We start from the raw sequence: 72,089 nt of genomic DNA, 5'->3' as shown, positions 1-72,089 counted from the left end.
TTACTCATTATCTCTGAATGTGCTTAGTATAACAATTTTACGACATGATGGTTCTTTTATTACTCATTTTTTAAGATTATCGCATTTAATTTTAATTATTAATCTAAAATTCTTCTACTAATATTGAAAAAAATAAAAAATATTTGTAATGTTATACAACTTAAAAATATCTCGGTTACACTTGAAATTACATGCCAATTGTATCAATCCTGATACAAGGTAATATGTATTATTACTTTATCAAGAAAAATTAATTTAAAACTCTTATGCTATTTATTAAATAAATAAAACTCATTACAATCATTTTTTGAACAGATTAGCTTATGTTCTACTTCTCAGAAGTTACACTTTTTGATAATGAGATTAAAAAATTGACACATCTAAATCTGTAAACAATGTAATTGAATTAATGTACTTATAATACAATAATATATATATATATATATAATGTTTGTTTTAAATTTAAATAACTCAATTATCATGTCATATGATATATTTTTTTTAGGCGGAAAAATGTTCCTAGCCATGCTGAAGAAGGCAAAAAATTAACACTTACATTTATTGGATAATAAAAATTATCAAGTTCATAAATATTTATTATATTCTATTATTTTTTAGTACCTACCATCCATTTTATTATACATGCACACTCAGGTATCTCTTTAAATTACATTTACTTAATGATTTGCTTAAAATTTTATAATTTTAATAATAAAAATGAATGAATTTTTTCCTATGCTTAGCACGGGCAAGATATTGGTGTAAGTAAGTAACTTCAAAATATTGCTACAAGATTATGGGGTAATGTCATTTGTATAAATATTATTTTAAAATTTTAGATTTAGTTATGTAGATTTTGGAAGATCCAGTTGCTTTAAGTTGTAAATGGGGTGGAGCTTTAAGATATGAAAACAAACAAGTTCATTTTGTTGCAATTCTGGAATATGTATTTGTGCAAAATGTAAGTAGAGAATTATACAGAAAGTGATCTAGCAATCTAATTTTTATTCGAGTAATCATAATTTGTAAATCCGATAATATATGAAAGAAGATATAATATTTAATTCCCTGGTTCGTTATCCTTGTCTAGAAAATATTACTCTTGCACTGGAAATGGGCCGGCAAAATTTCAGATTCTAGCAGTCTAGCAATTTGTTTTTCCCCTTTTGCATAGCATACCAATTGATTTCTCCTCGTATTAAGTTTTGTATCAAAGTCCATGTTTCTCTGTGTTTTCAATTTCTTCTTTACGGTACTTTTTCACACACTTTAAGACATAGAAAGACACCAAGCCTTAAAAGAAAAACAGAGAACTGATGAAGAAAGTAGACCTAGAAAATGGCTCAAAGGACCTTTTGACCTTTGAAGTACAAATTCGAAAAATGAATATAAAAATATAAATCGGAAGAGATAAATAAATGTTTTGCTCCGGTAAATATCAATTTAATGACTTTTTCGTCTTCAAAAGATAAATGAGATGGTTTATTTATTACTTGAATCCACAAGATTTAGAAACCCTACACGCTTAAGACAAATTTCGTAAAAATTCAACTATTCACTCTTAATAAGATTACAAGCTCGGTAATCCTATCCACGCTCAAGACAAACCACAAACCTGACAGGGATTTACCTACCTACTCTTAGCACCCTTAAACAATGGGTATTTCCCTTATGATAACAGTATATATCTAATGTTTTACTCTGGGATATGGAACATAGAATAGTACACTAATAAAAACATATGAGTATTATCAATCGCACATATTGCATTAACTGAAATGGAATGATGAAAGCAATACAAGTACAACTTCAAGTAGTGGGGATTAGAACAATGTGACATTATATAAGTGGTGCAACCTCAGAACCTAAAGCCTTTAATCCATTTCGAGCATGGGTTTAGCTTCATTTTAGTAGCAGCGTTGCAAATCCGATTAACCTTTAATCCATTTCTAAGGTTCAAACTGTGAGAGGTCTAATATATAACCAAGTCCATCACTGTAATTATAACACTTGCGAGTGAAATTAACCTTGTTTTTTGTCCACTGGACCTGCCTAGAGACCAAATACGATTTACAAACACGAGCAATTACGGACAATACACAGTGATAACAGTTCACCTTTATCAAATGTCAAAATAACAAGCTAGTCAACTAATTTGTGATTCGATAACAAATAAATTAGGAAAAATGTTCCATGCTCTATGCTCTTTGCTGTCGCAAGTTTGTAGTGCTAGAAATGGTTGGATATGTATGGGAATCTGAAATGGTTGAACTAAATACAGGTTATGTATGTCCGATTAAGGTTAAAGACGACGTGCTAACACTACAACAAATCTGGTCATTTACGACGGTTTTTTTGAACTGAAATCGTCGTAATTGAGCCATTTACGACGGAAAAAAATCGTCATTTTTGGTCGAGTAGTAAGTTCATTTTTCGTCAGAAGATAAAATTGCGTCGCAAGTTAGGGAGGAGGGGCCCACATTCTCAATAAAATAATAAATTTACTTACGACGAAATATTCCGTCGTAAGTTATCAACATACGACGAATAATAATGTCGTATGTTAGTTACTTACGACGAAGGAAACGTCGTATATTTTATTGTGAGACCCACCTTCGTTAAAATAAAACAGAAATTTACGACGCAACCATACGTCGTAAATTAGTAACTTACGACGGAATATGTGATGTACAACCGTCGTAAGTTTATTTTTCCAAAATAGCCAAATTCTGATTTTTGAGTTTCCTGCCATTTTTTAAATTCAATACAATGCCAAACAAAAAGCAATCAAAACTAGTGGAAGAACTCATATTATTTCACTATAATTGGAATAATATTCAAATATCATAAAGTACAAAAAAATACATAAAAACATTAAAAGTACAGCTAACAAAGTCGTATTAAATTGTACAATACATGACAAAACTTAAGTAGAAGCCACTAAATCCAACAAAATATAATGTCCTTGAGCAATTGGTTGTACATTGTTGCACACAATTCTTTATGTTACCCTCTTCTGCATGTACTCCACTTCAGCAAACAAAAGCTTATTCTGCATTATTATGAAGAATAATTGTAAGAGGAAAAATGATTACTACAAAAATGTTATTCGCTAATCATTATCGAGCTAGAATGAAATGTCATTGTCGACTATACCTTCTTGGAGCGGATTTTGTTAAGTCCTTTCTCAAGTTTGGTTTCCAGGTTTTTCAGATCCTTAACATTCAGAGAGTTTATGGCTTCACCAGTCAGGATCCTGTAAAATGACTCAACTTAATTAATTAAGCAGATTATATGCATATTAGCCTAGGTATACATATTATTAATTAAAAAATGTGTTGTCCTGCTGTATTTTGGTAATATCCCGACGTAATCTCGTGGCTTTTTGCTGGTAATACTGAGATTAATATCGTTCAATAAGAATTTGGCATTTCGAAACAAGTATAGTTAAGCTATGTGAGATTCAACGAGTGCCCTAAGTAAGGATACTTCAGGTACTTGGTTCAGAATTCGATTTTCTGCATCCATAAACTTGCTAAATTTATTTAGTACTTCACTTTCGAAAGATACTTGATGTATTTTAAACAGGTAAATACTCTATTAAGTTACAACAATCTCAAAGCATGGGAAAACGAAGAGTACTAAATACATTCTAAACACAAATTGACTCTGTTGTTCGAAGCAAAATCATAAAAATTACAAGGAGAGAAAGCGATCAAATTTACAAAAGTTCATATTCTGCCTAAATTATTTAAGCACCAATCAATATAGCAGTATAATTTCGATTAGACTCTAGAATATTTTACAAGGTTTCCGAAACATCTTGAATCATGCAAAACGAATACTCGAAACTCAACTTATGATTTTTCTCGTGAATCTATACATAAGTGAAACTAAAAATCTGGCATGCATTACTTTATAGTTCTACTTTTGATTTCTCTAGTTGCAAACTGAAGTAAAATTAATTACAGGCATAAAAATGAAGAGGATTAAATATGTTTGCAATCAGAAGGTCCTCGCTGTCAGCGAACTCATATCAAAATACAGGACATAGAACATAAGACTCCAAGGGATTTACAATCTGTCCAGAATTTTTGACACAGGTTTTTGACATACAAAACACAGGAAATTGCACAGTATCAAAGTACCAGATTATAGGGTGTTTCAAGAGGTTTCCAGAACATGTTCTTTATTTTCTTTTATAAAGATGATAATATTTTTTAAAAATTCTACACATTGAAATTATTAAATAAATTTATAACTATACTTTAGTTGTAAAATTCAATAGATTTCATATACTATTAATTCCTATAAGAAACATATTAGTGATTTTAATCAAAATTAATTGAAATACTAATTAGCTGGACTAGTTTGTGGCAACATGGCATTTTATGTTGCTCGGTACAACACCTTATTGAGTTTGACTAATACAGCTAACTATTGTTTAATCCTGAATTAGTGTTTCAATTATTTAAAAAAAAATCAATGATCCAACTTTGTGGATGTCAATAAATATATATATTAGTGATATAATCAAAATTTCATATCAAAAAAATTTTATTTGCTTTGTCATTTTAAAAGTCAAGCATGAGTTTGACTAGTAAAACTAACTAGTGTTTAGTCCTGAATTTATGTTTCGATTATTTTAAAAATATTTTTCAACTATCCAACCATATGGATATCAATATATATATATATATATATTTATTAGTGATATAACCAAAATTTCATATCAAAATAATTTTATTTGGTTTGCCATTTTAACAGTAAAGTATGAGTTTGACTAGTACATCTAACTAGTGTTTAATCCTGAATTGGTGTTTCGATTATTTTAAAAATATTTATCAACGATCCAACCACATGAATGTAAATGGATATATATTAGTGATATAACCAAAATTGCATATTAAACTAATTTTATTTGGTTTGTCATTTTAACAGTCAAACATGAGTTTGACTTGTACATCTAATTAGTGTTTAATCCTTAATTGATGTTTCGATTTTTTTAAAAATATTTTTCAACAATCCAACTGTATGGATGTCAATAGATATGTCAACCATCAGTTTGGCTAGTACAGCTAAATAGTGTTTAATCCTGAATTGGTGTTTCCATTATTTTAAAAATATTTTTCAAAGATCCAACTCTATGGATGTCAATAGATATATATATTAGTAATACAACCAAAATTGTATATCAAACTAAATTAATTTGGTTTGCCATTTTAACACTCAATCATGAGTTTGACTAGTACATCTAACTAGTGTTTAATCCTGAATTGGTGTTTCGAATTTTTTTAAAATATTTTTTAACAATCCAACCGTATGGATGTCAATAGATATATATATTAGTGATATAACCAAAATTTTATATCACAATAGTTTTATTTGGTTTGTCATTTTAACAGTCAAGCATCAGTTTGACTAGTACAGCTAACTAATGTTTAATCCTGAATTAGTGTTTCGATTATTTTAAAATTATTTTTCAACAATCCAACTGTATGGATCTCAATAGATATATATAATAGTGATATAACCAAAATTTCATATCAAACTAATTTTATTTGGTTTGTCATTTTAACAGTCAAACATGAGTTTGACTAGTACAGCTAACTAGTGTTTAATCCTAAATTGGTGTTTCGATTATTTTAAAAATATTTTTCAACGATACAACCATATGGATGTCAATAGATATATATATATATATTATATTAGTGATTTAACCAAAAATTTATATCAAAATAGTTTTATTTGGTTTGCCATTTTAACAGTCAAACATCAGTTTGACTTGTACAACTAACTAGTATTTAATTCTGAATTAGTGTTTCGATTATTTTAAAAATATTTTTCAACGATACAACCATATGGATGTCAACAAATATATATATCAGTGATGTAACCAAAATTTCATATCAAAATAGTTTATTTGGTTTGTCATTTTAACAGTTAAGCGTTACTTTGACTAGTACAACTAATTAGTGTTTAATCCTAAATTGGTGTTTCGATTATTTTAAAAATATTTTTCAATGACCCAACCGTATGGATGTCAATATATATATATATATATTAGTGATATAATCAATGTTTCATATTAAATTATTTTATCAAAATATTTTTTTTTTAAATTCTTGAAATGTCATTCAAACAAATAAATGCTGACATTAATATGGTTGGATCATGATATAATATTTTTTAAAAATTAAAATAATCAAAAATTATGTGCTAATTTACGACGGAATCCGTCATAAATTATTATCTGCAAAAAAATTGAGAAAAGTTAAATTTACCACCAAAATATTGGGGAAAAAGTTAAATATACCTCTTTGATAACTTACGACGAATTTTAATTTCCGTCGTAAATTGGATGTTCCAATATTTTCCGTCACAAATATTTCGTCGTAAATTAAGATGCAATATTTTTTTATTTAATTTCAAGTTAAAATTTTAATAAAAATATTTAACTTACGACGAAATGTTCAAATCGTCGCAAGTTCAAATGATTTTTATTTTCCCACCATTTTTTTTGGGAAAAAGTTAAATTTCCCTCTTTGATAACTTACGACGAATTTTAATTTCCGTCGTAAATTTGACGATCCGATTTTTTTCGTCGCAAATATTTCGTTGTAAATTTAGATAAAATATTTTTTTATTCAATATCAATTTAAAATTTTAATAAAAATAATTAACTTACGACGAAATGTTTAAATCGTCGTAACTTCAAATAATTTTCATTTTTATTTAATCAAGTCGTGCATAATTTTATTAATAAAATACTAAACTTACGACGGTTTTAGTTTTCGTCATAAATAATTACGACGTTCTACTTTTTTCCGTCGTAAGTTGGGCGCGCATTTTTTTCCGTCGTAATTGGCCAATTTTTTTGTAGTGTAAATAAAATAAATACCTGATCAGATCACCAGGGTCCATAAAGAATCTTTGTTATTTGTACAAAGGCATGTCGGCAGCAAGGATTGTGGATGGGACAATCACGGACACGCTCTGGTATAAAGTTCCCTAAATCTACACAAACACCATAACGGCTAGTATACAAAACTATGCTTCTCTCGGTCAACTAAACTAAACAAAAAAGATCCTATCTAGGAGCCGGAAGTACAAATTACATGGAGCTCCTAAAGCACTGGACTTGTACATTCTCCACACTGATGATAACATTCTAATGTACACATCTACCACCATTCCACAGCTACCGCATTGCTGATCTAATGGCAAAATGATTGCTAAACAAGAAGCCACTAAATTTCTAGTAGATCAGAAGTCATACCCATTCAAAGTTTGTTTCTTTTGGCAAAACTAGAGCAACCATGCAATCAGGTGAACTTGGACTAATAGAGAGCATGGACACTAGTTCGGGCGAGTACGGGAGAATGAAAAGGAGCCTCGCCCACATGGGCGTTGTTGCTGGAATTTTAATAACTCCAGCACATTCCCTCTGCTTTAAATATGAGATAAAATCCTGAAACTGCAAAAAGTGAATATTTCTTAGTTTACCTTACAATAACCATTATTGCAGTTTCCAAGAAAGTAAAGATACTGAGAGTAAATTAAACATAAAACTTTAATTCAAAACAAAAAATTAAAAATATTATGGAACTATACTTTAAACGAGTATTGAAAAGCGTGCCAAAAATTAATGTATAAAATCTAATGGAACAGAGGGAGTAATATAACTGCATTCGGTTACATACTTTATTTTCAGAATTAATTTTTTTTTAAAAAATTAATTGAGTAATATCAATTACTCAAAAAAATTTATTTCAGAATTTAATTTTCAGAATTAAAAAAAATAGTTTGGCGAGTACTTTTTGCTAGTATTATTCTAAAATCGATGTTTCGATTTTTTTAAAAATATTTGTGAATGATCCAACCTCATAGATATTTGGGTCCCACCATTTTTCAACTTTTCCATCATTTTCACACTACTTTTACCCCACTATCTCCTTTTAATACATTAAAAATCAATGGGTCACACCACTTCACCTACTTTTCTTTCTCTTTTTTACTACTTTATACATATTTCTTAATTTTCGTGCCCACCCTTTTTGATAACAAATCAAAAGGACGGAGGGAGTAGTATTTTGACCGGTACTTCTTATTAGTGTTAGTCCAATATCGATGTTTCGATTTTTGAAAAAATGTTTATAAATGATCCAACCTTACATATGTTAATATTTATATATTTTAGTGATATAATAAAAATTTTATAAAAAAATTAATGTATTTGGTTTGATATTTTAACAGTGAGCTAGTAGTTTGACCAGTACTTCTAACTAGTGTTACTCCAATATCGATGTTTCAATTTTTTAAAAAATATTTGTGAATGATCCAACCTTACAAATATTAACATTTGTATATTTTAGTGATATAATAAAAATTATAGAAAAAAAATAAATGTATTTAGTTTACTATTTTAACAGTCAAATAGTACTTTGACCCGTACTTCTTACTCGTGTTAGTCCAATATCGATATTTTAATTTTTTTAAAAATGTTTATGAATGATCTAACCCTACAAATGTCAATATTTATATATTTTAGTGATACAATAAAACTTTTAGAAAAAAAAATGTATTTGATTTGATATTTTAACAGTCAACTAGTAGTTTGACCGGTAATTCTTATTAGTGCTAGTCCAACATCGATGTGTCGATTTTTTAAAAAATGATTATGAATAATCCAACCTTACAGATGTTAATATTTATATATTTTAGTGATAAAAGTAAAATTTTAGAAAAAAATTAATGTATTTGGTGTGATATTTTAACAGTTAACCAGTATTTTGAACAGTACTTCTTACTATTGTTAATCCAATATCGATGTTTCGATTTTTTTTAAAATGTATATGAATGAGCCCACCTTGTAGATGTTAATATTTATATATTTTACTGAAATGATAGAAATTTTAGAAAAAAAAATGTATTTGGTTTGATATTTTAATAGTCAACTAGTAGTTTGACCCGTACTTCTTATTAGTGTTAGTCTGATATCGATGTTTCAATTTTTTAAAAAATGTTTATGAATGATCCAACCTTTCAGATGTCAGTATTTTTATATATTTTAGCGATATAATAAAAATTTAGAAAAAATAAAAGTATTTGATTTGATATTTTAACAGTAAACTAGTAGTTTGACCGGTACTTCTTATTAGTGTTAGTCCAATATCCATTTGTCGATTTTCTAAAAAATGTTTATGAATGATTCAACCTTACATATGTTAATATTTATATATTTTAGTGATAAAATAAAAATTTTAGAAATAAATTAATGTATTTAGTTTGATATTTTAACAGTCAACTAATAGTCACTTCTTACGATTGTTAGTCCAATATCGATGTTTAGATTTTTTTTAAAATGTATATGAATGATCCGACCTTGTAGATGTTGATATATATATATTTTACTGATATGATAGAAATTTTAGAAAAAAATAAATGTATTTGGTTTGATATTTTAATAATCAACTAGTAGTTTGACCGGTACTTCTTATTAGTGTTAGTCCAATATCGATGTTTTAATTTTTTTAAAAATGTATATGTATGATCCAACCTGATAGATGTTAATATCTATATATTTTACTGATATGATAGAAATTTCAGAAAAAAATTAAGTATTTGGTTTGATATTTTAATAGTCAACTAGTAGTTTGACCGTTACTTCTTATTAGTGTTAGTCCAATATCGATATTTCAATTTTTAAAAAAATGTTTATGAATGATCCAACCTTACAGATGTTAATATTTATGTATTTTAGTGATATAATAAAAATTTTAGAAAAAAATTAATGTATTTGGTTTGATATTTTAACAGTCAACTAGTAGTTTGACCAGTACTTCTTACTAGTGTTAGTCGAATATCGATGTTTCGATTTTTTAAAAAATGTTTATGAATTATCCGACCTTAAAGATGTTAATATTAATATATTTTAGTGATATAATAAAAATTTTAGAAAGAATAAATGTATTTACTTTACTATTTTAACAGTCAAATTGTACTTTGACCAGTAATTCTTACTAGTGTTAGTCCAATATTGATATTATGATTTTTTTTTTAAATGTTTATGAATGATAGGAATTTTAGAAAAAATATATGTATTTTGATCATTAGATCTCAATCATTTTAACAAATAAAATATAATTATTTTGTTAAGGGAATTTATCATAAAATCGATGAAAATCACAATTTCAATTTTTTATTGAAATAATGAGTTGTTAAAATAAATTATAAAATTATAATATTTTAAGAAAAAGTTCAACAATTAACAATATTTTTTATTGAAATTATCCGGATTTTAATTTTCAAAATAGAAAATACGAAATATGTGAACGGAACTTAGAAATTGACACTCCTAAATTCAACTGACCGCGGTGGTATTTAGCCCGGCCATATCAGCGATCCGCGTAATTTAGATCCAACGTGCCAAATTTAAGCACTAAAAGATAATCCAACGGTTGATATTATATTTTATAAAAAAACTAAAAAACAATTTTTTTAAACTTTAAACCCCCCACCCCGTGCCCCCTCCTCCATGCTCCCCTATTCTCACTGCTCCTCTCTCTCTTTCTCACTAAAATCACACACACATCTTCAATCCATTCACTCTCACAACACATTTTACAGATTCCACTACAAATCAAAACCTATAAAAATAAATAAACTAAACATTAAATCACTGATCATCTAATCAAGCAAAAATATGTTCTTTACATCAGTCCCTCTTAATCTGAGGATAATTTGTTGTATCTAGTAACACATTTATTAGCTTATAAAAATGCAACAGTTTTTCTAGCAAATAATTCATTTTCCTACTTTAAATCAATTTTTTTAATTTTTGAAAAAGTGAAAATAGGAAAATACATATATTAAAACATGTGATATTTCAAAATAAATAAAAAAAGGTAAAATAATGACGAATGATCAACATATTATTTCTAATTATTACCAAGTTGGCCCAATCAAAGGATAGTCAAAGCTCAGGTAAGAATTAAATCCACCTGGATACGTTAACTCCGCCTGGATTTATTAGGCCCAGCTGGCTTTACGGTTTACTTGATTTTTTTTGCTTATTAATGAAAATAATGAATAAATATTATCAGATATTTACCAATCAATTTTCTTGAGAGTGCTGCGTTGATATTTACATAATATTCCCTTACGGTAATATTCAGTAAAATAGCCAAAACACTTGATAGGACAAAGCTATGTTATCAAAATATTATTTATTGAAGGTATAAAAATACTCCAGAATGTAGTACTTGCATAAATTATGATTATTTAATTACATGTTAAATAAAATATTATGTGTTCAATTTAATTTAAAAATATTTTTGATGATAAATATTATGTGATAAATGTTATTTGTGATCCCGTAAAGATCAGATTATTGTACGAAGAATTATTACCTGTTAATATGCATTTATATGGAATTATGTGTTAGTTGAATTCATTTTGATAACAAATGGCAAGTATTGTGTGTTTTATCTCGTTTTGTACGAGTCAGTATATTTTATTATTCTTTTTGGGGTTTGTTTTAAATTTAGAAAATAATTCTCATTATTTTTGAATTATTCACATTTTTCGGGGAATTTTGGTATATAATTTATATTTTAGTATAAATAAATATTTTACGAAGTATTATCCCAAATAATTATTTGCAAGACTAGTTACGTAATTTTCGATTCAAATTGGGCTCTACTTGTAATTATCGTTATTATGTAGTTACTATAAATAATAAAGTCTAATTTTTTATTTATATATAAAAAAATTCTTAAGAGCATCTCCAATGGCGTTGGCTATAATTGATTGGCTAAATTGAACATGTATGACACTGTATAAAATTTATTGAACCTGTAAGATATTGTGCTTCGATAGTATTGGCTATATTGATTAGCTATATTTTAAAAATGATATGTTATTAAAATTTTATGTTGTTATAAATAGAATATATTACTTGAATATGGTAATAAATGATATGAAATCTTCTTACAGATTTCTTACAGGTCTGTACAAGTTCGATAAATATAATCAACATGAAGAGGTTGGCTATATTTATAGACAAGGGGAATGTACCATTGGAGTTGTACATTTTTTAAAAAATCTCTATATTTTTTATTTATAGTATGTATTAATGACTTTTAGCTAAGGGTTTTATATGGTTGGAGATGCTCTAATATTTCAAAAAAAGGAAAAATAATGACGAATGATCAGTTCTCTTATGTTCAAAAGCAAATAATTCATTTTCCTACTTTAAATCAATTTTTTTAATTTTTGAAAAAGTAAAAATAGGAAAATACATACTCTTTTAATTAAAATAGTTATTGACTTATTATATTGTTTTAATATGAATATTGATCAGTGTTTCTGTAACAGGAGAGATATCGGTATTTTGTTGAATCGGAAGTTAACAAACTCTGATATGGCTGGATAAATACTAATACTGATATCAGTATTTGCTGAATCAGAGTTTAACAAACTCTGATATGCTGCATAAATACTGATGGATATCAGCATTTGCTGTTAGGCTGAATAAATGCTGATATGATATCGGCATTTTATGAAAGGCTGTTAAATGCTGATATGATATCAGCATTTGCTGGAAGGCTGATAAATGCTGATATGTGATTGTTACAGTTCTGATTCTGGAAATATTCCGTTAAATGCAATATAAGTCAGAATAGTTATTTTAATTAATGTAATATCCTCAGTTACATTTTGGTTTTGTATTATATAATGAATAAAATGTTTGGAATAGATAAGTGGCAATCACACTTGTGAAACCCAAACTGCTATCTCTCTCTTTATCTCTCTTGCATACATACAGATTATAACATAGGTTTTCTGGGCGAAATGAGGTCAGGTCACTGTTGAGTGCTATGTATTCGTGGACGAAGTACTCTGTGTTGTTTTATCCTGAAAGTGATATTGCTACAACCCAACACATCGTAAGTGGGGCAATAATCTCTTTAAGAACAGTCTAGACTTCTCGAAAGCTAGGTGACTCAGTTGTTATTGGTTCTTTCAGAGTTGTTAAAGCTTCTGTTAGAGTTAAGTGTTCTATTCGATCTTTCTCAATTTAGTTACTAATTTATCTTATTATTTCTGTCTTCGTGTTTTGTTTCGTTATTTGGTTTATTGTATGTTCTTGCTTGTACCCGATTATATAACTGTCTCATTATTGCGCGTAGTGTTAGTTTAAATTACCCAACAAACTATACAGCAGTGAGTCGTGTAGTTACTAATCCACTATGGATCTTCCAACTTTTTTTAAAATTAGCAAATAGATGTTTTTTAGTTTATGTTTCAAACATCAAAGAGTTGACTGCAACCCAGGTCTTAAAAGCGGGTCAAAGCAAGTTTAGCTTAAAAGTTTGAGGTATTTAACTTGAATGTTGTTCAAAAATTAAAACTGCACAGGGTATGTGCTCTGATCCTAAAATTCGAAAATGAAACTTACTACCATTTTCCAAAAAATAAAATTATCATATCCTCCCTTTTGTTCGATTGGTGAATGCAGATCTCACCAATCGAATGACCAGATTTATATACAAAGAGATGCTAGGTTTTTACACGAAATTAATTAAAGAGATAATCTTATTGTCCATAGTATCGACAATTTTTGTAGTGCACGGTCTTGAAATATTTTACTTACCATAATCCATCTTTAAACCCAACTTTTCAATCGACACAAACAACTTACCATAATTTCAAACAAACACCTTTAACCCTCTAACATAATTTCAAAATCTCAATTTTACCATCCATTCTGCAATACGAATCACTTATATATCATACACAGGAAATAAACAATATGTGAACCCTAGTTACGCACGGACACATATATATAAACCCTAATTACACAATCATATAACCCTTAAATATGCAGTAATTCAATCTGGTTCGAGCCAGGCTTTATGAAATCCGGATTTTTTTGAAATCGGGCCGCGTCGGGCTTTTTTTAAATCACGTGAGGCGGGGTTGGACCCGATTTTGTTCTAAATAACTAGGTCCGTTTAGCCCTGGGGACAGGGTCGGACCGGACCGGGCCGTCTGATTTTTTTTGATTTTTTTAGTAATAATATATGATTTTCATTTTTTTAATTGTATTTGTAAGTTTATGCTTTTATTTATACACACACACACTCTTAATTACAATTTAGAACAAATTATTCATATTATATCTTTGAATAGTTTAGCATTTTAAATTTATATCTCAATAATTCGATCTTAGTATTAACAAAAGATGTTCACGTATTAGTAAAAGATGTATAACTATCGATTCTCCAAATTAAAAATTTAAGACTTTTAGAAATTATATATAATTATAAAATAAATTTAGGTAAGACAAAATTTTCCAATATTTTATACAAATATTTATTAACAATTAACATAAAATTCGGCCTTCTAACGGGCCGGGTTTTTTTTTCGGATCGGGTCGGACGAGTTTTTCGGATTTAATTTTTTTGTGCACCTCTAGTGCATACATAGCTACATATATATGAACAATGCTTAGATAAACATACGAGTACATACGTTTAGATATATAGGGTGTCATTCCATGAAGGACTTCCTTATACAGAGATCAGTAGAGGACCATTATTTAAAGATAATAAAAATAATTTATTTTATTTTTCATCATACATGGTTACAAATTTTAATTACCAAATTAATATTGAAATTGCACAATTATTTTTATTTAAAAATAGTTGTAATTTGATGAAATAATTTAAAGTGGTTTTGTAATAGAATCACAATAAAATCACAATTATCCAAAATTATTTTACAATAGAATCAAATTTAAAATCAATTTTTTTTTCAAATTTCAATTGTTAAACTTTTTATTATATTTATATATATTATTATTCTACATTAACAACAAATTTGATGAAATTCTATAATAGAATCAAGGTTCTCTACGGTTCTCTATATAAGAAGGTTCTCTCTCGAAGAAAGGCCGATATATATAGGGGGCTACTCCGATGGAAACTAGAAACCAATTTTTTTTAAAAAAAATTACTTCGAAATATAACACATATGGTATGCAAATCGATCGTTGAAAGATATAAAAAAATACAGTGGAATCAGATTTAAAAAAAACTTACAGTTTGACGGGAAAAATCAAATTATAAATAAAGAGAAAAAGCTGAAATTGGGTGTGAGAGGGTGCAGAATAGTTGGGTGGGGTGATTTAAGGTGGACCATTAGAGCATATGCACCGGGGCTTCACTTTCATTGATTCATCAGCTTTTTCAATTGGTCGAGGAAAATATAGGATGCAACGGAAGTAAATCAATGGCATCAAAAAGTGATGCTCCATTGATTCATTAATGAGTCCTTTAATAACTGATGGAGTTGCTAACAGCCGGCAATATTGTGGACCTTTATATATATTTAAGTATTTTTGACACACTTGCTCTTTCTTTTTTAATTTTTAATACATTACAATGGCTTTTACATATAATTTTTTGTGTTCATTTTTCACACAAAATTTTAAAGAATGAAAATGAAAAAATAAACATTTTTGTTTGAATTCATTACTACAAAATTTCTCTTTTATATTTTTAAATAATGACAATAATTTTGAGATGACTATAATTTTATAAAAATGATGCTATTTTATAAATATAAATTAATTTATAAATTTAGATAAACGAAATTGTAATTGAAAATCTAAAATTATCAATAATATTATCAAGAAAATATGTACAATATATTATTACTTTAAAAAAATTATTTGTGAGATAGAGAGATGAAGTTAAATATATAATATTTAATTTATATTATTAAGTAAGATAATAAATATATAATATTAAATCTATATATATTATGTATTATTTATTTGAGTAAGGATAATTGATGAATTGATGGAGTTGTATGGGTGCATAAAATCTATGAAAAAAAATTAATTTAGTATGAATAGTAATTAAAGCCATTGATTCAATTAATGAAATGATAAATTAATGGAGCAAATGGGTGCATATGCTTTTAGATTAGGTTGATCTAATTGCTTAGATTAGTTCCTAGTTTCTATTTTAATTTTAGTTTATATTTGATTATTATCCTATATATACACACGTGAATAGTACAGACTCACATAGAGATAATAGAGACATAAATGTGCTTAAAAGTAGTCAAGGAAAATATGAATGATAATAGTGGCCCTAATTAATCATCATTGCTGCAAAATTCTCAAACTTGTGGATCCTTAATAACTCCACTAAACTAAAAAAATCGTGTTTACCCTAGAAATGAAATAACACCTAAGACATTGTTTTATATATACTTCTTTTCTTATTTTCTTTTCTTAGTATTAGATTATATGCTTAATTGTGTAAAATTAATATTTAACTAACGTTTGTTTAACCTTTGCTTAACACAATAACATTTTAAATGAGAAGACAAAATTTTGTAAGTTCAAACTATGCAGCGATATTAAATGGAAAATTTAAAATCAAAAGTGTGTCATTAAGAATATTTATAAATAAAAAAACAAAATTTAATTTATTAATCATATGTACTGGTTCACACTCTTATCCACAATTTTGTTGTGATAGGAAGGGGCGTTTCCAAATCTTAGAAAAAACTAGTTATATAGCCAGTGCAATACACGAACATATATTTTAAAGGGATTTTTCATAAATATACATTCAAGTTCTACAAATTTTTTATAAAATTATTATCATTTTTTAAAAATATTTGCAAAAATACGTTTAATCTTTTTTGCCACCACGTTTGCAACTTGAATTTATAAAAAAAAATTCAAAAATATGTTTTCTAAATTGCAACCTAAAATGCAACCCAAAATGTAAGCGAAAACAGTTACATAATTTAAACAAAATTGTAACCTATTATGAAACATCGTATTTTTGCAAATATTTTCATAGTATAATAGTATTTTTATAAATATTTTCAGGAGTTGGTAAAATCACAAATAATTTTATAAAAATTTATTTTTAATAAAGTCCCTGTTCTAATTAAAATTATTTTGTGAGTCGGTAAAATCGCAAATAATTTTATAAAAAATTGTATTTTAGATAAATTCTCTAATTTTATTTGCAGAATTTTAATTACAATATATTATTTGGGCATGTCCTCGACTTCAAATTTTAGTACTTAAAGACATATCTTATCTTACAGTTTTAAGTGCATTCTATTAGTAGGAAAGCTCGATGCATTAATATAAATTTTATCATAACTTATTTTTTAACACGAAACAAATGAAAATAAAGACATTACGTTTCATTAATAATAAATACAAGACGGTGAGAAAGTGGGAATGGATGCAAATTTGATACACTTTCACCACAAAACTTTCTCGTTCCAAAAATAGGAATAAAGTACATTATCTCATTATGACTTACTTAATTCCCTTTTAAAAGCTCATAAGTAAGGCCTTAGTAGTTGATAAGATGATGAGCCATGCTAAAGACGTGCGCACTACAAAAAAAACGGGTAAATACAACCGGAAAAAAACCGGTTGTATTTAGTTAAATTCGACCGTTTCCGGTTGTATTTAGCTAAATACAACCGATTTTTCGACCGGTCGAAAATGCTCGAGTAATATTTAGTAGACCGGTTGTATTTATACTAAATACGACCACTTAAATACAACCGCTTAAATACAACCGCTTAAATACAACCGTTTAAATACAACCGAAGACGGTCGAAATTAAATTTTCGTTTGAAATTTTAAAATCCCTCCCAAAAAAATTGAATTTTCTAAAATAATTTAAAAGCCCGCCAAAAACATAAATTCAACCGTATGTGGTCAAAAATACGAAATTAAATTCAACCGTATCTGGTCATATTAACTAATATCAATTTTAAAAAAAATAATTAAAAAAACCCCAATTTAATTTTTAATAAAATAAAATTAATGTTTTGTCCTTTACTTTCCGGCCAACAACCGGAATTTTTCTCCGGACCGCCGCCTCCTTCCTCCAGTGCGCTCTCTCTCTCTCTCCCCCTCCTCTGCGGTCCTGTCATCCTTCTATTCTCCTTCATCACATCTCACAAATTTTCAGGCTACACCTGAAACAAAATAAGGGTTGATGAAACAGTCAGGCAAAAGAAAACGAAACCAGTGAGAAAACACATACCTGTATTTTGGCCGGAAAAAACCAACGACGGGGAGTGCATGGTGAGAGAAAAATAGAGGGGGAAGTGGTGCGCGTGCCTTACGATGAACCGCTCCATTTCCTCGCCGACGTAGACCGGGAGGTGACCGACCGGAACGCCGTTGGACCGGTGGAGCTTCAGTGACCGGAACGAGTTTGAGCTGAGAGGACGAGTCGAAGACCGAGTTGAGGAGCGTAGGAGAGTGTATTGAGACGAGTCGGCGACTCGGGAGAGGCGGCGAATCAACTTCTTCAGGATGAAAGGAAGGAGAAAAAGAGAGATGTATGTATAGATAGATACAGGTGTGTATGTATAGACTGGAGAGAGGGGAGAGAGACAGGGAGAGTAGAGAGTGAGAGGGAGTAAATTTATAGGAAAGGTGAGACGTCCAGGTAGGCGTACTTGGCAGGTACAATTATTTAATTATTATTGGTGTTATTAAATTTGTTTATTTTAAAAAATATATAAAATTTGGAGTAGTTAATTTGTTGGTTGTATAAATGGGGAAAAAAAAAATATTTCCGTATTTTCTTGCTTTTTGTTTGGGAGGAAAGAGAATGACATTCCGAAGATATTCCAGTTTATTGCAGCTCACGAGAATATTTGTAAAATTATTAATGATATATTTTAGTGATATAACCGTACGGATGTCAAGATCAATATATTTTAGTGATATGACAAAAATTTTAGAAAAAAAATAAATATATTCGGTTTGCTTTTTTAACAGTCAACTAGTAATTTGACCGGTACTTCTAACTAGTGTTTAATCCCATATTGATGATTCAATATTTTTAAAAATATTAAAGAATGATCCAAACGTACGGATATCAAGATCAATATATTTTAGTGATATGACAAAATTTTTAGAAAAAAATAAATATATTCGGTTTGCTTTTTTAAAAGTCAACTAGTAATTTGATCGGTACTTCTAACTAGTGTTTAATCCCATATTGATGATTCAATATTTTTAAAAATATTAATGAATGATCCAACCGTACAGATGTCAAGATCTGTATATTTTAGTGATATGACAAAAATTTTAGAAAAAAATAAATATATTTGGTTTGCCTTTTTAAGAGTCAGAGAGTAGTTTGACCAGTACTTCTAACTAGTGTTTAATCCCATATTGATGTTTCGATATTTTTAAAATATTAATGAATGATCCAACCGTACGGATGTCAAGATCAATATATTTTAGTGATATGACAAAAAATTTAGAAAAAAATAAATATATTTGGTTTGCTTTTTTAATAGTCAAAGAGTAGTTTGATTAGTACTTCTAATTAGTGTTTAATCCCATATTGATGTTTCGATATTTTTAAAAATATTAAAGAATGATCCAACCGTACGGATGTCAAGATCAATATATTTTAGTGATATGACAAAATTTTTAGAAAAAAATAAATATATTCGGTTTGTTTTTTTAACAGTCAACTAGTAATTTGACCAGTACTACTAACTAGTGTTTAATCCCATATTGATGATTCAATATTTTTAAAAATATTAATGAATGATGCAACCGTACGGATGTCAAGATCAATATATTTTAGTGATATGACAAAAAATTTAGAAAAAAATAAATATATTTGATTTGCCTTTTTAATAGTTAAAGAGTAGTTTGACCAGTACTTCTAACTAGTGTTTAATCCCATATTGATGTTTCGATATTTTTAAAATATTAATGAATGATCCAACCGTACGGATGTCAAGATCAATATATTTTAGTGATATGACAAAAAATTTAGAAAAAAATAAATATATTTGGTTTGCCTTTTTAATAGTCAAAGAGTAGTTTGACCAGTACTTCTAATTAGTGTTTAATCCCATATTGATGTTTCGATATTTTTAAAAATATTAAAGAATGATCCAACCGTACGGATGTCAAGATCAATATATTTTAGTGATATGACAAAATTTTTAGAAAAAAATAAATATATTCGGTTTGCTTTTTTAACAGTCAACTAGTAATTTGACCAGTACTTCTAACTAGTGTTTAATCCCATATTGATGTTTCGATATTTTTAAAATATTAATGAATGATCCAACCGTACGGATGTCAAGATCAATATATTTTAGTGATATGACAAAAAATTTAGAAAAAAATAAATATATTTGGTGTGCCTTTTTAATAGTCAAAGAGTAGTTTGACCAGTACTTCTAATTAATGTTTAATCCCATATTGATGTTTCGATATTTTTAAAAATATTAAAGAATGATCCAACCGTACGGATATCAAGATCAATATATTTTAGTGATATGACAAAATTTTTAGAAAAAAATAAATATATTCGGTTTGCTTTTTTAACAGTCAACTAGTAATTTGACCCGTACTTCTAACTAGTGTTTAATCCCATATTGATGATTCAATATTTTTAAAAATATTAATGAATGATCCAACCGTACGGATGTCAAGATCAATATATTTTAGTGATATGACAAAAATTTTAGAAAAAAATAAATATATTTGGTTTGCCTTTTTAATAGTCAAAGAGTAGTTTGACCAGTACTTTTAACTAGTGTTTAATCCCATATTGATGTTTCGATATTTTTAAAAATATTAAAGAATGATCTAACCGTACGGATGTCAAGATCAATATATTTTAGTGATATGACAAAAATTTTAGAAAAAAATAAATATATTCGGTTTGCTTTTTTAACAGTCAACTAGTAATTTGACCGGTACTTCTAACTAGTATTTAATCCCATATTGATGTTTCGATATTTTTAAAAATATTAAAGAATGATCCAACCGTACGGATGTCAAGATCAATATATTTTAGTGATATGACAAAAATTTTAGAAAAAAATAAATTTATTCGGTTTGCTTTTTTAACAGTCAACTAGTAATTTGACCAGTACTTCTAACTAGTGTTTAATCCCATATTGATGTTTCGATATTTTTAAAAATATTAATAAATGATCAAACCGTACGGATGTCAAAATAGTTAAAATTTAAATATTAAAATTACTTACATTTTTCCGTATTTTTTTTTTGACAATTTTCATATCCGTATGGTTGGATTATAATTTAAAACAAATACAAAATAAATTGAAACTCAAACTATAATTATTAATTGAACGATAAATATCTAACTACCATAATAATTGTTTTTGCAAGAACTAAAATATAAATTTCGTGTAAATTTATTCTATATTTTTTTCCTGAAATTTTCCGCCATTTTTAAAAATAATTCGACCGAATCGTTTGAATTTAGTACAAAATTCATTGGCGGGAAAATTCCCTCCATTTTTTGGCATGGCTAAATTCGACCGAATGCGGTTGAATTTAGGAGCACGCCTAAACTCAACCGTATACGGTTGTATATAAATACGGTTGTATTTATTCGGTTGTAATTAGTAAGGCTAAATTCGACCGAATGCGGGTTGAATTTAGGAGCACGCCTAAACTCAACCGTATACGGTTGTATATATATACGGTTGTATTTATTCGGTTGTAATTAGTAAGGCTAAATTCTACGGAATGCGGTTGAATTTAGGAGCACGCCTAAACTCAACCGTATACGGTTGTATATTTATGCGGTTGTATTTATTCGGTTGTAATTAGTACTAAATTCGACCGCGTAAATACGACCATATTTAAATACGACCGCATGCGGTTGTATTTAGCCGCGCCCTTAATTTCAACCGAAAACGGTTGAATTTGATGTCGGTTGTATTTGTGCGGTTGTATTTAGCCTTGTTTTCTTGTAGTGTGCGAGGTTAAAATATCAATTATAGGATGATATTTTTGCTGCATTTACAGATGAATACGGAAGTAGGAGACCTCACTGCATTTTCTTCCAGGCCACTTGGCCAACAAAGAAAGTTGACTGACTTCAAAGTTGACTGATTTTTCAAGTTATTTTTCTTCCATGGCGGCCACTAGTAATCTTGAAATAACTGCCACTTTCTCTTCTTCGTCATCTCCACCCGTCACCTGGGATGTGTTCTTCAGCTTTTACGGCAACAACACTCGCGCAAACTTTACTTCACATCTTTACTCTGCTTTGGATCAAGCTGGAATTTTAACCCTCCAAGTCATTACTCATGCTAAACCCCCGGGACCTATGTATACAGGGCTCAGCTCCACAGATTATATAACTGTATCTCTTGTGTGTGTATATGTCCTGCCTGCATTTTAGTTTCCTGAACCCTCAAGGCCTAATTACAGTATTGATGACCTGACATATAATTTGTTCAGGTAATTAAACAAAATATTACCTACATAGAAACTAGCTGCAACATTATGTAAAAAACACATACATTTTTAGTCCGAGTTGGATCTGCTTCTGTATCTGACCATAATAATCTAAGTTTTCTTTTCACATTGGAAAATCAAATCTTTTTTGTCGCAAAATGAACTGCGAGATTCAAATGTTGCAGAGACACTCGATCTTTACACGAAGTAAATGTACCTCTTCTACAGAGAGACATACTACGTTTTGATTTAAATCACCTTGCTTCATTTTTGTCCAGGCAACTAAGCGAGTGCTCTCATACCTATGTTTCTTGAATTATGAATACGCAGAAAGTTAGACAAGTTCGTTGCATTTCCGTCCAGGGTCACCTGGCCAGTGTTTTCATATCTCTTTTTTCATGAATCATGAATACGTGAAAAATGAGAAAGTTCGCTGCAGGGCCACTCGGCTGGTGCTGGAAAATTCATTTTTAGATCTATGTCCTACATCTCATTGAAACACCACGCGTTTTCGTCCAATGTTGACTGGGCCAAACAAAGAAACGTTGACTGACTTCAATCTTGCACAAATTATTAACTACAGTGCTGCTTTTACTCACAACCATTCCTTCTTGCATAGCAACAACTAGTATTCTTAAGATAACTGCCTCTTCTTCTTTAGAACATCTTTGCTATTTCTCCATTTCTTGCTATTTTCCTTACATGGCTTCTACTAGTAGTCTTCAAATCACTGCCCCTTCTTCTTCTTCTTCATCATCTCCACCCAAGCCCTGGGATGTGTTCTTGAGCTTTTACGGCGACGACACTCGCAAAAACTTTACTTCACATCTTTACGCTGCTTTGGATCAAGCTGGAATTCTAACCTTCCGAGACGATCCTGCTCTTAAAAAGGGCCAAGATATTTCATCTGGGCTGCTCGATGCAATCAGAGATTCAAAGATGTTTGTCCTCATTATTTCCGAGAACTATGCTCGTTCCCCATGGTGCCTTAAAGAGCTCGTTGATATCCTCAGTTGCAAGAAAACTGAGAATCAGGTTATTCCTGTTTTTTTCTATGTTGATCCATCAGATGTCCGTCACCAAAAAGGGACTTTTGGAGACGCACTTGATTATCATTATCAGAAGAAGCGCTACTCTCCTGAGATGATAGACGAGTGGAAATCAGCTCTTGCTCAAATCGCGGCGCTATCAGGATACCATCTTAATAAAGAAGCTAAAGAGTATGTCCCTTTATCTTATTCTCCCACATACTGGAATAATGAATGGTAAAATTACATTTCAATATTTTTTAATAACAGGAATGAAGCGGAAACTATCCAAAAGATTGTAGAGAACATCGCCCGAAAAGTATCTACAAAGGTCGTACACGTTGGAGAAGAAGTGTTTGGGATAGATTCTGCTGTAGAAGAAATATATCAGAAGCTGCGGATGGAATCAAATGATGTACGTGCCATTGGGATCTGTGGGATGGGCGGAATTGGCAAAACTACTACTGCCAAAGCTTTCTACAACAAATATCATCCCAATTTTGATAGTTGCTGCTTTATTGAAAATGTCAAACAATATTCACAGGGAGGTAGTCCTCTACTTCCCTTAATTGAGCAACTACTGACTGTGCTTCTCAAACTCAAGGATTATAAGGTCACTGATGTTGATAGTGGAATTAGAAAATTGGAACAAATCCTCCGTTTCAAGAGAACACTCATAGTTCTCGATGATTTGGACCAATCAAGCTACTCAGAATTTCTAGCAAAGCACTGCAATTTGTTTTCGGCAGGAAGTAGAATTGTTATTACGTCAAGAAATATACACCTGCGAAATCAGTTAAAAAGTGATTTAAAACATGTAGAGCTATACATGGTGAAAGAATTGGGACAAGATGATTCTTTGAAGCTATTTAATTATCACGCTTTCGGAGAAGTAACACCGCCCGCAAGTTTAAGAGAGCTCTCAGTTGGCTTTGTAACTTATGCTGGAGGTCTTCCGCTAGCTCTGAAAGTGCTGGGTTCTTATTTGCGAGGTAGAACCAAGGATAAGGTATTCTGGAAAGCCAAACTTGAGCAAGTTAAAAAAAATCCAGAGAACAAGATAATGGAAATTCTTCAGCTGAGCTACAAAGAGTTGGATGAGGACACAAAATCAATATTTCGCGATATTGCATTCTTTTTTGTTGGAAAGTTTAAATATGAGGCTGATATCGTACTTAAATCTTGTGATTACTCTCCAGAAGTTGGTATACCGGAACTATTGGAAAGATGTCTACTTACGATTGATAGATCCGGTGTACTTGGGATGCATGATCTTATACAAGATATGGGAAGGGAAGTTTCAAAGGGCAAACACTTATTCTTGCAAGAAAATGCAGGGGAGTATTTGCACAATTGGAAGGTAACTTAAACCCATATAGATTTCTAAAATATGAGTTATCCTAATTCAATGGAATTGATGTCGGAAGGATATTAGTAGCTTTAAGTCTATAAAATTAATAAACTATCATCAAATTAGAAAGTGATGAATTAATTTTATTTTATTTTCAAATTACTGAATTGTAATTAGATGACCAATATTTTTGTCCCTAACAAAGACAAACTATACTTAACTTATTTTTTGTGTTTACAGGATATTGAAGGTCTCGTCTTAGATCTAACTCAATCAACGGAAAAACAAATCAATTCCCAAATATTTAAGAAACTACCTAAATTGAGATTACTTGAAATACGTAATGTTGATGACATTAAAGGGCATTTTAAAAATTCATTTCAAGAATTAAGGTGCATCTATTGGAATTATTGTACGTGGACATGCTTTCCTGCGAGTTTTCGACCACAAAAATTGGTCTCCATGAATATGCGACATAGCAATTTCAAGACATTGTGGGATGATGCAATGGTATGAAATATAATTTGTTCACTGCTTTTATAAAAAATGAATTTACTCATATTTTGTTCATTTAATATTAAAATAATATATATTGTTATTTATTTTATCCTAAAATATAAAGAGAGAATTCCATATTGCACCCCTTATATTTGGTCAAAACTCAATTCTGTATACCTATTTTCATAAATTGCAGTTTGCATCCCCCTACTTTGAAATCCGCTTCAACATGCACCTTTTGCCTAACTTTTTAGCCCAAATTGCTGTCTCTAACAATATATCTCATCTTTTTTCTTAAATAATAGATTATATATGTTGTTGAAGACAATAATTTGGGCAAAAAAATTGACAAAATTTGGCAAAAAGGGTGCAAGTTGAAGCGGATTTCAAAGTAGGGGATGCAAACGAAAATTTATGAAAATAGGTATACTAAATTAATTTTTGGCCAAATATAAGGGTGCAAAATGTAATTCTCTCAAATATAAAATATATAATAATATGTAAAAATTTGGTATTACGAACTAGAAAATTTAACTTTTCTTTACTAAAATAATCTAAGGACAATGTATATCAAAAAAAATTTATCTTTGTATTCTTTTAAACAGCGGCCTTTCAGGAGTTTGAAGATGATAAATGTCAGCTACTCAGTGAACTTGAAAACAATTCCCAACTTTGAAAATTCAAAATCTATTGAGAGGTTATACTTTCGTGGTTGTGAGAGCTTGCTAAATGTCCACCCATCAATTAGAGAGTTGACTGCTTTGTATGTTTTGGATTTGAGGGAATGCTTTGAAGTGAAAGTTTCGGCTGAAACATTGGACCAGTTAAGTGCATTGGGCTTTTTGTATTTGGGTTATTGTAGCAATTTAAGACAATTGCCGAAGCAATTGGGTGCTATGAAATTGTTAAAGGTGCTTGATGCAAGTTACATCGCAATTGAGGAACTGCCAGATTCAATTACTCAACTCAAGGAATTGGTTTGGTTGAAATTGGACGGTTGCAAGAAGCTTAAAAAGCTACCAGAGCAGATTGGGAATATGGAAGGCTTAAGGACATTTCGTGCATGTGGTACTGCAATCGAACAACTTCCAGATTCGTTTGGAGATCTCATTAATTTGGAGATACTGTATTTGAGTCGCTGCGAAAATCTTAGGTATCTTCCAAATAGCTTATGGAAGCTCACGTTGCTTCGAGTACTAAATCTGTATAGGTGTTCAAAGCTGAAGCGATTGCCTGATAAATTGGAGAAGATGCAATTTTTAGAAGAGCTGTCTGCATCCGAAACAGACATCGAAGAAGTACCGGATTCAATAGGACTACTGAGTAGGTTAAGAATATTGGAGGTGTCTCACTGCAACAAGCTTAAAAATCTGCCAGATAGTGTATGGAATCTTCCATCACTTACTCAATTATTTATTTTCCAAACGGACATGGGTAGAATTAATCTGCCTTCTACAGTGAACAATACAAAGTTGTTATATTTGTCTCTGAAGTGTGATGTAAGAGTATGGTTGCCTGTCATTTCAAGTTTCTCTTGTTTGAAAAATTTAGCTCTTACTGGTGGGGATGAGAGTTTATCTTCAACCGGACCAGTCAGTCTCTCTATGCTTCACAACCTACAGTCTCTAGAATTGTATAACTGTACAAATTTCGGGTCATCGCTTCCGGATCTTCCTCTTAATATATCACACTTAGCCCTAAGTCGGCATGAAAGACTAGTACATCTACCAGATTTATCAAGCTTGAAAAGGTTGAATATGTTGGCGATAGAGAGTTTCATCCGCCTTAAATCACTTTCATCACTTCCTCCTCATCTTCAATCACTTCGAATATATGATTGCATAAGCCTACAACATCCATCAGACGTGTCAATGCTGAAGGAATTGAGTGATTTGAATTTTGGTATGGGAGACATTCTGAAACCAGCTGTTTCGAGTTTCCATCAGGTTGGTTTCTGTCTCAACTCCCTCCTTGTGTACACAATCAAACTTGAATAAATATAACTTCGATTATTTTATGTTGCAGTTCCCCCCTTCCGATAAAGTTGAGCTACCTAAGATTGCAGAATGGTTGGGCTATAAAAGCACTGGGCCTTCAGTCTGTATTGTGGATATCCCTACAATGCCGGCAGATAACTTCTTAGGTCTTGCTCTCTCGGTTCTTTTTAGGAGTCAAACCGGTGTAATTGATTTTAGCATAAAAGCTGTTGTTACCAATCAAATAAATGGTACAACAAAGTCCTGTCTGATTCCTGTATATGGCAGCACTGAAGTATGTTATGTGGCAAAATGCATAAGAGGAGATGAAATCTCAACTAGAAGTGGAGATAGAATCAATATTTTACTACAAAGGCAAACATATAGTCTTAATGGAGCCATAGAAGTTCTTGATAGAGGAGTGAAGGCAGAGCTGTTGGGTGCCCATGTGATACGACGAACACTCTCCACCCCTGATTTCCCCTCTGCTCTCAACAACTTGATAAATACTTTTCCTTCCCCCGGATTTCCGACTTGATAAATTGACAGGTTGCCTATATCTTTCTGGACTTTTAGGTGGAGTTTTGTGGATTATATATCACTTAATTCTATCGAAAATTTAGTTATGTTATAAATTCCTCTTGTTCAAATTTTTCTTTTTGCTCTTTTAATAGAAACTTTACAAAATAGAAATTATTGTATATTATCTCTAAATTTTATTATATCTTCACTTTGGAAGCTCCAGTTGCTTTAAGTTCTAAACCTGGAGTGGAGTTTTAAGATATGAAAACAAACAAGTACATTTTGTGGCAATTGGGAATATGTACTTAATATAAATAGAGAATTATAAAGAAAGTGATCGCAATCTTCGAGTCACAATTAGTAAATCTGAATATTATCCCCTATTAAATCATGTACTGAATTCAAAACCTACTTTATGTGACCAGTTTCAAAATGTTACTTTATCATCACAAAAGTTATCATATGATAACAAGAAAACTAAAACTAACGGATAGAATTGTGGCCCCAAATATTTGGTCAAGTTCTTTTGTAACTTGCATTAAATTTAAATTATTATATCATTATTGTTCACCAACATTATCTTTCAATTTTTCTTCTTTTTTTCTTAGATTCGGTTTTATGATTAGAATCGAATTTGAAAGCAATGTCTTTAACTCTTTCATCTATCGTTGCTCGCATATCAATTGCATCGAAGTAGTTTTTAACTCGCAAGAGGGTCCTCTTGGCAATCTTAATGTCTCCTTTCCTTTGGTCTCCATGGAGAGTGCTTTACATTTTCTTCAATGGTGTAGAGAGGCACAACAAAACCATTCTTGTCAATCACAAGGAGAGTGCACCTGATGCTTGTGAGTGACACAGATAAATGCACGTCCAATTAAGAATTAAGAATTTCTTAGAATTCATTATTTAAAATAAGCCTTGCCCTCTAGTTGATAAGATACTATGATTATTTCTTTAGTATTTTTGCACTATATTGTAGTTTCTTAATAAAATTACTCATTATCTCTGAATGTGCTTAGTATAACAATTTTACGACATGATGGTTCTTTTATTACTCATTTTTTAAGATTATCGCATTTAATTTTAATTATTAATCTAAAATTCTTCTACTAATATTGAAAAAAATAAAAAATATTTGTAATGTTATACAACTTAAAAATATCTCGGTTACACTTGAAATTACATGCCAATTGTATCAATCCTGATACAAGGTAATATGTATTATTACTTTATCAAGAAAAATTAATTTAAAACTCTTATGCTATTTATTAAATAAATAAAACTCATTACAATCATTTTTTGAACAGATTAGCTTATGTTCTACTTCTCAGAAGTTACACTTTTTGATAATGAGATTAAAAAATTGACACATCTAAATCTGTAAACAATGTAATTGAATTAATGTACTTATAATACAATAATATATATATATATATATAATGTTTGTTTTAAATTTAAATAACTCAATTATCATGTCATATGATATATTTTTTTTAGGCGGAAAAATGTTCCTAGCCATGCTGAAGAAGGCAAAAAATTAACACTTACATTTATTGGATAATAAAAATTATCAAGTTCATAAATATTTATTATATTCTATTATTTTTTAGTACCTACCATCCATTTTATTATACATGCACACTCAGGTATCTCTTTAAATTACATTTACTTAATGATTTGCTTAAAATTTTATAATTTTAATAATAAAAATGAATGAATTTTTTCCTATGCTTAGCACGGGCAAGATATTGGTGTAAGTAAGTAACTTCAAAATATTGCTACAAGATTATGGGGTAATGTCATTTGTATAAATATTATTTTAAAATTTTAGATTTAGTTATGTAGATTTTGGAAGATCCAGTTGCTTTAAGTTGTAAATGGGGTGGAGCTTTAAGATATGAAAACAAACAAGTTCATTTTGTTGCAATTCTGGAATATGTATTTGTGCAAAATGTAAGTAGAGAATTATACAGAAAGTGATCTAGCAATCTAATTTTTATTCGAGTAATCATAATTTGTAAATCCGATAATATATGAAAGAAGATATAATATTTAATTCCCTGGTTCGTTATCCTTGTCTAGAAAATATTACTCTTGCACTGGAAATGGGCCGGCAAAATTTCAGATTCTAGCAGTCTAGCAATTTGTTTTTCCCCTTTTGCATAGCATACCAATTGATTTCTCCTCGTATTAAGTTTTGTATCAAAGTCCATGTTTCTCTGTGTTTTCAATTTCTTCTTTACGGTACTTTTTCACACACTTTAAGACATAGAAAGACACCAAGCCTTAAAAGAAAAACAGAGAACTGATGAAGAAAGTAGACCTAGAAAATGGCTCAAAGGACCTTTTGACCTTTGAAGTACAAATTCGAAAAATGAATATAAAAATATAAATCGGAAGAGATAAATAAATGTTTTGCTCCGGTAAATATCAATTTAATGACTTTTTCGTCTTCAAAAGATAAATGAGATGGTTTATTTATTACTTGAATCCACAAGATTTAGAAACCCTACACGCTTAAGACAAATTTCGTAAAAATTCAACTATTCACTCTTAATAAGATTACAAGCTCGGTAATCCTATCCACGCTCAAGACAAACCACAAACCTGACAGGGATTTACCTACCTACTCTTAGCACCCTTAAACAATGGGTATTTCCCTTATGATAACAGTATATATCTAATGTTTTACTCTGGGATATGGAACATAGAATAGTACACTAATAAAAACATATGAGTATTATCAATCGCACATATTGCATTAACTGAAATGGAATGATGAAAGCAATACAAGTACAACTTCAAGTAGTGGGGATTAGAACAATGTGACATTATATAAGTGGTGCAACCTCAGAACCTAAAGCCTTTAATCCATTTCGAGCATGGGTTTAGCTTCATTTTAGTAGCAGCGTTGCAAATCCGATTAACCTTTAATCCATTTCTAAGGTTCAAACTGTGAGAGGTCTAATATATAACCAAGTCCATCACTGTAATTATAACACTTGCGAGTGAAATTAACCTTGTTTTTTGTCCACTGGACCTGCCTAGAGACCAAATACGATTTACAAACACGAGCAATTACGGACAATACACAGTGATAACAGTTCACCTTTATCAAATGTCAAAATAACAAGCTAGTCAACTAATTTGTGATTCGATAACAAATAAATTAGGAAAAATGTTCCATGCTCTATGCTCTTTGCTGTCGCAAGTTTGTAGTGCTAGAAATGGTTGGATATGTATGGGAATCTGAAATGGTTGAACTAAATACAGGTTATGTATGTCCGATTAAGGTTAAAGACGACGTGCTAACACTACAACAAATCTGGTCATTTACGACGGTTTTTTTGAACTGAAATCGTCGTAATTGAGCCATTTACGACGGAAAAAAATCGTCATTTTTGGTCGAGTAGTAAGTTCATTTTTCGTCAGAAGATAAAATTGCGTCGCAAGTTAGGGAGGAGGGGCCCACATTCTCAATAAAATAATAAATTTACTTACGACGAAATATTCCGTCGTAAGTTATCAACATACGACGAATAATAATGTCGTATGTTAGTTACTTACGACGAAGGAAACGTCGTATATTTTATTGTGAGACCCACCTTCGTTAAAATAAAACAGAAATTTACGACGCAACCATACGTCGTAAATTAGTAACTTACGACGGAATATGTGATGTACAACCGTCGTAAGTTTATTTTTCCAAAATAGCCAAATTCTGATTTTTGAGTTTCCTGCCATTTTTTAAATTCAATACAATGCCAAACAAAAAGCAATCAAAACTAGTGGAAGAACTCATATTATTTCACTATAATTGGAATAATATTCAAATATCATAAAGTACAAAAAAATACATAAAAACATTAAAAGTACAGCTAACAAAGTCGTATTAAATTGTACAATACATGACAAAACTTAAGTAGAAGCCACTAAATCCAACAAAATATAATGTCCTTGAGCAATTGGTTGTACATTGTTGCACACAATTCTTTATGTTACCCTCTTCTGCATGTACTCCACTTCAGCAAACAAAAGCTTATTCTGCATTATTATGAAGAATAATTGTAAGAGGAAAAATGATTACTACAAAAATGTTATTCGCTAATCATTATCGAGCTAGAATGAAATGTCATTGTCGACTATACCTTCTTGGAGCGGATTTTGTTAAGTCCTTTCTCAAGTTTGGTTTCCAGGTTTTTCAGATCCTTAACATTCAGAGAGTTTATGGCTTCACCAGTCAGGATCCTGTAAAATGACTCAACTTAATTAATTAAGCAGATTATATGCATATTAGCCTAGGTATACATATTATTAATTAAAAAATGTGTTGTCCTGCTGTATTTTGGTAATATCCCGACGTAATCTCGTGGCTTTTTGCTGGTAATACTGAGATTAATATCGTTCAATAAGAATTTGGCATTTCGAAACAAGTATAGTTAAGCTATGTGAGATTCAACGAGTGCCCTAAGTAAGGATACTTCAGGTACTTGGTTCAGAATTCGATTTTCTGCATCCATAAACTTGCTAAATTTATTTAGTACTTCACTTTCGAAAGATACTTGATGTATTTTAAACAGGTAAATACTCTATTAAGTTACAACAATCTCAAAGCATGGGAAAACGAAGAGTACTAAATACATTCTAAACACAAATTGACTCTGTTGTTCGAAGCAAAATCATAAAAATTACAAGGAGAGAAAGCGATCAAATTTACAAAAGTTCATATTCTGCCTAAATTATTTAAGCACCAATCAATATAGCAGTATAATTTCGATTAGACTCTAGAATATTTTACAAGGTTTCCGAAACATCTTGAATCATGCAAAACGAATACTCGAAACTCAACTTATGATTTTTCTCGTGAATCTATACATAAGTGAAACTAAAAATCTGGCATGCATTACTTTATAGTTCTACTTTTGATTTCTCTAGTTGCAAACTGAAGTAAAATTAATTACAGGCATAAAAATGAAGAGGATTAAATATGTTTGCAATCAGAAGGTCCTCGCTGTCAGCGAACTCATATCAAAATACAGGACATAGAACATAAGACTCCAAGGGATTTACAATCTGTCCAGAATTTTTGACACAGGTTTTTGACATACAAAACACAGGAAATTGCACAGTATCAAAGTACCAGATTATAGGGTGTTTCAAGAGGTTTCCAGAACATGTTCTTTATTTTCTTTTATAAAGATGATAATATTTTTTAAAAATTCTACACATTGAAATTATTAAATAAATTTATAACTATACTTTAGTTGTAAAATTCAATAGATTTCATATACTATTAATTCCTATAAGAAACATATTAGTGATTTTAATCAAAATTAATTGAAATACTAATTAGCTGGACTAGTTTGTGGCAACATGGCATTTTATGTTGCTCGGTACAACACCTTATTGAGTTTGACTAATACAGCTAACTATTGTTTAATCCTGAATTAGTGTTTCAATTATTTAAAAAAAAATCAATGATCCAACTTTGTGGATGTCAATAAATATATATATTAGTGATATAATCAAAATTTCATATCAAAAAAATTTTATTTGCTTTGTCATTTTAAAAGTCAAGCATGAGTTTGACTAGTAAAACTAACTAGTGTTTAGTCCTGAATTTATGTTTCGATTATTTTAAAAATATTTTTCAACTATCCAACCATATGGATATCAATATATATATATATATATATTTATTAGTGATATAACCAAAATTTCATATCAAAATAATTTTATTTGGTTTGCCATTTTAACAGTAAAGTATGAGTTTGACTAGTACATCTAACTAGTGTTTAATCCTGAATTGGTGTTTCGATTATTTTAAAAATATTTATCAACGATCCAACCACATGAATGTAAATGGATATATATTAGTGATATAACCAAAATTGCATATTAAACTAATTTTATTTGGTTTGTCATTTTAACAGTCAAACATGAGTTTGACTTGTACATCTAATTAGTGTTTAATCCTTAATTGATGTTTCGATTTTTTTAAAAATATTTTTCAACAATCCAACTGTATGGATGTCAATAGATATGTCAACCATCAGTTTGGCTAGTACAGCTAAATAGTGTTTAATCCTGAATTGGTGTTTCCATTATTTTAAAAATATTTTTCAAAGATCCAACTCTATGGATGTCAATAGATATATATATTAGTAATACAACCAAAATTGTATATCAAACTAAATTAATTTGGTTTGCCATTTTAACACTCAATCATGAGTTTGACTAGTACATCTAACTAGTGTTTAATCCTGAATTGGTGTTTCGAATTTTTTTAAAATATTTTTTAACAATCCAACCGTATGGATGTCAATAGATATATATATTAGTGATATAACCAAAATTTTATATCACAATAGTTTTATTTGGTTTGTCATTTTAACAGTCAAGCATCAGTTTGACTAGTACAGCTAACTAATGTTTAATCCTGAATTAGTGTTTCGATTATTTTAAAATTATTTTTCAACAATCCAACTGTATGGATCTCAATAGATATATATAATAGTGATATAACCAAAATTTCATATCAAACTAATTTTATTTGGTTTGTCATTTTAACAGTCAAACATGAGTTTGACTAGTACAGCTAACTAGTGTTTAATCCTAAATTGGTGTTTCGATTATTTTAAAAATATTTTTCAACGATACAACCATATGGATGTCAATAGATATATATATATATATTATATTAGTGATTTAACCAAAAATTTATATCAAAATAGTTTTATTTGGTTTGCCATTTTAACAGTCAAACATCAGTTTGACTTGTACAACTAACTAGTATTTAATTCTGAATTAGTGTTTCGATTATTTTAAAAATATTTTTCAACGATACAACCATATGGATGTCAACAAATATATATATCAGTGATGTAACCAAAATTTCATATCAAAATAGTTTATTTGGTTTGTCATTTTAACAGTTAAGCGTTACTTTGACTAGTACAACTAATTAGTGTTTAATCCTAAATTGGTGTTTCGATTATTTTAAAAATATTTTTCAATGACCCAACCGTATGGATGTCAATATATATATATATATTAGTGATATAATCAATGTTTCATATTAAATTATTTTATCAAAATATTTTTTTTTTAAATTCTTGAAATGTCATTCAAACAAATAAATGCTGACATTAATATGGTTGGATCATGATATAATATTTTTTAAAAATTAAAATAATCAAAAATTATGTGCTAATTTACGACGGAATCCGTCATAAATTATTATCTGCAAAAAAATTGAGAAAAGTTAAATTTACCACCAAAATATTGGGGAAAAAGTTAAATATACCTCTTTGATAACTTACGACGAATTTTAATTTCCGTCGTAAATTGGATGTTCCAATATTTTCCGTCACAAATATTTCGTCGTAAATTAAGATGCAATATTTTTTTATTTAATTTCAAGTTAAAATTTTAATAAAAATATTTAACTTACGACGAAATGTTCAAATCGTCGCAAGTTCAAATGATTTTTATTTTCCCACCATTTTTTTTGGGAAAAAGTTAAATTTCCCTCTTTGATAACTTACGACGAATTTTAATTTCCGTCGTAAATTTGACGATCCGATTTTTTTCGTCGCAAATATTTCGTTGTAAATTTAGATAAAATATTTTTTTATTCAATATCAATTTAAAATTTTAATAAAAATAATTAACTTACGACGAAATGTTTAAATCGTCGTAACTTCAAATAATTTTCATTTTTATTTAATCAAGTCGTGCATAATTTTATTAATAAAATACTAAACTTACGACGGTTTTAGTTTTCGTCATAAATAATTACGACGTTCTACTTTTTTCCGTCGTAAGTTGGGCGCGCATTTTTTTCCGTCGTAATTGGCCAATTTTTTTGTAGTGTAAATAAAATAAATACCTGATCAGATCACCAGGGTCCATAAAGAATCTTTGTTATTTGTACAAAGGCATGTCGGCAGCAAGGATTGTGGATGGGACAATCACGGACACGCTCTGGTATAAAGTTCCCTAAATCTACACAAACACCATAACGGCTAGTATACAAAACTATGCTTCTCTCGGTCAACTAAACTAAACAAAAAAGATCCTATCTAGGAGCCGGAAGTACAAATTACATGGAGCTCCTAAAGCACTGGACTTGTACATTCTCCACACTGATGATAACATTCTAATGTACACATCTACCACCATTCCACAGCTACCGCATTGCTGATCTAATGGCAAAATGATTGCTAAACAAGAAGCCACTAAATTTCTAGTAGATCAGAAGTCATACCCATTCAAAGTTTGTTTCTTTTGGCAAAACTAGAGCAACCATGCAATCAGGTGAACTTGGACTAATAGAGAGCATGGACACTAGTTCGGGCGAGTACGGGAGAATGAAAAGGAGCCTCGCCCACATGGGCGTTGTTGCTGGAATTTTAATAACTCCAGCACATTCCCTCTGCTTTAAATATGAGATAAAATCCTGAAACTGCAAAAAGTGAATATTTCTTAGTTTACCTTACAATAACCATTATTGCAGTTTCCAAGAAAGTAAAGATACTGAGAGTAAATTAAACATAAAACTTTAATTCAAAACAAAAAATTAAAAATATTATGGAACTATACTTTAAACGAGTATTGAAAAGCGTGCCAAAAATTAATGTATAAAATCTAATGGAACAGAGGGAGTAATATAACTGCATTCGGTTACATACTTTATTTTCAGAATTAATTTTTTTTTAAAAAATTAATTGAGTAATATCAATTACTCAAAAAAAATTTATTTCAGAATTTAATTTTCAGAATTAAAAAAAATAGTTTGGCGAGTACTTTTTGCTAGTATTATTCTAAAATCGATGTTTCGATTTTTTTAAAAATATTTGTGAATGATCCAACCTCATAGATATTTGGGTCCCACCATTTTTCAACTTTTCCATCATTTTCACACTACTTTTACCCCACTATCTCCTTTTAATACATTAAAAATCAATGGGTCACACCACTTCACCTACTTTTCTTTCTCTTTTTTACTACTTTATACATATTTCTTAATTTTCGTGCCCACCCTTTTTGATAACAAATCAAAAGGACGGAGGGAGTAGTATTTTGACCGGTACTTCTTATTAGTGTTAGTCCAATATCGATGTTTCGATTTTTGAAAAAATGTTTATAAATGATCCAACCTTACATATGTTAATATTTATATATTTTAGTGATATAATAAAAATTTTATAAAAAAATTAATGTATTTGGTTTGATATTTTAACAGTGAGCTAGTAGTTTGACCAGTACTTCTAACTAGTGTTACTCCAATATCGATGTTTCAATTTTTTAAAAAATATTTGTGAATGATCCAACCTTACAAATATTAACATTTGTATATTTTAGTGATATAATAAAAATTATAGAAAAAAAATAAATGTATTTAGTTTACTATTTTAACAGTCAAATAGTACTTTGACCCGTACTTCTTACTCGTGTTAGTCCAATATCGATATTTTAATTTTTTTAAAAATGTTTATGAATGATCTAACCCTACAAATGTCAATATTTATATATTTTAGTGATACAATAAAACTTTTAGAAAAAAAAATGTATTTGATTTGATATTTTAACAGTCAACTAGTAGTTTGACCGGTAATTCTTATTAGTGCTAGTCCAACATCGATGTGTCGATTTTTTAAAAAATGATTATGAATAATCCAACCTTACAGATGTTAATATTTATATATTTTAGTGATAAAAGTAAAATTTTAGAAAAAAATTAATGTATTTGGTGTGATATTTTAACAGTTAACCAGTATTTTGAACAGTACTTCTTACTATTGTTAATCCAATATCGATGTTTCGATTTTTTTTAAAATGTATATGAATGAGCCCACCTTGTAGATGTTAATATTTATATATTTTACTGAAATGATAGAAATTTTAGAAAAAAAAATGTATTTGGTTTGATATTTTAATAGTCAACTAGTAGTTTGACCCGTACTTCTTATTAGTGTTAGTCTGATATCGATGTTTCAATTTTTTAAAAAATGTTTATGAATGATCCAACCTTTCAGATGTCAGTATTTTTATATATTTTAGCGATATAATAAAAAATTTAGAAAAAATAAAAGTATTTGATTTGATATTTTAACAGTAAACTAGTAGTTTGACCGGTACTTCTTATTAGTGTTAGTCCAATATCCATTTGTCGATTTTCTAAAAAATGTTTATGAATGATTCAACCTTACATATGTTAATATTTATATATTTTAGTGATAAAATAAAAATTTTAGAAATAAATTAATGTATTTAGTTTGATATTTTAACAGTCAACTAATAGTCACTTCTTACGATTGTTAGTCCAATATCGATGTTTAGATTTTTTTTAAAATGTATATGAATGATCCGACCTTGTAGATGTTGATATATATATATTTTACTGATATGATAGAAATTTTAGAAAAAAATAAATGTATTTGGTTTGATATTTTAATAATCAACTAGTAGTTTGACCGGTACTTCTTATTAGTGTTAGTCCAATATCGATGTTTTAATTTTTTTAAAAATGTATATGTATGATCCAACCTGATAGATGTTAATATCTATATATTTTACTGATATGATAGAAATTTCAGAAAAAAATTAAGTATTTGGTTTGATATTTTAATAGTCAACTAGTAGTTTGACCGTTACTTCTTATTAGTGTTAGTCCAATATCGATATTTCAATTTTTAAAAAAATGTTTATGAATGATCCAACCTTACAGATGTTAATATTTATGTATTTTAGTGATATAATAAAAATTTTAGAAAAAAATTAATGTATTTGGTTTGATATTTTAACAGTCAACTAGTAATTTGACCAGTTCTTCTTAATATTGTTATTCCAATATCGATGTTTCGATTTTTTTTTAAATGTATATGAATGATCCAACCTTATAGATATTAATATCTATATATTTTACTGATATGATAGAAATTTTATAAAAAAATAAATGTATTTGGTTTGATATTTTAATAGTCAACTAGTGGTTTGACCGATACTTCTTATTAATGTTAGTCCAATATCGATGTTTCGATTTTTTTTAAAATGTATATGAATGATCCAACCTTATAGATGTTAATATCTTTATATTTTACTAATATGATAGAAATTTTAGAAAAAAATTAATGTATTTGGTTTGATATTTTAACAGTCAACTAGTAGTTTGACCAGTACTTCTTACTAGTGTTAGTCGAATATCGATGTTTCGATTTTTTAAAAAATGTTTATGAATTATCCGACCTTAAAGATGTTAATATTAATATATTTTAGTGATATAATAAAAATTTTAGAAAGAATAAATGTATTTACTTTACTATTTTAACAGTCAAATTGTACTTTGACCAGTAATTCTTACTAGTGTTAGTCCAATATTGATATTATGATTTTTTTTTTAAATGTTTATGAATGATAGGAATTTTAGAAAAAATATATGTATTTTGATCATTAGATCTCAATCATTTTAACAAATAAAATATAATTATTTTGTTAAGGGAATTTATCATAAAATCGATGAAAATCACAATTTCAATTTTTTATTGAAATAATGAGTTGTTAAAATAAATTATAAAATTATAATATTTTAAGAAAAAGTTCAACAATTAACAATATTTTTTATTGAAATTATCCGGATTTTAATTTTCAAAATAGAAAATACGAAATATGTGAACGGAACTTAGAAATTGACACTCCTAAATTCAACTGACCGCGGTGGTATTTAGCCCGGCCATATCAGCGATCCGCGTAATTTAGATCCAACGTGCCAAATTTAAGCACTAAAAGATAATCCAACGGTTGATATTATATTTTATAAAAAAACTAAAAAACAATTTTTTTAAACTTTAAACCCCCCACCCCGTGCCCCCTCCTCCATGCTCCCCTATTCTCACTGCTCCTCTCTCTCTTTCTCACTAAAATCACACACACATCTTCAATCCATTCACTCTCACAACACATTTTACAGATTCCACTACAAATCAAAACCTATAAAAATAAATAAACTAAACATTAAATCACTGATCATCTAATCAAGCAAAAATATGTTCTTTACATCAGTCCCTCTTAATCTGAGGATAATTTGTTGTATCTAGTAACACATTTATTAGCTTATAAAAATGCAACAGTTTTTCTAGCAAATAATTCATTTTCCTACTTTAAATCAATTTTTTTAATTTTTGAAAAAGTGAAAATAGGAAAATACATATATTAAAACATGTGATATTTCAAAATAAATAAAAAAAGGTAAAATAATGACGAATGATCAACATATTATTTCTAATTATTACCAAGTTGGCCCAATCAAAGGATAGTCAAAGCTCAGGTAAGAATTAAATCCACCTGGATACGTTAACTCCGCCTGGATTTATTAGGCCCAGCTGGCTTTACGGTTTACTTGATTTTTTTTGCTTATTAATGAAAATAATGAATAAATATTATCAGATATTTACCAATCAATTTTCTTGAGAGTGCTGCGTTGATATTTACATAATATTCCCTTACGGTAATATTCAGTAAAATAGCCAAAACACTTGATAGGACAAAGCTATGTTATCAAAATATTATTTATTGAAGGTATAAAAATACTCCAGAATGTAGTACTTGCATAAATTATGATTATTTAATTACATGTTAAATAAAATATTATGTGTTCAATTTAATTTAAAAATATTTTTGATGATAAATATTATGTGATAAATGTTATTTGTGATCCCGTAAAGATCAGATTATTGTACGAAGAATTATTACCTGTTAATATGCATTTATATGGAATTATGTGTTAGTTGAATTCATTTTGATAACAAATGGCAAGTATTGTGTGTTTTATCTCGTTTTGTACGAGTCAGTATATTTTATTATTCTTTTTGGGGTTTGTTTTAAATTTAGAAAATAATTCTCATTATTTTTGAATTATTCACATTTTTCGGGGAATTTTGGTATATAATTTATATTTTAGTATAAATAAATATTTTACGAAGTATTATCCCAAATAATTATTTGCAAGACTAGTTACGTAATTTTCGATTCAAATTGGGCTCTACTTGTAATTATCGTTATTATGTAGTTACTATAAATAATAAAGTCTAATTTTTTATTTATATATAAAAAAATTCTTAAGAGCATCTCCAATGGCGTTGGCTATAATTGATTGGCTAAATTGAACATGTATGACACTGTATAAAATTTATTGAACCTGTAAGATATTGTGCTTCGATAGTATTGGCTATATTGATTAGCTATATTTTAAAAATGATATGTTATTAAAATTTTATGTTGTTATAAATAGAATATATTACTTGAATATGGTAATAAATGATATGAAATCTTCTTACAGATTTCTTACAGGTCTGTACAAGTTCGATAAATATAATCAACATGAAGAGGTTGGCTATATTTATAGACAAGGGGAATGTACCATTGGAGTTGTACATTTTTTAAAAAATCTCTATATTTTTTATTTATAGTATGTATTAATGACTTTTAGCTAAGGGTTTTATATGGTTGGAGATGCTCTAATATTTCAAAAAAAGGAAAAATAATGACGAATGATCAGTTCTCTTATGTTCAAAAGCAAATAATTCATTTTCCTACTTTAAATCAATTTTTTTAATTTTTGAAAAAGTAAAAATAGGAAAATACATACTCTTTTAATTAAAATAGTTATTGACTTATTATATTGTTTTAATATGAATATTGATCAGTGTTTCTGTAACAGGAGAGATATCGGTATTTTGTTGAATCGGAAGTTAACAAACTCTGATATGGCTGGATAAATACTAATACTGATATCAGTATTTGCTGAATCAGAGTTTAACAAACTCTGATATGCTGCATAAATACTGATGGATATCAGCATTTGCTGTTAGGCTGAATAAATGCTGATATGATATCGGCATTTTATGAAAGGCTGTTAAATGCTGATATGATATCAGCATTTGCTGGAAGGCTGATAAATGCTGATATGTGATTGTTACAGTTCTGATTCTGGAAATATTCCGTTAAATGCAATATAAGTCAGAATAGTTATTTTAATTAATGTAATATCCTCAGTTACATTTTGGTTTTGTATTATATAATGAATAAAATGTTTGGAATAGATAAGTGGCAATCACACTTGTGAAACCCAAACTGCTATCTCTCTCTTTATCTCTCTTGCATACATACAGATTATAACATAGGTTTTCTGGGCGAAATGAGGTCAGGTCACTGTTGAGTGCTATGTATTCGTGGACGAAGTACTCTGTGTTGTTTTATCCTGAAAGTGATATTGCTACAACCCAACACATCGTAAGTGGGGCAATAATCTCTTTAAGAACAGTCTAGACTTCTCGAAAGCTAGGTGACTCAGTTGTTATTGGTTCTTTCAGAGTTGTTAAAGCTTCTGTTAGAGTTAAGTGTTCTATTCGATCTTTCTCAATTTAGTTACTAATTTATCTTATTATTTCTGTCTTCGTGTTTTGTTTCGTTATTTGGTTTATTGTATGTTCTTGCTTGTACCCGATTATATAACTGTCTCATTATTGCGCGTAGTGTTAGTTTAAATTACCCAACAAACTATACAGCAGTGAGTCGTGTAGTTACTAATCCACTATGGATCTTCCAACTTTTTTTAAAATTAGCAAATAGATGTTTTTTAGTTTATGTTTCAAACATCAAAGAGTTGACTGCAACCCAGGTCTTAAAAGCGGGTCAAAGCAAGTTTAGCTTAAAAGTTTGAGGTATTTAACTTGAATGTTGTTCAAAAATTAAAACTGCACAGGGTATGTGCTCTGATCCTAAAATTCGAAAATGAAACTTACTACCATTTTCCAAAAAATAAAATTATCATATCCTCCCTTTTGTTCGATTGGTGAATGCAGATCTCACCAATCGAATGACCAGATTTATATACAAAGAGATGCTAGGTTTTTACACGAAATTAATTAAAGAGATAATCTTATTGTCCATAGTATCGACAATTTTTGTAGTGCACGGTCTTGAAATATTTTACTTACCATAATCCATCTTTAAACCCAACTTTTCAATCGACACAAACAACTTACCATAATTTCAAACAAACACCTTTAACCCTCTAACATAATTTCAAAATCTCAATTTTACCATCCATTCTGCAATACGAATCACTTATATATCATACACAGGAAATAAACAATATGTGAACCCTAGTTACGCACGGACACATATATATAAACCCTAATTACACAATCATATAACCCTTAAATATGCAGTAATTCAATCTGGTTCGAGCCAGGCTTTATGAAATCCGGATTTTTTTGAAATCGGGCCGCGTCGGGCTTTTTTTAAATCACGTGAGGCGGGGTTGGACCCGATTTTGTTCTAAATAACTAGGTCCGTTTAGCCCTGGGGACAGGGTCGGACCGGACCGGGCCGTCTGATTTTTTTTGATTTTTTTAGTAATAATATATGATTTTCATTTTTTTAATTGTATTTGTAAGTTTATGCTTTTATTTATACACACACACACTCTTAATTACAATTTAGAACAAATTATTCATATTATATCTTTGAATAGTTTAGCATTTTAAATTTATATCTCAATAATTCGATCTTAGTATTAACAAAAGATGTTCACGTATTAGTAAAAGATGTATAACTATCGATTCTCCAAATTAAAAATTTAAGACTTTTAGAAATTATATATAATTATAAAATAAATTTAGGTAAGACAAAATTTTCCAATATTTTATACAAATATTTATTAACAATTAACATAAAATTCGGCCTTCTAACGGGCCGGGTTTTTTTTTCGGATCGGGTCGGACGAGTTTTTCGGATTTAATTTTTTTGTGCACCTCTAGTGCATACATAGCTACATATATATGAACAATGCTTAGATAAACATACGAGTACATACGTTTAGATATATAGGGTGTCATTCCATGAAGGACTTCCTTATACAGAGATCAGTAGAGGACCATTATTTAAAGATAATAAAAATAATTTATTTTATTTTTCATCATACATGGTTACAAATTTTAATTACCAAATTAATATTGAAATTGCACAATTATTTTTATTTAAAAATAGTTGTAATTTGATGAAATAATTTAAAGTGGTTTTGTAATAGAATCACAATAAAATCACAATTATCCAAAATTATTTTACAATAGAATCAAATTTAAAATCAATTTTTTTTTCAAATTTCAATTGTTAAACTTTTTATTATATTTATATATATTATTATTCTACATTAACAACAAATTTGATGAAATTCTATAATAGAATCAAGGTTCTCTACGGTTCTCTATATAAGAAGGTTCTCTCTCGAAGAAAGGCCGATATATATATAGGGGGCTACTCCGATGGAAACTAGAAACCAATTTTTTTTAAAAAAAATTACTTCGAAATATAACACATATGGTATGCAAATCGATCGTTGAAAGATATAAAAAAATACAGTGGAATCAGATTTAAAAAAAACTTACAGTTTGACGGGAAAAATCAAATTATAAATAAAGAGAAAAAGCTGAAATTGGGTGTGAGAGGGTGCAGAATAGTTGGGTGGGGTGATTTAAGGTGGACCATTAGAGCATATGCACCGGGGCTTCACTTTCATTGATTCATCAGCTTTTTCAATTGGTCGAGGAAAATATAGGATGCAACGGAAGTAAATCAATGGCATCAAAAAGTGATGCTCCATTGATTCATTAATGAGTCCTTTAATAACTGATGGAGTTGCTAACAGCCGGCAATATTGTGGACCTTTATATATATTTAAGTATTTTTGACACACTTGCTCTTTCTTTTTTAATTTTTAATACATTACAATGGCTTTTACATATAATTTTTTGTGTTCATTTTTCACACAAAATTTTAAAGAATGAAAATGAAAAAATAAACATTTTTGTTTGAATTCATTACTACAAAATTTCTCTTTTATATTTTTAAATAATGACAATAATTTTGAGATGACTATAATTTTATAAAAATGATGCTATTTTATAAATATAAATTAATTTATAAATTTAGATAAACGAAATTGTAATTGAAAATCTAAAATTATCAATAATATTATCAAGAAAATATGTACAATATATTATTACTTTAAAAAAATTATTTGTGAGATAGAGAGATGAAGTTAAATATATAATATTTAATTTATATTATTAAGTAAGATAATAAATATATAATATTAAATCTATATATATTATGTATTATTTATTTGAGTAAGGATAATTGATGAATTGATGGAGTTGTATGGGTGCATAAAATCTATGAAAAAAAATTAATTTAGTATGAATAGTAATTAAAGCCATTGATTCAATTAATGAAATGATAAATTAATGGAGCAAATGGGTGCATATGCTTTTAGATTAGGTTGATCTAATTGCTTAGATTAGTTCCTAGTTTCTATTTTAATTTTAGTTTATATTTGATTATTATCCTATATATACACACGTGAATAGTACAGACTCACATAGAGATAATAGAGACATAAATGTGCTTAAAAGTAGTCAAGGAAAATATGAATGATAATAGTGGCCCTAATTAATCATCATTGCTGCAAAATTCTCAAACTTGTGGATCCTTAATAACTCCACTAAACTAAAAAAATCGTGTTTACCCTAGAAATGAAATAACACCTAAGACATTGTTTTATATATACTTCTTTTCTTATTTTCTTTTCTTAGTATTAGATTATATGCTTAATTGTGTAAAATTAATATTTAACTAACGTTTGTTTAACCTTTGCTTAACACAATAACATTTTAAATGAGAAGACAAAATTTTGTAAGTTCAAACTATGCAGCGATATTAAATGGAAAATTTAAAATCAAAAGTGTGTCATTAAGAATATTTATAAATAAAAAAACAAAATTTAATTTATTAATCATATGTACTGGTTCACACTCTTATCCACAATTTTGTTGTGATAGGAAGGGGCGTTTCCAAATCTTAGAAAAAACTAGTTATATAGCCAGTGCAATACACGAACATATATTTTAAAGGGATTTTTCATAAATATACATTCAAGTTCTACAAATTTTTTATAAAATTATTATCATTTTTTAAAAATATTTGCAAAAATACGTTTAATCTTTTTTGCCACCACGTTTGCAACTTGAATTTATAAAAAAAAATTCAAAAATATGTTTTCTAAATTGCAACCTAAAATGCAACCCAAAATGTAAGCGAAAACAGTTACATAATTTAAACAAAATTGTAACCTATTATGAAACATCGTATTTTTGCAAATATTTTCATAGTATAATAGTATTTTTATAAATATTTTCAGGAGTTGGTAAAATCACAAATAATTTTATAAAAATTTATTTTTAATAAAGTCCCTGTTCTAATTAAAATTATTTTGTGAGTCGGTAAAATCGCAAATAATTTTATAAAAAATTGTATTTTAGATAAATTCTCTAATTTTATTTGCAGAATTTTAATTACAATATATTATTTGGGCATGTCCTCGACTTCAAATTTTAGTACTTAAAGACATATCTTATCTTACAGTTTTAAGTGCATTCTATTAGTAGGAAAGCTCGATGCATTAATATAAATTTTATCATAACTTATTTTTTAACACGAAACAAATGAAAATAAAGACATTACGTTTCATTAATAATAAATACAAGACGGTGAGAAAGTGGGAATGGATGCAAATTTGATACACTTTCACCACAAAACTTTCTCGTTCCAAAAATAGGAATAAAGTACATTATCTCATTATGACTTACTTAATTCCCTTTTAAAAGCTCATAAGTAAGGCCTTAGTAGTTGATAAGATGATGAGCCATGCTAAAGACGTGCGCACTACAAAAAAAACGGGTAAATACAACCGGAAAAAAACCGGTTGTATTTAGTTAAATTCGACCGTTTCCGGTTGTATTTAGCTAAATACAACCGATTTTTCGACCGGTCGAAAATGCTCGAGTAATATTTAGTAGACCGGTTGTATTTATACTAAATACGACCACTTAAATACAACCGCTTAAATACAACCGCTTAAATACAACCGTTTAAATACAACCGAAGACGGTCGAAATTAAATTTTCGTTTGAAATTTTAAAATCCCTCCCAAAAAAATTGAATTTTCTAAAATAATTTAAAAGCCCGCCAAAAACATAAATTCAACCGTATGTGGTCAAAAATACGAAATTAAATTCAACCGTATCTGGTCATATTAACTAATATCAATTTTAAAAAAAATAATTAAAAAAACCCCAATTTAATTTTTAATAAAATAAAATTAATGTTTTGTCCTTTACTTTCCGGCCAACAACCGGAATTTTTCTCCGGACCGCCGCCTCCTTCCTCCAGTGCGCTCTCTCTCTCTCTCCCCCTCCTCTGCGGTCCTGTCATCCTTCTATTCTCCTTCATCACATCTCACAAATTTTCAGGCTACACCTGAAACAAAATAAGGGTTGATGAAACAGTCAGGCAAAAGAAAACGAAACCAGTGAGAAAACACATACCTGTATTTTGGCCGGAAAAAACCAACGACGGGGAGTGCATGGTGAGAGAAAAATAGAGGGGGAAGTGGTGCGCGTGCCTTACGATGAACCGCTCCATTTCCTCGCCGACGTAGACCGGGAGGTGACCGACCGGAACGCCGTTGGACCGGTGGAGCTTCAGTGACCGGAACGAGTTTGAGCTGAGAGGACGAGTCGAAGACCGAGTTGAGGAGCGTAGGAGAGTGTATTGAGACGAGTCGGCGACTCGGGAGAGGCGGCGAATCAACTTCTTCAGGATGAAAGGAAGGAGAAAAAGAGAGATGTATGTATAGATAGATACAGGTGTGTATGTATAGACTGGAGAGAGGGGAGAGAGACAGGGAGAGTAGAGAGTGAGAGGGAGTAAATTTATAGGAAAGGTGAGACGTCCAGGTAGGCGTACTTGGCAGGTACAATTATTTAATTATTATTGGTGTTATTAAATTTGTTTATTTTAAAAAATATATAAAATTTGGAGTAGTTAATTTGTTGGTTGTATAAATGGGGAAAAAAAAAATATTTCCGTATTTTCTTGCTTTTTGTTTGGGAGGAAAGAGAATGACATTCCGAAGATATTCCAGTTTATTGCAGCTCACGAGAATATTTGTAAAATTATTAATGATATATTTTAGTGATATAACCGTACGGATGTCAAGATCAATATATTTTAGTGATATGACAAAAATTTTAGAAAAAAAATAAATATATTCGGTTTGCTTTTTTAACAGTCAACTAGTAATTTGACCGGTACTTCTAACTAGTGTTTAATCCCATATTGATGATTCAATATTTTTAAAAATATTAAAGAATGATCCAAACGTACGGATATCAAGATCAATATATTTTAGTGATATGACAAAATTTTTAGAAAAAAATAAATATATTCGGTTTGCTTTTTTAAAAGTCAACTAGTAATTTGATCGGTACTTCTAACTAGTGTTTAATCCCATATTGATGATTCAATATTTTTAAAAATATTAATGAATGATCCAACCGTACAGATGTCAAGATCTGTATATTTTAGTGATATGACAAAAATTTTAGAAAAAAATAAATATATTTGGTTTGCCTTTTTAAGAGTCAGAGAGTAGTTTGACCAGTACTTCTAACTAGTGTTTAATCCCATATTGATGTTTCGATATTTTTAAAATATTAATGAATGATCCAACCGTACGGATGTCAAGATCAATATATTTTAGTGATATGACAAAAAATTTAGAAAAAAATAAATATATTTGGTTTGCTTTTTTAATAGTCAAAGAGTAGTTTGATTAGTACTTCTAATTAGTGTTTAATCCCATATTGATGTTTCGATATTTTTAAAAATATTAAAGAATGATCCAACCGTACGGATGTCAAGATCAATATATTTTAGTGATATGACAAAATTTTTAGAAAAAAATAAATATATTCGGTTTGTTTTTTTAACAGTCAACTAGTAATTTGACCAGTACTACTAACTAGTGTTTAATCCCATATTGATGATTCAATATTTTTAAAAATATTAATGAATGATGCAACCGTACGGATGTCAAGATCAATATATTTTAGTGATATGACAAAAAATTTAGAAAAAAATAAATATATTTGATTTGCCTTTTTAATAGTTAAAGAGTAGTTTGACCAGTACTTCTAACTAGTGTTTAATCCCATATTGATGTTTCGATATTTTTAAAATATTAATGAATGATCCAACCGTACGGATGTCAAGATCAATATATTTTAGTGATATGACAAAAAATTTAGAAAAAAATAAATATATTTGGTTTGCCTTTTTAATAGTCAAAGAGTAGTTTGACCAGTACTTCTAATTAGTGTTTAATCCCATATTGATGTTTCGATATTTTTAAAAATATTAAAGAATGATCCAACCGTACGGATGTCAAGATCAATATATTTTAGTGATATGACAAAATTTTTAGAAAAAAATAAATATATTCGGTTTGCTTTTTTAACAGTCAACTAGTAATTTGACCAGTACTTCTAACTAGTGTTTAATCCCATATTGATGTTTCGATATTTTTAAAATATTAATGAATGATCCAACCGTACGGATGTCAAGATCAATATATTTTAGTGATATGACAAAAAATTTAGAAAAAAATAAATATATTTGGTGTGCCTTTTTAATAGTCAAAGAGTAGTTTGACCAGTACTTCTAATTAATGTTTAATCCCATATTGATGTTTCGATATTTTTAAAAATATTAAAGAATGATCCAACCGTACGGATATCAAGATCAATATATTTTAGTGATATGACAAAATTTTTAGAAAAAAATAAATATATTCGGTTTGCTTTTTTAACAGTCAACTAGTAATTTGACCCGTACTTCTAACTAGTGTTTAATCCCATATTGATGATTCAATATTTTTAAAAATATTAATGAATGATCCAACCGTACGGATGTCAAGATCAATATATTTTAGTGATATGACAAAAATTTTAGAAAAAAATAAATATATTTGGTTTGCCTTTTTAATAGTCAAAGAGTAGTTTGACCAGTACTTTTAACTAGTGTTTAATCCCATATTGATGTTTCGATATTTTTAAAAATATTAAAGAATGATCTAACCGTACGGATGTCAAGATCAATATATTTTAGTGATATGACAAAAATTTTAGAAAAAAATAAATATATTCGGTTTGCTTTTTTAACAGTCAACTAGTAATTTGACCGGTACTTCTAACTAGTATTTAATCCCATATTGATGTTTCGATATTTTTAAAAATATTAAAGAATGATCCAACCGTACGGATGTCAAGATCAATATATTTTAGTGATATGACAAAAATTTTAGAAAAAAATAAATTTATTCGGTTTGCTTTTTTAACAGTCAACTAGTAATTTGACCAGTACTTCTAACTAGTGTTTAATCCCATATTGATGTTTCGATATTTTTAAAAATATTAATAAATGATCAAACCGTACGGATGTCAAAATAGTTAAAATTTAAATATTAAAATTACTTACATTTTTCCGTATTTTTTTTTTGACAATTTTCATATCCGTATGGTTGGATTATAATTTAAAACAAATACAAAATAAATTGAAACTCAAACTATAATTATTAATTGAACGATAAATATCTAACTACCATAATAATTGTTTTTGCAAGAACTAAAATATAAATTTCGTGTAAATTTATTCTATATTTTTTTCCTGAAATTTTCCGCCATTTTTAAAAATAATTCGACCGAATCGTTTGAATTTAGTACAAAATTCATTGGCGGGAAAATTCCCTCCATTTTTTGGCATGGCTAAATTCGACCGAATGCGGTTGAATTTAGGAGCACGCCTAAACTCAACCGTATACGGTTGTATATAAATACGGTTGTATTTATTCGGTTGTAATTAGTAAGGCTAAATTCGACCGAATGCGGGTTGAATTTAGGAGCACGCCTAAACTCAACCGTATACGGTTGTATATATATACGGTTGTATTTATTCGGTTGTAATTAGTAAGGCTAAATTCTACGGAATGCGGTTGAATTTAGGAGCACGCCTAAACTCAACCGTATACGGTTGTATATTTATGCGGTTGTATTTATTCGGTTGTAATTAGTACTAAATTCGACCGCGTAAATACGACCATATTTAAATACGACCGCATGCGGTTGTATTTAGCCGCGCCCTTAATTTCAACCGAAAACGGTTGAATTTGATGTCGGTTGTATTTGTGCGGTTGTATTTAGCCTTGTTTTCTTGTAGTGTGCGAGGTTAAAATATCAATTATAGGATGATATTTTTGCTGCATTTACAGATGAATACGGAAGTAGGAGACCTCACTGCATTTTCTTCCAGGCCACTTGGCCAACAAAGAAAGTTGACTGACTTCAAAGTTGACTGATTTTTCAAGTTATTTTTCTTCCATGGCGGCCACTAGTAATCTTGAAATAACTGCCACTTTCTCTTCTTCGTCATCTCCACCCGTCACCTGGGATGTGTTCTTCAGCTTTTACGGCAACAACACTCGCGCAAACTTTACTTCACATCTTTACTCTGCTTTGGATCAAGCTGGAATTTTAACCCTCCAAGTCATTACTCATGCTAAACCCCCGGGACCTATGTATACAGGGCTCAGCTCCACAGATTATATAACTGTATCTCTTGTGTGTGTATATGTCCTGCCTGCATTTTAGTTTCCTGAACCCTCAAGGCCTAATTACAGTATTGATGACCTGACATATAATTTGTTCAGGTAATTAAACAAAATATTACCTACATAGAAACTAGCTGCAACATTATGTAAAAAACACATACATTTTTAGTCCGAGTTGGATCTGCTTCTGTATCTGACCATAATAATCTAAGTTTTCTTTTCACATTGGAAAATCAAATCTTTTTTGTCGCAAAATGAACTGCGAGATTCAAATGTTGCAGAGACACTCGATCTTTACACGAAGTAAATGTACCTCTTCTACAGAGAGACATACTACGTTTTGATTTAAATCACCTTGCTTCATTTTTGTCCAGGCAACTAAGCGAGTGCTCTCATACCTATGTTTCTTGAATTATGAATACGCAGAAAGTTAGACAAGTTCGTTGCATTTCCGTCCAGGGTCACCTGGCCAGTGTTTTCATATCTCTTTTTTCATGAATCATGAATACGTGAAAAATGAGAAAGTTCGCTGCAGGGCCACTCGGCTGGTGCTGGAAAATTCATTTTTAGATCTATGTCCTACATCTCATTGAAACACCACGCGTTTTCGTCCAATGTTGACTGGGCCAAACAAAGAAACGTTGACTGACTTCAATCTTGCACAAATTATTAACTACAGTGCTGCTTTTACTCACAACCATTCCTTCTTGCATAGCAACAACTAGTATTCTTAAGATAACTGCCTCTTCTTCTTTAGAACATCTTTGCTATTTCTCCATTTCTTGCTATTTTCCTTACATGGCTTCTACTAGTAGTCTTCAAATCACTGCCCCTTCTTCTTCTTCTTCATCATCTCCACCCAAGCCCTGGGATGTGTTCTTGAGCTTTTACGGCGACGACACTCGCAAAAACTTTACTTCACATCTTTACGCTGCTTTGGATCAAGCTGGAATTCTAACCTTCCGAGACGATCCTGCTCTTAAAAAGGGCCAAGATATTTCATCTGGGCTGCTCGATGCAATCAGAGATTCAAAGATGTTTGTCCTCATTATTTCCGAGAACTATGCTCGTTCCCCATGGTGCCTTAAAGAGCTCGTTGATATCCTCAGTTGCAAGAAAACTGAGAATCAGGTTATTCCTGTTTTTTTCTATGTTGATCCATCAGATGTCCGTCACCAAAAAGGGACTTTTGGAGACGCACTTGATTATCATTATCAGAAGAAGCGCTACTCTCCTGAGATGATAGACGAGTGGAAATCAGCTCTTGCTCAAATCGCGGCGCTATCAGGATACCATCTTAATAAAGAAGCTAAAGAGTATGTCCCTTTATCTTATTCTCCCACATACTGGAATAATGAATGGTAAAATTACATTTCAATATTTTTTAATAACAGGAATGAAGCGGAAACTATCCAAAAGATTGTAGAGAACATCGCCCGAAAAGTATCTACAAAGGTCGTACACGTTGGAGAAGAAGTGTTTGGGATAGATTCTGCTGTAGAAGAAATATATCAGAAGCTGCGGATGGAATCAAATGATGTACGTGCCATTGGGATCTGTGGGATGGGCGGAATTGGCAAAACTACTACTGCCAAAGCTTTCTACAACAAATATCATCCCAATTTTGATAGTTGCTGCTTTATTGAAAATGTCAAACAATATTCACAGGGAGGTAGTCCTCTACTTCCCTTAATTGAGCAACTACTGACTGTGCTTCTCAAACTCAAGGATTATAAGGTCACTGATGTTGATAGTGGAATTAGAAAATTGGAACAAATCCTCCGTTTCAAGAGAACACTCATAGTTCTCGATGATTTGGACCAATCAAGCTACTCAGAATTTCTAGCAAAGCACTGCAATTTGTTTTCGGCAGGAAGTAGAATTGTTATTACGTCAAGAAATATACACCTGCGAAATCAGTTAAAAAGTGATTTAAAACATGTAGAGCTATACATGGTGAAAGAATTGGGACAAGATGATTCTTTGAAGCTATTTAATTATCACGCTTTCGGAGAAGTAACACCGCCCGCAAGTTTAAGAGAGCTCTCAGTTGGCTTTGTAACTTATGCTGGAGGTCTTCCGCTAGCTCTGAAAGTGCTGGGTTCTTATTTGCGAGGTAGAACCAATGATAAGGTATTCTGGAAAGCCAAACTTAAGGAAGTTAAAAAAAATCCAGAGAACAAGATAATGGAAATTCTTCAACTGAGCTACAACGAGTTGGATGAGAACGCAAAATCAATATTTCGCGATATTGCATTCTTCTTTGTTGGAAAGTCTAAATATGAGGCTGATATTGTACTTAAATCTTGTGATTACTCTCCAGAAGTTGGTATACCGGAACTATTGGAAAGATGTCTACTTACGATTGATAGATACGATGTACTTGGGATGCATGATCTTATACAAGATATGGGAAGGAAAGTTTCAAAGGGCAAACACTTATTCTTACAAGAAAATGCAGGGGAGTATTTGCAGAATTGGAAGGTAACTTAAACCCATATAGATTTCTAAAATATGAGTTATCCTAATTCAATGGAATTGATGTTGGAAGGAGATTAGTAGCTTTAAGTCTATAAAATTAATAAACTATCATCAAATTAGAAAGTTATGAATTAATTTTATTTTTTTTTCAAATTACTGAATTGTAATTAGATGACCAATATTTTTGTCCCTAACAAAGACAAACTATACTTAACTTATTTTTTGTGTTTACAGGATATTGAAGGTCTCGTCTTAGATCTAACTCAATCAACGGAAAAACAAATCAATTCCCAAATATTTAAGAAACTATCTAAATTGAGATTACTTGAAATACGTAATGTTGATGACATTAAAGGGCATTTTAAAAATTCATTTCAAGAATTAAGGTGCATCTATTGGAATTATTGTACGTGGACATGCTTTCCTGTGAGTTTTCAACCACAAAAATTGGTCTCCATGAATATGCGACATAGCAATTTCGAGACATTATGGGATGATGCAATGGTATGAAATATAATTTGTTCACTGCTTTTATAAAAAATGAATTTACTCATATTTTGTTCATTTAATATTAAAATAATATATATTGTTATTTATTTTATCCTAAAATATAAAGAAAGAATTCCATTTTGCACCCCTTATATTTGGTCAAAACTCAATTCTGTATACCTATTTTCATAAATTGCAGTCTGCATCCCGAAATCCGCTTCAACATGCACCTTTTTTGCCTAATTTTTTAGCCCAAATTGCTGTCTCTGACAATATATCTCATCTTTTTTCTTAAATAATAGATTATATATGTTGTTGAAGACAATAATTTGGGCAAAAAAATTGACAAAATTTGGCAAAAAGGGTGCAAGTTGAAGTGGATTTCAAAGTAGGGGATGCAAACGGAAATTTATGAAAATAGGTATACTAAATTAATTTTTGGCCAAATATAAGGGTGTAAAATGCAATCCTCTCAAATATAAAATATATAGTAATATGTAAAAATTTGTTATTAAGAAATAGAAATTTAATGTTTCTTTAATAAAATAATCTAAAGACAATGTATATCAAAAAAAATTTATCTTTGTATTCTTTTAAATAGCCTTTCAGGAGTTTGAAGATGATAAATGTCAGCTACTCAGTGAACTTGAAAACAATTCCCAGCTTTGAAAATTCAAAATCTATTGAGAGGTTATATTTTTGTGGTTGTGAGAGCTTGCTAAATGTCCACCCATCAATTAGAGAGTTGGCTGCTTTGTATGTTTTGGATTTGGGTTATTGTAGCAATATAAGACAATTACCAAAGCAATTGGGTGCTATGAAATTGTTGAAGGAGCTTGATGCAAGTTACACCGCAATTGAGGAACTGCCAGATTCAATTACTCAACTCAAGGAATTGGCTTTGTTGAAATTGGACGGTTGCAAGAAGCTTAAAAAGCTACCAGAGCAGATTGGGAATATGGAAGGCTTAAGGACATTTCGTGCAAGTTATTCTGCAATCGAACAACTTCCAGATTCGTTTGGAGATCTCATTAATTTGGAGATAATGGATCTGTATTGGTGTTCAAAGCTGAAGCGATTGCCTGATAAATTGGAGAAGATGCTATGTTTAGAACAGCTGTATGCATCCGGAACAGACATCGAAGAAGTACCAGATTCAATAGGACTACTGAGTAGGTTAAGAATATTGTATTTGTCTTCCTGCAAGAAGCTTAAAAATCTGCCAGATAGTGTATGGAATCTTCCATCACTTACTGAATTATATATTTTCCAAACGGACATGGGTAGAATTAATCTGCCTGCTACAGTCAACAATACAAAGTTGTTAGATTTGGCTCTGATGTGTGATGTAAGAGTATGGCTGCCTGTCATTTCAAGTTTCTCTTGTTTGAAAAGATTAGTTCTTACTGCTGGGGATGATAGTTTATCTTCAAACGAACCGTTCAGTCTCTCTATGTTTCACAACCTAGAGTTTCTACAATTGTATAACTGTACAAATTTCGGGTCATCGCTTCCGGATCTTCCTCTTAATATATCATTCTTACACTTAAGTGGGCATACAAGACTAGTACATCTGCCAGATTTATCAAGCTTGAAAAGGTTGAAGATGTTGGTGATAGAGAGTTTCATCCGCCTTAAATCACTTTCATCACTTCCTCCTCATCTTCAATCACTTCGAATATATGGTTGCATAAGCCTACAACATCCATCAGACGTGTCAATGCTGAAGAAATTGGGTGATTTGAATTTTAGTACGGGAGCCATTCTGAAACCAGCTGTTTCGAGTTTCCTTCAGGTTGGTTTCTGTCTCAACTCCCTCCTTGTGTACACAATCAAACTTGAATAAATATAACTTCGACTATTTTATGTTGCAGTTCCCCTCTTCCGATCAACTTGAGCTACCTAAGATTGCAGAATGGTTGGGCTATGAAAGCACTGGGCGTTCAGTCTGTATTGTGGATATCCCTACAATGCCCGCAGATAACTTCTTAGGTCTTGCTCTCTCGGTTCTTTTTACCGGCGAAAGCAATCCTTTTTGCGTGAAAGCTGTTGTTACCAATCAGACAAATGGCACAATAACTTCCTGTGTGATTCCTGTATTTAGCAGCAATCGAGGGGCTGTAGTATGTTATGTGGCACAATGCATAAGAGGAGATGGTATCTCAATTAGAAGTGGAGATAGAATTCAGATTTTACTACAAAGGCAGACATATAGTCTTGATGGAAGTGAATTAGTTCTTGTTAAAGAAGCGAAGACAGAGCTGTTGGGTGCCCATTTGATACAAAGAACACTCTCCACCCCTGATTTCCCCTCTGCTCTCAACAACTTGATAAATACTTTTCAATCCCCCTTTTTTCCGACTTGATAAATTGACAGGTTGCCTATATCTTTCTGGACTTTTAGATGAAGTTTTGTGGATTATGTGAATTATAGATGAAGTTTTGGAAGCTCCAGTTGCTTTAAGTTCTAAATGGGGTGGAGCTTTAAGATATGAAAACAAACAAGTACATTTTGTTGCAATTCGGTAATAAGTACTTGGCAAAATGTAAGTAGAGAATTATACAGAAAGTGATCTCGCAATCTAATTTTTGTTCGAGTAATCACAATTTGTAAATCCGATAATATATGAAAGAAGATATAATATTTAATTCCCTCGTTTGTTATCCTTGTCCAGAAAATATTACTCTTGCACCGGAATTGGGCCGTCAAAATTTCAGATTCTAGCAGTCTAGCAATTTGTTTAGTAATTTGTAATCATAATTTGTAAATCCGATATTATATGAAAGAAGATATAATGTTTAAGTCCATGTTTCTCTCCGTGTTTTCAATTTCGTCTTTACGGTACTTTTTCACACACATTAACACATAGAAAAACAACAATCCTTAAAAGAAAAACAGAGAAATGACGAAGAACATAGAATAGTACACTAATAAAAACATATGAGTATTATCAATCGCACATATTGCATTAACTGAAATGGAATGATGAAAGCAATACAAGTACAACTTCAAGTAGTGGATTAGAACAATGTGCCAATATATAAGTGGTGCAACCTCAGAACCTAAAGCCTTTAATCCATTTCGAGCATGGGTTTAGCTTCATTTTAGTAGCAGCGTTGCAAATCCGATTAACCTTTAATCCATTTCTAAGGTTCAAACTGTGAGAGGTCTAATATATAACCAAGTCCATCACTGTAATTATAACACTTGCGAGTGAAATTAACCTTGTTTTTTTCCACTGGACCTGCCTAGAGACCAAATACGATTTACAAACACGAGCAATTACGGACAATTCACATTGATAACAGTTCAACTTTATCAAATGTCAAAATAACAAGCTAGTCAACTAATTTGTGATTGGATAACAAATAAATTTGGAAAAATGTTCCATGCTCTATGCTCTTTGCTGTCGCAAGTTTGTAGTGCTAGAAATGGTTGGATATGTATGGGAGTCTGAAATGGCTGAACTAAATACAGTTCATATGTATGTCTGATTAAGGCTAAAGACGACGTGCTAAATAAAATAAATACCTGATCAGATCATCAGGGTCCATAAAGAATCTTTGTTATTTGTACAAAGGCATGTCGCCAGCAAGGATTGTGGATGGGACAATCACGGACACGCTCTGGTATAAAGTTCCCTAAATCTACACAAACACCATAACGGCTAGTATACAAAACTATTGCTTCTCTCGGTCAACTAAACTAAACAAAAAAGATCCTATCTAGGAGCCGGAAGTACAAATTACATGGAGCTCCTAAAGCACTGGACTTGTACATTCTCCACACTCATGATAACATTCTAATGTACACATCTACCACCATTCCACAGCTACCGCATTGCTGATCTAATGGCAAAATGATTGCTAAACAAGAAGCCACTAAATTTCTAGTAGATCAGAAGTCATACCCATTCAAAGTTTGTTTCTTTTGGCAAAACTAGAGCAACCATGCAATCAGGTGAACTTGGACTAATAGAGAGCATGGACACTAGTTCGGGCGAGTACGGGAGAATGAAAAGGAGCCTCGCCCACATGGGCGTTGTTGCTGGAATTTTAATAACTCCAGCACATTCCCTCTGCTTTAAATATGAGATAAAATCCTGAAACTGCAAAAAGTGAATATTTCTTAGTTTACCTTACAATAACCATTATTGCAGTTTCCAAGAAAGTAAAGATACTGAGAGTAAACAAGTCATTGCCTGCTAAACAAACTACACTTCGAAAAGATATATTAATTACGAACTATAGCATTGAGACAACACTTAATGCAATTCAAATGTGCATTATTCACTGCAAATGGTTCAGTTCAGGATGACAAGTTCTATGTTATGCAGACTCGGGTACAGGTGTCGGGCACGGGTGTGAATCCAAGTATCAGACTCTTAGTTTCAAAAAAGTTGGGATTCGGTGATATAGATCACAATTATAGGTTAGGGGATTCGGTATATAACCTTCAGAGGAAATGAAATGAAACCTACTTTTTACATATTTTACATCTGTAAACTAGTGTCATATACCAAGAAAAAAGCATGAACAGAATTGTTCATGTCAAATTTATAGCATGAATTAAAAGAATAAGATGGAACTAGTAATCTATGGACATCTCACCCTAGAAACAAGTTGTTTTGAGGCCTTGTAAATCATTTTGCATTAGATTGCTTAAAGTTGAAATGTCCGGTTTTCATCTATAGGATCAGACTCAGATCCCATACCCACAACCATCCCATGTCATGTCCAAGCTACACAAGTATGAGGGCAAAATTAAATAGTTCATGTAACGGAGAAGAGGTTCAATAGATATACAACTCATTTCATTCGAATTATTTTACAGTGCAATTGATTAGAAATAAGTACAGAATGAACAATAATAAATACAGCCAGCGAGATAAATGATAATGACATGAATATATACCATTCTCTGTAAACTATGTGACCAATGTTGAAAATATTAATAACTTTAAGCCTTTTTACATCATGCCAAAAAATGAAAACAAAACTAGAGAAACAAATATTAGAAGAGTAGAGAATACATATAACTTACCCCTTTATAATCTCCTGCAGCCGAAGGGAGCAATTGGCATACCTCTCTCTGCATTGCATTCAAACCCATGGTTATATATTCTCCACTTTAATGGAACCCAAATATAAGGAAATACAAAAAGCATGAATAATCCAGGAAAAGAATAAAAATGGACTAAGCATCAACCAGTACTTTAAACCGAATAATCCACTCTTAATCAAAAAAAGTGTCCAATGAAGATACATAATTTAAAAACAGTTAAGATTTGCAACATATGCAACTAATTCACCAAATAATATGCTTCAGGAAAAAACTAATGAACTGAAAGCATATAAAGATCCTTCATAAGATGTACAATCGTTGATTTACTGTCTCTATATTTAATAAAATAGATTATTCTCAAAGTAAATATATAAACCAAGGGAATCATAATCGAAATATTACACAGTTGTACAAAAACTAAAGTCAAGGCACTGGTAATTTCATATCGTGATAACTATAGCAAAACCATGAATTTAGTAATGAACATATCACACAGTAGTACATAAAATGAAGTTAAGGCACCCCTGAATTACAAGTTGTGATAACTATGGCGATACCAAGAATCCGGTAACTACTATAACATAAAATTCAGTTGACTGCTACATTGATAGAGACTTGATTAAAAACAGCTAGTACATCTTTTCAGCTTTGCCTATAGGAGCAGATTTAACTCACTTGCACTAAAAAGACCTCAGATGGTATTTGGGAAACCCTTAAATGCTAGCCACTACTTTTCTAAAAAAATAGGAAGACACAATTCATAGTGATCAGAATGAGATCTAAAAGCAAAGAACATATACTGGTAGATTTCCTGGGAAAAAGATTAAGCTCCTTGTAATGACAAAAAGCTATCAAGCATACGACGCATTTTCAACTCTATAAATACATAAAATAAAGATGAAACTATCTCCTCTACCCATATTAAGGCATCATCGGCATTTAGCCACTTACTTTGTGTGCTGGGGTGCTAGAAAAAGTTGTCTTCACGTGCTGAAAATCTGTGCGCTTTGTCATATCTAATTTAGCTGGCCATCTGCATAATTCAACCACCAAAAGTTCAGATACTACCCTTTACTCACAGAAGTTACAGATAGTTTAAATAAGAATCAAGCAACCACTTACTCTGCAGGTTCCGAGGCAGCATTTGAATACTTGCACATATCAGAGTGAAGCCGTTGTGCATTAATTGTACAATAATGAACCCCACTTTTGCTTAATGTGCCCCGCCAATTGTAAGCTATACCTTGTCCTGAACTTTTCTGATTAGAGGATTCCCTGGGTGGAAGGGGTGGCGGTGAACTAGGTGGAGGAGGAACTACGGGTGGAAGAGATTGAGGTAGAGGAGGAGGAGATGAAGGTGGAGGCGGTAATGGAGGTGCCAGGTCTGGCTGAGGTGGTAAGTTTATCAAAGGGGGTGGCACAGGAGGCCGAAAGAACGTCTGATCAAACTGATGCACTGAGCTCGCTACCATTTGTGTAAGAGGAGTCACAGACGGAGGTAGAAATGGAGGTGGAACTACTGGAGCACGATGAACAGTGGAAACTAAACCCAATGAGATTGGATTTGGTGGATGAGGATAACTCCGCGCATCCCAGGAATTATTAAGAGGGTAATAAGGTCTCATCGATGAAGATGCATAATTTGGTTGTGGTGGTATAGGAGGTCCCAGTGTTGAAGTTGTCATAAAAGAATGATCCCCTGGTGCAGGATATATATCTGTTGTAGGATTATTATACATCCACATCTGTTCATTTGTACCTGAACCCCCACGGCCACCTGAAAAATATTTGCTTTAAATTACTACATGCTTTTAAACCAATAACTCACTAACTTGATAATATCTTATGATCTTATAAAACATTTTACCTCCTTGTGGAGAATCTATTGCCATATTTTTGTCAAACGTACTACAAACAGTTGGTCTAACTTCAGATGCAGTGCTGCAACCATATGAAGTCCAATTCAACTGTGTATTCCTTGTGCTTTGATGAATTTCAGGACTCCTTTGTGACATCTCTGAACTGCCAGCATCATGTTTCACTTGTAGAGGTGTGCTATGGTGCTTCCCAGGATAACTGTTTGAACAAATATGCAAAAGCTTACACTGGAACTATGACAATCTAAAAAATATTGCAAGCTGCCGATATTATTAGCTGAAATGATAATAAACTAGTAGGTCTAAATACAAACTCTTCTAGGAGATGCAATGAAGTGGCAATAGTTTGAGTTTAAAAAAAGTAAGACCCCATGCCACTTTAAACAAAGACGAGGTAAAAAAAAGTAAGACCTCATGCCACTTAGAAGAAAGACGAGGTCAAGATAGGATATAAATACATACATACATACAACTGAACCTATAAGTTAGCAATTCAAAATGTGCCAAGTATACAAACTGAAAATACACTGTATCACAGGTAAACCAACATATAGTAGCAGGATTGTTGGGCTGAAAAATTCCTGGAGGTACTAGTAAAGCGGTACTGAATATATTTTAACACTATCGCTTGTAAGAAAATGCAAACAGATACATCCAAGCATGTATATCATGTCCGAAGGATAATGGATGCTGTTACGCTAAATGTGGACTCAAAACTGAAGAGCGCAACACCCAATGATAAGTTAGAGTCTTGTGATATAAGAGCAATGGCTTTAAGAATTAGAATACTGCTGCTGCATAGTTTCATTAGTTATAAGTTACAAGTATATATAGCTTTGTAAACTGCAATCTAGAGCGCTTATCCAAGATAGCAAGTAATGAGCCATGAACAATAGACAGTAGTTTATATATACAGATCATGCCCAATGATAACCAAACTAAAATAAGAATCAAGTTAAAATGACAACCGTGAAAACCAAATCAAGTCACAAAAATAATTTGAACAAATCACCAAAATTTTAATTATATGTAAAAATTTGGTGATTTATGTTACATGAATTTGGTAATTTGTTTTGAATCTTAAAAAGTTTGGTCCTCATTTGAGCACCTATGCATTAACATATACATATAAACAAATATATATATATATATATATACGGGGAGAGAGAGAGAGAGAGAGAGAGAGAGAGAGAGACAGAGACAGAGAGAGAGAGCTTTTGCATACCTAAACTCAACTTGGAAGAAAATCCCTGGAGAGCCCCGTAGAATCTTTAAAGCGGTACTTGCAGCATCTATGCTACTGCATTCAACAAACCAACAAGGTCCCATATGCATATGTCCTCTTGTCATTCTTAAAACTGAGCCTACCCCGCTTACTGCAAGATTACAGATGGTAATAACTTCTTCATCAGTGAGACTTGAAGAGTTGGTGTTTGGTAGGCTGATCCAGAGAGTGCTTGTTGGTAATCCATCTTCTTCTCTCATTGAAGCAGTTTGATAAATTCCGTGAATATAGCTTCCAATATAACTTCCTTTAGATGTAACATTATACTTTGCACGCAATGATGCAATTAAAGTAGTCAGACTTGACATCCTTGTTCTGTAACTCTCAGAGGGACTCTCAAGCACTGTTTGAGCACGGGGTGATTCAGTGAAACTATTACCAGAGTTGCTTCTAAAGTAGGCAGGTGTCATGGGTCCTTGCCTAGAAGTTTCCATGTGCATCCTTGTATTAGCTGGACCAACATCTGAAGGTAAAAGATACTTGCTGCTTTCCTTGCGCCACTGTCTGAGACGTGCCATAACATTTGCAGCTTCTTCAGGATTCTCAAACTCGATAAGTATTGCCATTTCACTCCTAAGATCAGTAATACTGAGCGGACCTTTGTAAACAACTTTCGTAATTTCATGCAGGATCTCATCCTTGGCCCATTGAGTTGGAACATTTCCAACATAAACATGACAGCAAGAACCAATTGCAACACCATTAATAGTCCCCCTTGTGCCTAATCCTATATCCAAGAACTTTACATGGAGAGGAGCACCCCAAGGGGCACTTCCCCTCATATATCCTCTAGCCCCTACTGCGTCCATTATGCTTTTGTACTCAATTGATGCGAATCCCTTGTAAGGATAGTATAAGAACTGCTCTGTTGGACCAAACTTTTCAAACTGGAATCTTACTAGCGCTTCAGATGCATCAGGGCCTAAAGAACCCAACCACAGTCGTCTTGAAGCTGAAAAGATATCCATTGCCGCTGGATCTCCATCAGAGAACCAACTCACCTGACTTGCAGAGGGGGATGGCACTGGCATATGATGTTGAGGAGAGTCGAAAGGCAATTGTAAATGGCCAATAGAACCTGTGGATGATTTTAAAGACAAAGCTAAGTTTCAATATTGTAGCAAAAGTTTTCACTACTACAAAACAACTTGTACCTTCAAATGAATTACTCCTCATGTCAAATGATTTTCTCATGATTGGAGAATGCATTTGATTATTTAACAGGTCTCTTGGTGTAGAGGATCTGGGTCGCAATACTTCTCCAGCATCAGCTGTGTCAAAATCCATGGATCTTGGTCCTCCAACATCAACATTGGATCCAACAGTTACACGCATAGGAGTTTTAGGAGGAATAAGTGGACGTTGATCTATCAATTTTTGACCTAAAAACTTGTCAGACAAATTATTAACAGAAAACCCATCTCTCATGGAAATTATAGAATTATTACCGTGTCCCTTTGGGGTCAAATATTGTGCACTGAAATTGTTGGATGTAATAGAATTATCCTCGATGCTAATTAATTGATCGTCCGCAGCTTTAACCTGTTCAGCAAAGGACTGAAACACTTCCTCCAGAAGAGATTTGATTTCTGAAGCAAGTTGTAGTGATGCGGAAGTACAGAACTTCTTATACCTCAATATTATCCAATTTTCCAGTGATGGATATTTGCTGACAACCTGGATGAATGAAGTCCAGGTACAAACAGAAACAGAAGACGGCAAGAAAATCAGTTCATGAAGTGAAGCTAAACTTTGAAAATAGGTACACATATTGTAGACCAAATAGATCATACTCTGACACAGAAAGCTAAACAATGCTAGTTATTAGCACAAAGAGAAATATTAGCCTTCAAGTATGAGGGAAGCAATCATACATGTCACCAAAACCCCAGCTTGACAATAAAAAGGACATCAACACTCTACATTTATTCAGCATTGTTTTAGTTGTTAAAAGAGAGATACTGATTACATTTGAAAGTTGGGAACATCACATAAATTCCACGAGTTATCGTCTGGTTACTGGTTAGACTCCCATAATTTATGATGTGATATTTTAGGAGTATGTCTCACTATTCCATAACTCAGGGGTGATATATTATCACTTGACAGCCCTTGACAAAGGAACAAAACATCTTGGCCTCCTATTGTTTTTACAGCCCCTCTTTGCATTCTTGGAATCAAATGTCCACTTCTTTCTAACTCGTGCTCTTACAGCTCCCAAGACAACGGTAGTCCAGACAGCCCGGTTTTCCAGATTAACACCGCAATAGTGATGCGTAAAGTTTAATCATGCAATGCAATGTGAATGACATTATGTAAGTAAGAAAAGAAAGCATTTTGCAGCATTAATTATCTACTTTGTACATTTATGATATTGTTTTTCACCTCATAATAATTCTGTGAGACTTGGAAACTAAAAACTTCTAGTTCAGTTGAGTTTTTAATGAAAAAACCATTAATACTGCCCGTCAAAACAGAAGTACACCATCAACATTCTAATTGACACTAGTATTTCAGGGTGCATGCTTGCAAACTCACAGGTTGGGACTATTATATATTTCATGGAGGAACAGGTGAAACGGTTCAAAGAATTGAGATACACCAGCATAAATAGATGTAAACTCATTAGTATTCTATTTTACTGACCCGCTCAATTTGTAAAAGTGGTTATCATTTTATAATAAACTGCAACTCTGGGAAACACTACACCAAAAAAACTGCAGTTCAAGCACTTAAAATTAGATGGAATGTATTACCCTGTCTTTGACACAAACGAAATAATATATCCTCTAGTCTTCATAAAAAAATCTAACAGAATTCTAAAAGAGATGCTTGAAATTAAGGCCTCATGGCAGCCATCTACAACTAAAAATTACAGTCTAAATTTGCTGAAGCATTAAGATACTTTAAAATTAAACTGAACAAAGTTATAGAATTATATAATTCCTTTATACAACAAAGTATCCTACAATCCTATCTGAGTTGGACCTAGAGAATTCAACATGTGGAATTTGAAAATGACAAAATTTATTTGATTTCACTAAAAATGATAATTGTATTTGTAAAGTTAAACCATTTATATATGAAGCTATCATTACTGTTTTTTAAGGAATATCAGTTTTGTTTTGTATTAGAATGAGAAGTGATTCAACTTCACAATGGACAGTAATGACCACCACTACCGTGACAAGACTATATTTCACAATAAACAATAGAAAGTAGAGTTTACCAGTCCCAGTAAGCATTTCTTCAAGGCAAGAGGTGGACCGTCAGACTTGTGGTTGTCATGTGACACTAGCCCATGATGGGTGATCTTCTCAGTTTCATTTCTTGTATCGTTGGAAGCTGTAGACAATACATTTCCATCATTATTACAATCCACATGATTAGCCACATCACTGGCCTCAAGTTCACATGTGACCTGACGAAGAAAGTACAGCCCGTGATTATGGAATTCCTCTGTTGCCACTGAGTCACATAGTTCAAAACAAGCGGCGAGTACATTTTTAGGACAGCAAAAGAAAATCCAGATGAGGCTTAGTGCACCTAACTTGGATAATTTAGCCACTGCATTATCGTCTTCAGCTGAAATGGTTTCCTTAAATTCAGAAAATAACAACGTAGAATCTTGCATCTTAAGCACACCTTTATCAACAATATGAAAAAGATCAATTCCATTAAAAGTAGATATTAAGAAGCTGAGCACATTAATAAAAACACCGGAACAGATGCCCTGAATGACGGATGATGTTGGTGCCTCTGACTGTGCAGCTTGGCAAATGTCCACTAGACCAGAAATGCAGAGAGTAGCAGTCCTACATGCAACCCCATCAACATCCTCTCCCCTACTTATCACTGCTAGGCTGCAATTATGCATATTAATGACGACCTTGGTGGCAGCTTCGAGAGCAGTCGGACAGAATGATGCATATCTCGGAATAAATTCTGCAACAATACGTTGTACACTTGTACATCCTGCAGGTCAAAAACATAGCAAAAGTGTGTAACTTTATAGTTTGTATAGAAACCTAAATTACATAATAACATTCAAAGTTTTTATAAAATGGTGAGAGACCTTCTAGTGTTCTTTATAACAGACCAATATAGTTAAACAGCGGAAAAGATAGACCAGAAGTCAAAGGTGTAGTTTCTGAGATACTTCATATAAGCTCTTAAGTATTTTTATTTTCTGATGCAATTTGGTGACCCATATGAAGAAATGCTTTAACACTCATTCAGATAATAAGGTGTCACTCTATGGCCTTAAAAAACAGCCGAACTAGCAAAGACATGAAAATGAAAAACAAATTATCTCCCTATATTGGTTCGGTTCGGTTAATCTAAAAATTAATTCGGTTTAACCGAAATAACCGAAATCTAAATATATATATTTTTTTGAATTATATTTTTTTTTAATATATAATACAATATAATAAATATAAACAAAAGAACATACTGTATGTATCTTGAATTGGTTAGAATGTATGTATTTTCAATTTTTTACATATATAATACAATATAATACGTATTCTTTTAACATTTCGAATTATTTTTTATTTCCATTTAAAATTATTTTGACAAAATTTTCAAATATTTCGGTTTTCAGAAACCAAACCGAATTAACCGAAATAATTCGGTTCGGTTTGTGCATAAGTTTGGTTCGGTTCGGTTAGGAAAAAATTATCATTTCGGTTTTGGGTTAATTCGGTTCGGTTCAGTTTCCGACCAAACCAACCGAATGCTCAGCTCTACTTCTATCATAGGACTCTCAATCAGGATATTGAGCTCAAACAGTACTACTGTGATAAACTGATAACCGTACTATCAGAGCTTCAACATAGATTTGGGCAATTGGGCCTATGCTTCAACGTTAAAATGTGGAAACATGCCCCATCATTGACAGAGTAAAGTAAAAAAGGAGAAGAATACAACACAATGATACAGATATTGAATGAAAGTCAAAGGAAAAAACTGGAACCTTGAGAGTTGAAGATGAGTAGGGAATCGAATCTGTGGTAGTTGACATTTTGATATTATTGTCTAGGACTAAATTGATATTCAATATTCATTATATCAGGTAGCATTTGATGGTAATCCAACTGAACTTTAAGGAGTATTCAAGTAGACTAATACTATAAATGTATGATAAACTTTAGTATTTCCGGAGTACTAAATAAATATAATCCAGATGGATCCCTGTATTTTTTGGCTGCGAGTCTGTAATATGTATACACCTTTTAGTAGTAGGGCATCTGTCTACCTCCATCCCTTCTAAGTTCTAACTCTCCATTTCAATAGCAGATCAACTCAAACATCAAATCTAAATGCTAAATAGAAATCCTAATATCGTATTATTTACATTGTACTGCTGCTTCAAATCATGATGTCCAACAGATTGATTAATACCCTCCTGCTATAGTCAGAACAGTAGAAACTGGAATGTTTATAGTATACTTGCCTTTTATTTTTAAAGATGGCATCCTGTTATGAAACTACTTGGACTAAACTTTAATAAGCGTGTACAGAATTTAGGCGGCCCAGAAAAATATCTTCCGACTAGAAGTTGATAATTATCAAGTCCTGCCAGACAAGGACAATTTCCGGTGGTTGCAACTAAAGAAAAAGAAATGCAAGGGCTTAAGCTTGGGTGGTAAATACTTCTTGATCAGCAGAGCTAACGCTATGTTACCCACGCTCTTTTTTCATCACTAGTGGTCGCCCCAGACTAGGTACAGACGCCCTTGTGTTAACCTAAAAACATGAAGAAAAAAAATTGAAAATGCCAAGTTCAACACTTACACTGCCAGCTAAGCTGTAAGATTGGCTTACTAGAAGAATTTGATGGAGAAGATTAAAGTTTATAAAGATTTACAGTTAACCTCTAGTAGACCAAGTATATGAGAACCCGAGGCACCAAGCACAGTCACTCTATGTGTAGACACAAATCATTTTCAAGAAGAGGAGTACTTCGGCCAAGTAAATATGGCAACCAAATTTTATCATCACAGTTAAAAGTTGCTACAATAAAAAGCTAGGAAAGTATCTTCAATTAATTTCAGTTAATAGAATGTTTATAACTGGTTGACGTAGCTCAGCAGTATCGATTATTGAAGATAATTTTACAGGAATATAATCTCTGCATTTACATAATAATTAAAGCATATAAAAACCCCAGTGATTCTACCATCCATCTTTTATCCTCCTCTCTAGATTCTGTTGTACTCCCTCTAGAATCTTCTATTTCTACCTCCTTTTTTTATCCTATCTTACATAATCTATTCTTCAAAGAAATGATGGTCCGGACGTTTAAGGATCTAAAAAATTTGAATATTTTTCATCATACAATTTACTTACCATAAATGTGTATGCATACGTAATGTTTCTTATTAACTATGAACATCTCATATTATACAATGATAGTAAAGTTTTTAACTTGGGCATATATATTTTGTATGTGCTCATGTCATTTTTTATTAAAAAAAATCAATGTTATTTAAGGCAGAGTAGTCCTGCTGGGGTTGAAAGGTTACTCCGGACCAAAGCCTAGACGTGAAGTGAGATTAAAGAATTCTAGGCCATTGATTGGTGTTTACTGTTAGTAGCATTTACATATTGTTCGTCACTCTTATTCAATGTAAAACATGTGTGGCACTCATATTTAATGTCAAATATGTGTGGTTTCCAGATATGACGACAACCACCGCTGCATACATTTATTTCACATTCACGTAATGCATGGGGTACATAAAGAACAATCACAGGTGGCACACCAAACGCCCTGCAAGAACTCTCATGAATAGTATTAATTTTATCTAAGTACATAATATTTGTAAGCATGTGTACCAAAAATGCAGATACTATCCCCAACCCAAACCCTATTGAATCTATTACCTAGTAAAAGCGGTGTACTGAAGGTAGATACTATCTAACAAAAAACATAATATTCATATTTTAAAATCTTGTATTAATTATAACCAATGTAACTATCACAAAACTAATTATTATTAATGGGACAGTGTACAAAAAACTACATGCTAAAGCGTACATATCTTTTATCTTATACAATTATTACAATTACATTTTAAGTATTTACTATTAGTTGACCAACTATCATTATGAGTCTGGTGTATTTATTTTAAGATTACTTTAAGCCAGTATTTGTTGCAATTTAAGTAAATAAATTAATTTAACAATGATATGTCGGATACATAGATCGTAGATTGTCAATATAACACATTATTAGGCACCTAGTCGTTCAGTGGGCCTTCTGTCCATTAAACTATGCGCCATAAGAACCTTTCCTTTGACACATCCAATTAAAACAGGTAATAAACACATTGTTGTGATAAATTGGACCATTAAAGGAGTTAAAAACTTGTGATGCATCAACTCCGTGTTCAAAATTGAAACCAACATACATGCTCCGTAACAATTTTCTAATGTGAAGACGCTAACACCATCTAATACACCATCAAGAGCCGCGAAATATAATGTAATATAAGACAGCTCAAAACACATACTAGAACTGCTAAAAACACGAAGTATTTCCATAAGTAGTGTCAAAAGCTCATGATCTGCAAATTCGTAATTACACATCACTCATTCCAACCATCACTAAATATCTCAACATCTCAATCACTTCACTAATTCAAGCCCACAGAGCACAAAAACCTAACCTAAACATAAACCCTACTTAATTTTTACTTTCCCTAATCACACATAGTAAACAACAATCCAACTTAAAAAACACATAATCCACATCATTTCAAGCTCAAACCTAACCGATCAATCAAAATCACAACAAAAATAGATAGATACAAGAGAGAGAGAGAGAGAGAGGAGAGAGAGAGAGAGAGGAGAGAGAGAGAGAGAGGAGAGAGAGAGAGACTGAGAAGTGAGGAAGAGAGAGAGAGAGAGGGAGAGTGAGGGAGGGAGAGAGAGAGAGAGAGAGAGATTGACCTCGAGAAGCAGTGATGAGAGCGAGATACGATTCTTCCAATTTGGGCATAAAACTAGGGTTTTTATTCAAAATACATTGTTTTAACAGCTTATAATGTTCATAAACGTTGCGAATCTCCTCTTGATTTCGCCGCCGGCGAAGAATTTCATCGTCGGAGAGACTCTGAGGCGGCGAATTGTGGTTCTCGTACAGCTTTCGTTTCTTCAGTGGTTGGTCCGCGGAAACCATGACACTGTGTGTGTTTTGAGTGTGAAAGAGTGCGTGTTTTTGTAGATATACATGTGTGTATGTATCATACATGGAGCAGGCTTTTTATTTTATTTTTTATTTTTAATTAAAGATTTACGGAGCATGCTTACCCGATGTAATGATCATGAAAATGTTGGGTTCTGGATTATTGGGGTTTTTGAAGCCCAACAAAAAATATGGTTGTCACAGCAAGACCGATACAAGATGCAAAATAGCTATAATTATTGCTATAATTTAACATCAAAATTATTTTTTAATGCTAAAATAAAACTTCAACTACAATGCTAAATGCATTTTGAAACCAAATATTTTCTACTTTACCTAAATTTTGTCACTTTCCCATAAGTTTCATTTAAAGTACAACAATATTTATCTCATTTATAGTAGTTTGATGATGTGGCTAGATGCATAAATGCATCCTTGATTTCAAATTTAGAACCAAGGATGCAAATATACATATTTGCATCCAAGTATAGAATTCCTTTGGAGTTGAAATTTTTGACATTTGGTTTCAAATTATAGAAATGACATCACTTATATCATTGTTGGACTTGCTCTTTATCAAATACAATGCATAGTTATATTTGATCTAATCCTTAAATATGGGTAAATTCATCTCAATTTTACATACAAAATTAGTACTACTCTCAATCTCACCCATATCCACTCGAATATCCGTCTTTTAAATTTTTACCCACTTTTAGACGGGTTTTACCCACAAACTTTTTACAAACAAATCAATACAACTTTATACTGGATCCGGATCCATCCAGATCAAACCCTTTTTATAGCTTCTTTCATAGTTATTGTTAGAAATATATTGTAGGTTTGATAATAACTTACCAAAAACACTCTAAGGAGATAAGTTAGATGATTTATTGTAGCTTTCAACGGATGATCACATTGTATATTTGTTGAAAGAGTAGCTTATTTGAATAAGTTTGTAGCACATTCTGTGTACTAAAATAGCTGGGGGCTTTGAGAGTTTAGTTATTTTTAAGTCATGTTGACTACTAGCAAAATATGCAAAATAGGTGTGCTAATTATATACAGAAGATGCCTTGTAATTTTGTATAAGTGAAAGAGTATCAACTACTAAGGAACAACTTCAACTGCTAATCTACAAAGCTCTAACGGATGACCCTATAAAGCTCAACGGATAATTTAGCATACTTTTAACTGATAAGCTAGTCAAGTTTCAACAAATGAGCTAGCCAAGTTTCAACGGATGATAGAGAAGCTTTAACGGATAATACCCTATGAAGCCTTAACAGATAATCAATTCAAATAGCAGTTGAAAGGGACTTGACATTCACATGGGCTGATTGTATACAAAAGGAATGTGCATCCTGAAGACAGGATTTAGAAGAAAATGAAGCATTTCTATTTTCATGCAAAACAAGGACGTTCAAAGATCC

At 31.0% G+C, this 72,089-nt stretch overlaps 3 protein-coding genes and 2 long non-coding RNA genes across 8 annotated transcripts; 2 read left to right on the top strand and 3 right to left on the bottom strand.

Annotated features, from left to right (window-relative positions):
* Positions 1–2,781: 2,781 nt before the first annotated feature.
* Positions 2,782–3,283, bottom strand: LOC141717363 (uncharacterized). The gene is made up of 2 exons (XR_012573605.1): positions 3,157–3,283; positions 2,782–3,052 (listed from the first exon to the last, which is right to left on the bottom strand). It is a non-coding gene; the product is annotated as an uncharacterized LOC141717363 (long non-coding RNA).
* Positions 3,284–22,859: 19,576 nt separating this feature from the next.
* On the top strand, positions 22,860–28,266 carry LOC141721820 (disease resistance protein Roq1-like). Of its 2 annotated transcripts, XM_074524939.1 has the most exons (5): positions 22,860–23,541; positions 23,620–24,709; positions 24,941–25,210; positions 25,804–27,144; positions 27,224–28,266. In XM_074524939.1, exons 1-5 carry the CDS (start codon positions 23,024–23,026, stop codon positions 27,710–27,712), a joined length of 3,708 nt encoding a protein of 1,235 aa, XP_074381040.1. In that variant the 5' UTR covers positions 22,860–23,023; the 3' UTR covers positions 27,713–28,266. The 2 variants fall into 2 exon arrangements, with proteins under 2 accessions (XP_074381040.1, XP_074381041.1); XM_074524940.1 differs by lacking the exon at positions 24,941–25,210 and having other exon boundaries at positions 22,861–23,541.
* A 3,203-nt stretch (positions 28,267–31,469) lies between these two features.
* Positions 31,470–31,971, bottom strand: LOC141717362 (uncharacterized). Its single transcript, XR_012573604.1, has 2 exons — positions 31,845–31,971; positions 31,470–31,740 (listed from the first exon to the last, which is right to left on the bottom strand). It is a non-coding gene; the product is annotated as an uncharacterized LOC141717362 (long non-coding RNA).
* Positions 31,972–51,913: 19,942 nt separating this feature from the next.
* LOC141721819 (disease resistance protein RPV1-like) lies at positions 51,914–56,887 on the top strand. 2 transcript variants are annotated; one of them, XM_074524937.1, is made up of 5 exons: positions 51,914–52,581; positions 52,660–53,749; positions 53,981–54,250; positions 54,837–56,030; positions 56,110–56,887. In XM_074524937.1, exons 1-5 carry the CDS (start codon positions 52,064–52,066, stop codon positions 56,599–56,601), a joined length of 3,564 nt encoding a protein of 1,187 aa, XP_074381038.1. In that variant the 5' UTR covers positions 51,914–52,063; the 3' UTR covers positions 56,602–56,887. The 2 variants fall into 2 exon arrangements, with proteins under 2 accessions (XP_074381038.1, XP_074381039.1); XM_074524938.1 differs by lacking the exon at positions 53,981–54,250 and having other exon boundaries at positions 51,916–52,581.
* Positions 56,888–57,751: 864 nt separating this feature from the next.
* LOC141721817 (uncharacterized) lies at positions 57,752–70,732 on the bottom strand. Of its 2 annotated transcripts, none has more exons than XM_074524934.1 (10): positions 70,422–70,732; positions 65,692–66,437; positions 63,911–64,139; positions 63,617–63,844; positions 62,403–63,540; positions 61,168–61,376; positions 60,423–61,077; positions 60,252–60,333; positions 59,280–59,327; positions 57,752–58,344 (listed from the first exon to the last, which is right to left on the bottom strand). In XM_074524934.1, the coding sequence occupies exons 1-10, from the start codon at positions 70,720–70,722 to the stop codon at positions 58,141–58,143; spliced, it is 3,840 nt and encodes a 1,279-aa protein (XP_074381035.1). In that variant the 5' UTR covers positions 70,723–70,732; the 3' UTR covers positions 57,752–58,140. The 2 variants fall into 2 exon arrangements, with proteins under 2 accessions (XP_074381035.1, XP_074381037.1); XM_074524936.1 differs by having other exon boundaries at positions 63,617–63,829; positions 70,422–70,731.
* Positions 70,733–72,089: the final 1,357 nt, after the last annotated feature.

The sequence above is a fragment of the Apium graveolens genome, chromosome 4, assembly GCF_009905375.1.
Source record: "Apium graveolens cultivar Ventura chromosome 4, ASM990537v1, whole genome shotgun sequence".
NCBI classification, from domain to species: domain Eukaryota; kingdom Viridiplantae; phylum Streptophyta; class Magnoliopsida; order Apiales; family Apiaceae; genus Apium; species Apium graveolens.
The sequence above is the reverse complement of the archived record's forward strand: the minus strand, read 5'-3'. Positions and strand labels throughout refer to the sequence as shown.

Excerpts from the sequence above, each read along its gene's own strand:
- LOC141721820 (XM_074524939.1), top strand. The coding sequence starts at position 23,024 with ATGGCTTCTACTAGTAGTCTTCAAATCACTGCCCCTTCTTCTTCTTCT. Across the intron at positions 23,542-23,619 it reads CTTAATAAAGAAGCTAAAGA|GAATGAAGCGGAAACTATCC; the intron begins GTATGTCCCTTT and ends TTTTAATAACAG. Across the intron at positions 27,145-27,223 it reads CTGTTTCGAGTTTCCATCAG|TTCCCCCCTTCCGATAAAGT; the intron begins GTTGGTTTCTGT and ends TTTATGTTGCAG.
- LOC141721819 (XM_074524937.1), top strand. The coding sequence starts at position 52,064 with ATGGCTTCTACTAGTAGTCTTCAAATCACTGCCCCTTCTTCTTCTTCT. Across the intron at positions 52,582-52,659 it reads CTTAATAAAGAAGCTAAAGA|GAATGAAGCGGAAACTATCC; the intron begins GTATGTCCCTTT and ends TTTTAATAACAG. Across the intron at positions 54,251-54,836 it reads CATTATGGGATGATGCAATG|CCTTTCAGGAGTTTGAAGAT; the intron begins GTATGAAATATA and ends TCTTTTAAATAG.
- LOC141721817 (XM_074524934.1), bottom strand. The coding sequence starts at position 70,722 with ATGTATGATACATACACACATGTATATCTACAAAAACACGCACTCTTT. Across the intron at positions 61,377-62,402 it reads TTCTTCCAAGTTGAGTTTAG|TTATCCTGGGAAGCACCATA; the intron begins GTATGCAAAAGC and ends TTGTTCAAACAG. Across the intron at positions 59,328-60,251 it reads CTAGCACCCCAGCACACAAA|AGAGAGGTATGCCAATTGCT; the intron begins GTAAGTGGCTAA and ends AATGCAATGCAG.